Source organism: Manihot esculenta, chromosome 5, assembly GCF_001659605.2.
Source record: "Manihot esculenta cultivar AM560-2 chromosome 5, M.esculenta_v8, whole genome shotgun sequence".
Classification (NCBI taxonomy): domain Eukaryota; kingdom Viridiplantae; phylum Streptophyta; class Magnoliopsida; order Malpighiales; family Euphorbiaceae; genus Manihot; species Manihot esculenta.
In genome coordinates, this window is record NC_035165.2 from 22,177,519 (window position 1) to 22,230,391 (window position 52,873).

Here is a 52,873-nt window from a genome sequence, read left to right on the forward strand (position 1 = left end):
CTAGGTTTTACCTAGGAAAACCACAATCGATCCTTCGTCGCTGTTCTTTCTAGATCACTCCTAACTAGACATACTTCGTCACCATTGACCGGTATTATAACAGCTCAAGAAGTCATCCTTCGTTTCCCATCACAACTCTGGGTGAGGTACTAAGTTAGATAAAACCCCTTAGCTACCAAGCCTCCATACTGGAAACATCTAGTCAATACGACCATTGGCACTGAGGCTGATCCCCTGACCTGACTGCAAACCTTGCTCACAAGAGCGAAAACCCCCTAGCAACCTTTCCTGAAAAACTATGAGCTTACGGGGCTGACACCAACTTCTAGGCATCCCTATACTCTGTCCTCTCTAAGGACTCACTCTGATCCATCCTAGCCGCTATACTTTGAACTTTCCTACCTTGTCTCTGCAGACTCAGGTAGTACCTCGAGTAGCTAGCCAATCCGCCCTAGATTGACATCACTAGTCAACTCTAGAACCATAAGGTTAGCTGGATTGCATCCACTACTCTCACATGCTCTGAACTGAACCGACAGACTGACTCTGCCACAGATGGATCACACTCGGGTCTACTAACCCAAAGAAAACTCTCTAAGCCCAGAAGTCATCAAACCCACCCTAGGTAAGGCTCACAAACAGAAAGGAAATCGAAACACTAGGGTCCAAACCAAATAGCATACACATCCAAACACTTCCAGTGACCGTACCTGACGTCACCGTGTTCAATGTGATAGCTTCCTATAGAATCAGGGTGAAGACAAGCCAAAGCTAACAGAACTTCCCACGGGAATCTACAAAAGAAAAGCCTGGCACTTTTCTCTGCCTCAAAGACCACCTATTCCCAGACTAACTCTATTCTCTTTCTAACCTTCGTCTTTCTTCTTTTCTCTTTCGTTTATTTTAAACTATCTTCTCTTATGATCATTCGTACTATAACTACACGTAACAACCCAAGGTTACCACATTTCATAGCAATTCTCTCTTTACCTTTTCTTTAGTTCACTAATCTCTTAGCTATTCACTTTCCTCATCATTCCTATAATTCGGTTTTCCTCTATGAATCTCACAACATATAGACAACAGACGACCCAAAAACACAAGCATACCTGGCACCTCTGTGTCAAATGTGGCTGCCTCCTGCTGAATAGTTCTACCATAAAATGTCCGCTGGGACTGAACTATCCAAGGCGCAACAGGACACTCACGTATCATATGTCCTTCCTGACCACACCTATAACATCCTGTGATCCCTACACGACAGACTCCCTTATGCAACCGTCCACACCTCCCACACCCTTCTCTAAAATGCTTCCACAACCTACCCTTCCTAGGCCTATCCCACTCCTTTTGCTTTGACCTTCTAAGGCCTCTGACTTTTTGCTTACTAGTGCTCCCCCATTGCACTCCTTTTGCGGTAGCTGTACTCCAAGTAGAGGGATCATTCTCTCCTATAACTGAAAGTCTGGCATCCTTGGCCTGCATATCCTCTAAAGATTTGTTGTCCATATTCACCTGCAAACCTATATCCCTTCTTTGCACATCCACTTCCCTCTCTTTCCTATCTCCAGATACTCTTTCTAGATCCATTCCTTCCCTGCTTTCATCAAAAGACCCTTCAGACGGATCTGAATCAATCTGAGGACTAATTCCACTCATCTTAGCTCTTCTGAAAACACAAAACACAAATAGACAAACATTAGCACACATATAGTTCATATGAAAGACACAATGGAACAATTGGTACTCACTCTCACCAGACTATTCCCTTAAAGTGGGAGGTCAAGGGTTCGAGCAGTGGGGGAGGCGACCTAATTCCCAGAGGAAGGAATTGGGCCAAATCCACTCGGGCTAGGGCGGGCCGTAATGGCTCCCCCGAGGGACAAATCCTGCCTGGAACCCGTGAGGGTGAAGGGATGTTAAGAGCTGCTCACAGTGGCTGGGCCCAGAGGAAGGTCATGGGCTGTGAGCGGTAACAGGGCCGGTCGTACGGGGCCAGGCTGTTACATAAAAATGAACATAGAACATATACATGCATAGCATCCATCATGGCATTTCACATCAAAAGACCCTTCACAGTGTAACAGCCCGGAAACCGGTACCCTTCTGTAACGGCTCCAAACTGCTCGGCGCTAGGATTCGGATCGGCTTAAGGCCGCCGGAACCCGTAGCAAGCCTCTAAACATCCTGAACTCATGGTATAATCCCGTACATGATCAAGCTTTTTCATAAAACTTAGGCTTTGGTCTCATAAAAAAAAAACCTTTAAACTTGTTTTCCTTTCCTCAGCTTGACCTATGCATGAAAACATAGAACCTCACACCAAATGGGTCATCAAGCTTTCTTTAAAACATACCCGCTTTGGGTCAAGGGATTGGAACCCTTTCTTCCCTCACGGGCCATTCAAAACTCATAACATTTAAAACATAACATGAAAACGTTCTTGAAACCTTTCTTTAACTTTCATATCGATCATGCACAACCAAGGGATTAACCAACACTAGGCAAAGCACAACTCTATACCACATTGCATAAACTTATCTTAACTTGGCTCTATCTCTTTATAACATGCTCTTTCCATTCATCATATTCTTGATCTACACAAGGACCATACATCAAGTCCATCTATCATGTCCATATATCATCATGTCCATAACTAAGCTATACAAGCAAACAAACATACATAGCATTACATAACATAACATCTCTTATACATAAACATAAACAAAACAAGCTAAGCTATTACAACCAAACATGGCAACCCATGCTTGAACCTCTTCTATCCCCATAGCTTACTCTGACTGAACTCTGGCTTACTTACTCTGGCCCTGCAAAACTGGGGTTAAGGGAATGGGGTGAGCTACAAGAGCCCAGTGAGTAGAAACAGGAAAAACCATTCATTAATTACATGCTTTCATGAAATGCGTCATATCACAAAGAAATCACATAACTGTGTCCGTCTCGGGGCTCATACAGATAGCTATTCCCCACGGAGTGTTTTTAGAGAGTTCCTTTGAATTGCTAGCATCTTTACTCTCAAGGATCGGACATGACCCCAAAAATCCCTCTGTCGGTGCCTGGCTCCCCAAAGAAGCTCACAGGACTAACATAGACATAACATGGTGTCTGGTCCACAGAGAGCTCACAAGGACTTTCCTACATGTACTTGTCCGGCTCCCAAAGGACATAGACAAGACTCTATGACAGATATGGGCTATTGGAGTCGCCTTGGTCCAAACCTACCTCAGCATCAACATGAAATAATGCAATGCAACATATTCGTGAACTAGTGCAATCAACCTACTATACATAATCATGATGCATGCTCATGCTTTAAGCATTAGAATTTCTTAAAATAAAACATTAAGTTTAGTTCTACTCACCTGAAGCCACTGCTCAACAAACTCAGGGTCAACTAGCACTGAAGCTAGACACCTCTCCTCAGGTCCAATCCTACACAGATGGACTCACATGAGGTACTAAACACAGTCTAACAACTCATAAGCATACCCCCTAAAACCCCTCTAAACATCATTGGAACATGCATAGAAAACAGCCATGAAAAGGCTGGACAGGCACTTTCGGCGGCACCTTCGGCGGCCGAAAGTCTCCTCCAGAGACGAAACTCGGGTAGGTTCGGCGGCACCTTCGGCGGCCGAACCTTCTCTTCAGAAACGAAAGTCAGGCACTTTCGGCGGCCGAACATTACCTTCGGCGGCCGAAAGTCTGCTTTCAAGCCACAACTCAACTTTCGGGGGCAAGGTTAGGCGGCCAAACCATGCATCCAACGGCACGTTCGGCGTCCGAAACCACCTTCGGCGGCCGAACCTGAGTTCATCAGAACTCAGCCTTCGCACACCAGCCTCCAAAACCTCACAAAACACCCCAAACCTCACATACTCTCTCCCAAGCATGCATACACACTCCCACAAGCAAAGAGAGCAAAGAAACTAACTTAAACTCCTCAACACATCATCACATAACATACATTGGGCATAAAACCCACATAAACCCTTAACATGCATATCTACCCATTCCAACATAAAACCTTCATAAAACTTACTTAAAACTTCATGAAAGCTCAAGGGAAACCAAGATCTACACTTACCTCTTGAAGATCGAGGGTTGGTGCGATCCCTAACTCGGAGGTGTGGAGAATCCAAGCTCCAAAAGCTCCAAGCTCCCAAAACTTCTTTCAAGCTTTAAATCTTCAAACACAAGGGTAGAAATCATGAAAAACTTGAGAGATGGGTAGAGAAAACATGAAAACGACCAAAGGAAGGCATAAACTCACCTGAGCTCGAGAATGGGGAGAAAATCGCCCATTTCCGATCTGAGGGCCCTTTATAGGTGGCCTGGTCAAAGACCTTCGGCAGCCTAACGTGCCCCCTAAACTCATGCATGTTCGGCGGCCGAACTTCACTTTCGGCGGCCGAACCTTGGCTCGTTTAAACAAGACTTTCGGAGGCCAAAGGCGCTCCCGAAGCCTTTCCATGTTCGGCGGCCGAACTTCACTTTCGGCGGCCGAACCTGGCAAATGCCTCCTTGGTCTTTCTCTTCAAAAACTCAACTCTTTTCTATTTAAAACCATAAAACACTTAAAAACATTTTAGAAAACCTTTCCTTTACCCTTGCTCTACCCCCCAAAGAGGATCCGACACCCGAGATTCCACCGGACGGTAGGAATTCCGATGTCTGAGCGAGCGGGGTCTTACATTCTTCCCCCCTTACAAAACATTCATCCCCGAATGTTCAAAACACAAACAAACAATCAAAACCTCAAACTTGCGCTTGAACGCCACAAGCTTCTGCTGCGCTACTCTGATCCTTCTCTTCTTCTTCCTTCACTGATCTTACTCTTCTCTTCTGCTTTCTATTCTACTCTTACTCTTCTCTGCTATACTCTTACTCTCTGCAGGTACCATCCCGTAAGGAAAGAGAGAAATGGTTCTGGTACCAAGTACCACCTCTAAACCAAACTCTACCTCCCTGACCGATGGTAAACCTGATACTAGCCTGGAATCTCTGAACACTCGCTCTATCTATGGCACCAGGGCTGGTTCCTAGACCTGCCTGCTGCCCTCTCAAACTCAACTAAAACTCTCTACTAACCACTCCTACACACTCTACGAGCCTGACGGCTGACATCAAACTTCTAGGCATCCTACACGGTCCTCTCTGAAGCCTACCTCAGACCCATTCTGCATTTCGATCCCGACCACCTTGCGCTGCAGACGCAAGTATTACCAGCTCCACAAGTAGAAAACCAATCCATCCCCCGGCTGACATCCAGACACTCAAGTCTAGGACCTCATGCACGGGTGGAAGGCATCTACCCTCATCGGACGCTGGCCTGAATCTCAGCTACAGATGGATCCTACCCGGTCTACTAACCCAAAGAGAACACTCTACACCCAGAAGCTATCAACTCAACCTCTCAAAGGCTCCTAGAGCAACAACAGAAAAGGGAAACACACTAGAGCACAAACACACACACAGAACATGAACAAGTGAGCGTACCTGGCATCACTGTGTCCGATGTGTCTGCTCCCCTTCCTGGAACACTGGCTTGAGCCACATCACCTGCAGCTCGCTGCTGGGACCACACCCTCCTGGGCGCAGTAGGACACTCACGTGCTATGTGCCCTTCCTGTCCGCACCTGAAGCATGCCGTTGTCCCAACTCGACAAGGCCCTCTGTGCGACCTTCCGCACCTCAAACATCTTGTAGGACCTCGGCCAGAACTCGAACCATCTTCATCATCTAGCCTAAACCTCTTCCACAACCTACCCTTCCTAGTTCTGCCCCATTGCTTAGGGGCTCTGGCTCTTCCCCACTTTCTACCTCTCTTGGTAGCTGTACTCATCATGGAGGGATCAACTTCTCCTGAACTTGAACTCTTAGAATCCTGAGATTCTCTCATGCAGTCCTCATCCATATTCACTTGCAAACCTACATCCCTCCTCTGCACCATAACTTCTCTGCTGACTTCTACAGACCTTTCAGGGTCTCTTGCTCTGTCATTTCCACCTGACCTTGCAAGGGGAAAAGGCTCACTTTCCCACTCAGATGGATCTGACTCCATAGAGCTCCTAGCACCTTGCATCTCAGCTTGTCTGAAACACAACAGGCACACAAGCACACATAAGCATCACATCACATCATGTGGTCCATGACAAACACATGAACGCACAACACATAGCATAGCATCATATCATATGGTCCATGTGATAAACACATGACCCCTCAAGCAACATATATCATGGATGAACCTGTCACCTACAGTCTACAACATAGCAGAACATGCCATGACCAACTGGGCCAAGGGCCACTCTTGGTCGCTCAGCTCATCTCATATCAGTACATATCATGCCATCTCGCAGCTAAGGGACTAGCAACATCCATAATACAACATAAATGCACATGCATCACACATGGCATTACACATCATCAAGCAAGACAGGACTCCTCATCCTATCCTAGTGGACATGATCTTACTCTCAATCTTTCTTAATGTGCTTGCCTTACTAACATCTAGCACAACCTCTTTCCGATGTCTGAGCACCTTCGCATCAAAACACCGTACTCTCGAGGAACCTATTGCTCTGATACCAACTGTAACAGCCCGGAAACCGGTACCCTTCTGTAACGGCTCCAAACTGCTCGGCGCTAGGATTCGGATCGGCTTAAGGCCGCCGGAACCCGTAGCAAGCCTCTAAACATCCTGAACTCATGGTATAATCCCGTACATGATCAAGCTTTTTCATAAAACTTAGGCTTTGGTCTCATAAAAAAAAAACCTTTAAACTTGTTTTCCTTTCCTCAGCTTGACCTATGCATGAAAACATAGAACCTCACACCAAATGGGTCATCAAGCTTTCTTTAAAACATACCCGCTTTGGGTCAAGGGATTGGAACCCTTTCTTCCCTCACGGGCCATTCAAAACTCATAACATTTAAAACATAACATGAAAACGTTCTTGAAACCTTTCTTTAACTTTCATATCGATCATGCACAACCAAGGGATTAACCAACACTAGGCAAAGCACAACTCTATACCACATTGCATAAACTTATCTTAACTTGGCTCTATCTCTTTATAACATGCTCTTTCCATTCATCATATTCTTGATCTACACAAGGACCATACATCAAGTCCATCTATCATGTCCATATATCATCATGTCCATAACTAAGCTATACAAGCAAACAAACATACATAGCATTACATAACATAACATCTCTTATACATAAACATAAACAAAACAAGCTAAGCTATTACAACCAAACATGGCAACCCATGCTTGAACCTCTTCTATCCCCATAGCTTACTCTGACTGAACTCTGGCTTACTTACTCTGGCCCTGCAAAACTGGGGTTAAGGGAATGGGGTGAGCTACAAGAGCCCAGTGAGTAGAAACAGGAAAAACCATTCATTAATTACATGCTTTCATGAAATGCGTCATATCACAAAGAAATCACATAACTGTGTCCGTCTCGGGGCTCATACAGATAGCTATTCCCCACGGAGTGTTTTTAGAGAGTTCCTTTGAATTGCTAGCATCTTTACTCTCAAGGATCGGACATGACCCCAAAAATCCCTCTGTCGGTGCCTGGCTCCCCAAAGAAGCTCACAGGACTAACATAGACATAACATGGTGTCTGGTCCACAGAGAGCTCACAAGGACTTTCCTACATGTACTTGTCCGGCTCCCAAAGGACATAGACAAGACTCTATGACAGATATGGGCTATTGGAGTCGCCTTGGTCCAAACCTACCTCAGCATCAACATGAAATAATGCAATGCAACATATTCGTGAACTAGTGCAATCAACCTACTATACATAATCATGATGCATGCTCATGCTTTAAGCATTAGAATTTCTTAAAATAAAACATTAAGTTTAGTTCTACTCACCTGAAGCCACTGCTCAACAAACTCAGGGTCAACTAGCACTGAAGCTAGACACCTCTCCTCAGGTCCAATCCTACACAGATGGACTCACATGAGGTACTAAACACAGTCTAACAACTCATAAGCATACCCCCTAAAACCCCTCTAAACATCATTGGAACATGCATAGAAAACAGCCATGAAAAGGCTGGACAGGCACTTTCGGCGGCACCTTCGGCGGCCGAAAGTCTCCTCCAGAGACGAAACTCGGGTAGGTTCGGCGGCACCTTCGGCGGCCGAACCTTCTCTTCAGAAACGAAAGTCAGGCACTTTCGGCGGCCGAACATTACCTTCGGCGGCCGAAAGTCTGCTTTCAAGCCACAACTCAACTTTCGGGGGCAAGGTTAGGCGGCCAAACCATGCATCCAACGGCACGTTCGGCGTCCGAAACCACCTTCGGCGGCCGAACCTGATTTCATCAGAACTCAGCCTTCGCACACCAGCCTCCAAAACCTCACAAAACACCCCAAACCTCACATACTCTCTCCCAAGCATGCATACACACTCCCACAAGCAAAGAGAGCAAAGAAACTAACTTAAACTCCTCAACACATCATCACATAACATACATTGGGCATAAAACCCACATAAACCCTTAACATGCATATCTACCCATTCCAACATAAAACCTTCATAAAACTTACTTAAAACTTCATGAAAGCTCAAGGGAAACCAAGATCTACACTTACCTCTTGAAGATCGAGGGTTGGTGCGATCCCTAACTCGGAGGTGTGGAGAATCCAAGCTCCAAAAGCTCCAAGCTCCCAAAACTTCTTTCAAGCTTTAAATCTTCAAACACAAGGGTAGAAATCATGAAAAACTTGAGAGATGGGTAGAGAAAACATGAAAACGACCAAAGGAAGGCATAAACTCACCTGAGCTCGAGAATGGGGAGAAAACTCGCCCATTTCCGATCTGAGGGCCCTTTATAGGTGGCCTGGTCAAAGACCTTCGGCAGCCTAACGTGCCCCCTAAACTCATGCATGTTCGGCGGCCGAACTTCACTTTCGGCGGCCGAACTTCACTTTCGGCGGCCGAACTTCACTTTCGGCGGCCGAACTTCACTTTCGGCGGCCGAACCTTGGCTCGTTTAAACAAGACTTTCGGAGGCCAAAGGCGCTCCCGAAGCCTTTCCATGTTCGGCGGCCGAACTTCACTTTCGGCGGCCGAACCTGGCAAATGCCTCCTTGGTCTTTCTCTTCAAAAACTCAACTCTTTTCTATTTAAAACCATAAAACACTTAAAAACATTTTAGAAAACCTTTCCTTTACCCTTGCTCTACCCCCCAAAGAGGATCCGACACCCGAGATTCCACCGGACGGTAGGAATTCCGATGTCTGAGCGAGCGGGGTCTTACACACAGTTTAAAGTTATATGGAATTACAGTGTATACTGCAAGAATTCAAGTATCTGAATATTCTCAGATCCTACGATCGACACCCTTTTATTCCATAAGAATACAGAAGGTCACTCGACGCATATAGAAGATAGTCTGATATCCACGAGAAATAGCCTAATCAGAAAATATAAATCAAGAACAATTTTTTTGTTCTCCCATCAAACTATTTTGATAATTAGCAGCCTCTTTGAAAGGGAGAGAGTAGAGAAAATTTTTATTAAGCATAGAAAGAGATTTTTTTTTTCTTCAGAAGGTAGAGAGAGAGCATTCTATCTAGTTTAACAATCGGTTTTCTAGAATAGAAAAATATTGGTTACTTCGGCATAACTACCCACAAAGGAGCAGTTACATGGCCTTCTGCAATGTAATTGTCAAAGGTTTAAATTTCAAATCTCTCTCTCTCTCTTTTTAATTTATATAAAATAAATTAAAATTAGATTATTATAAATAAGATATAAAATCCTATTTCGGGGATTTTCGGCTTTATCTTGAGTATATAATTTCTTTCATCTCCCACTTACACATGATAGGGCATGATAATATAGATACTGCAATTTTCATACTTAATAAATAGATTATATGACCTATACATACTTCGAAAGCTTAAATGTTATATGTCTGTTAGGGCAATATAACTGCTCAAATGGCGAAATTCAGAATAGTTGCAGTATGCAATACTCTAAATCATTTATCACATTGAATATCCATATAAACTCAATTATTTCATTTTATGTCCATAATTATGATCTATCTACAGATAAATATAACTGACCAGTCAATACATACAAAACTAATGTGATACTTCCGTATGATCTTCTTTACATCTCGATATTCTCAATCTTAATTCAATTGATTTTTTTTAGGAATATCTCGTTAGATCGCATCATTCATAATCATTTGATAATATCCTAAGATAGCAAACATTAAATTATATTTTGAGTAACAAATCAGAGTTCTAAGAGTATTAGTAAGATTACTTATAATCTTCTGGACTTCACATATTAACAAGCAGAGATTAGCGCTTATACTTCCATCATTGGTCACAAGCACATGAGGTATACATGCTATAATATCTCTTCCATTTATAATGGAGTATATATCTCTATTTTCATAATGGAGTGTATGTCTCTATTTAAGATACTATATAGATGATAATTTGAGCATATACTTAATGTTCAAATTTGAGTTCTCTAAACTACTTATTTTAAAACATAATTTCATCTGGCTGTCAAGATAGATAATGTGACTTATTCACATAAAATCATTGTAAAATATAATAATCTCCCACTATAATTCTTAATCTCTTTGAGATGACATCTAGTATTATAAGTTTTTCTGAGGTCTCAATTTTATCCATAGATAAAATAAATCTTATAATTGCCTTGTGTTTATTATCTCACTAGATAATAAAAACAATACCGTGTGAGGAGGCATTTGTTATTTGTCTGATATACTTCTCATAATTATATCTCTGATGTAAACTAGTATGTATGAATTGCATAATTACAATTAATAATTTAAATACATTAACTCATTATCTTATTCTCTATGCTAATTTAATAACTTTACAAGGCTATAAAAAACATATTTTGTACTCGTCTTCATTAGAAGACCTAAAGTAATTTCATGCGTTAAAAAAACTTTTATTTTGCGTGCATCTATATCCCTAGTATAGTAAACTATAACTTCTACTTTTTAAGAAGATATATCTCGATATAGATTTAGACTCATATAAATCTCCTCTCATTTCTACATCCCTATAGTCTCCCACTTGCAAACTATTTCCTTAATAACATCATAAATACTCTAATGTATATGTAAAATATCTTTATATATATCCAATTAATGATATTCAGTGTACTCGCCTAGGGTCAGATTAATTTACTATACTCATATAATAGAACATATCAAGTCTAGTATACTTTATAGCATACATCAAGGTCCTGACCTCACTTTTATTTGCAATATTTTTATTTGAGCTCTCCCTTTTGGAGTTTTAGGACATAATCTACGGTTTAAAACTTTTCCTTTAGAAAAATGAGTATCTACAAGTTTGAAATCTTGCATATTCAATCACTATAAGACTTTTATGATATATTACTCTTAAAAGAGACAATAAATTTCTTAATAATCCCTTAGAATATTGTCTATAAGATTATATGCAATTTCTTCATTCCTTTCATCTCAAAAGATGATAACCAAACTTTAGTGGTTACGATATACTCGCTATCATTTCTAACTATTAGTATGTCGTCTACATACAATGATAAGACTACTAACTTATTCTTGGATCTTTATCACAGTGAAATTATAAAATTCAACAGTATTATGAAATATAATATACTATAGTCCCGAAAACTATTTAGGGCCTTAGAATGATTTCCAAAATCTACATACTTTGTATTCTTGGCCATTTACAACGAAAATTGGACTGTTCCATGTAAATTTTAATTCTCCGTTTGAGAAAAAATAGTCTTCACATCCATTTGATGTAACTTAAAGTCAAAGTTAGCAACTGATGCAATTTAATAAAAAAAATAACCTTACTAAGGTAAACCTCACAACAGATTCAAAAAATCTTTATAATTCTTTCCTTCCTATTGTGTGTACCTTTTTAGCTACTAAATGAACTTTGTATCTTTTGATATTACCGTCAGCCTTACGCTTCACTTTGAGAATCCACTAATTCTCAATCGCTTTAAGTTCTAACTGCAACTCTACATTGACTAACTATTTATTGACTCAATTTCTCATTACATTATTTTAATCCATTTTTTTCTTAGCTAAAGATCTAAGAGTCTAAGAAGTACATTTCTCAGCTCATCTCCATCAGGAGTAACAATAAATAATTTTCCTTCAATCTCAAAATGACAACTAGAAATCTTTAGATGACACATTCGTTATAGTTGAGATTGAACTATTGTCTCATCAATGTGTATGTTACTCTCACTCGGACCAAATTCTATTACTACACTCACTTCAATATACAATCATGAAAATAGTGACCATATTCATCTGTATCCATATTGCTTCTACTTAGACGTGTGTCTGTCAAAAATTTCTATAGTGGAAGTAGTCTGGTCACGAGTTTAATTTAAAGGTAAGATTTATCCTATCTCCATAAGCTTGAGAAAAAAAAAAGAGAATGTGATCCCCTATCAGTTAAACTTTCATTTTCTTGCTCACCAAATAATACATATCCTTTTAACTGCTCAAAGATATCTTGAAAATAACATATTCTTTTTCTTGATCCTCCAAATTTATAGGAAGGTTCGCGAGCAATTTTATAACCCTATAGTTTTAAAGTCCACAAACAAATTTGTGTTTAATCCATAACTTATATGGGGTAGAAGTTACTAATTATGTGGGTATTAGGTTAAGTTCATCTCATTATTGACCTAACCTAATAGGATTCTATTTCACCTTTCTATTACACCATTTCCAAATTGCTCTGACAAAAGTTTTCTACCTCGATTAGTTCTTAAGGTCTTTGCTTTTCTGTCTAATTGATTATCAACTAAACCAAAATTTTAATGAAGTAACTTAAAGCCTCAATTCAATGAGATATCAAATGGATATAACCTTACAGAAAGTAGTCATTAATTTTGAAATAAATGCCTCCTATGTCTAACCCTACATACATATAATCACATTTACTAGAAAAGATTAAACACAATAGAAATTTAGCTCTTATTCCTAGATTATTTCAAATTTGGTAATATTTTCAAGTGGACATATCTACTTTATTAATATTACCTAATAGGCTCACTTTGACTAATCACTGTATATCTTTTAACATCTGTAACCAAGCATAGCATACCACGTATTTACATCATTTATAGACGTATTAAAATATGTAAAATAAGGAAAAAAACTATTGAAATTATATATAACTTCTAAGTCAATATGAGCATTTATGACATATCTACAACCACTAAAACTTGTATTTAAAATAAATTTACACTTAGTTCATAAAAAATTAAAAAAAAATTAAGTTTAATCAACAACAAATACAAATAATAAATTCCATTGAATTTATAGAATAAATTAGATATTATATAGGAATAGAAGTTGCTTACATAAATTGTATTATAAAGGATCTCAAATTTAATAATATATATCTCAACCAATATAAAACGAAAAAAAAAACATGTAGTATATCGTTGACATACTTATTTCAAGGACTTTTCTATGATATTAACTTTACATTTAAAAGAAATGTCTCATGATATAAGCAACTTAAAATATATGCCTAAAATAAAAAAAAAAGAAGCCTATGTTATTTTTTAAAAATAAAACTATGGCATACAAGGTTGAAAAATTCATAAATTTTTCAAGAAAAAAAATAAATTAAAATTTATTTATATCACACAGTCCATATATAATCATATATTTTCTACGAATTATGCATATAATTCATAGTCTAAGAGTTATTTGGAATTGAAGTTTATTCCATAATAATCCAAATACCTGAATATCATCAGATTTTATAATCGACACCTTTTGTTTCACACAAATACAAGAGATCATCTTACACATATAGGAGGTAGCATGACATTCACGAGAAATAGCCCAACTAAAAAATATAAATGGAGAGTAAACTTTTTATTTTCTTATCAAACTATTTTGATAATTGGTAGTTTCTTTGAAAGGGAGAGAGAAGAGAAGAATTTTATTAAAAATAGAGAGAGATTTTTTTCTTCAGAAGAGAGTTTTTTTTTTCTTCAAATGGAAGAGTGCATTCTATCTTATTTAATAATCTATTTTTCAGAATAGAAAAAAATTAGTTGGTGTAACTATACACAAAAGGTATCATACATAAGATATAAAATTTTATTTAGGTCTTTTTATATTTAACTCTATATTGGGGTATAATTTCTTTAAATAATCAATTCAAAAAAAATGATAATATGAAATAATTTATTCTTTTTTATTTGTAAAAAAAAATTGTTTGTAAAACAAATTGATTGATGAATGAAAACATCTTGGAGTTTTTGGTAGTTTTTTTTATAAAATTTAAATAATAATTTAATTTTATATTTGAAAAATTCAATTATTTAATCTATTAATTTTATTTAATTCAATTATTTAATCTATTAATTTTATTTAGACATTTAAGTCATTAATTTATATTTTTATTAATTTTTAAAAATTAAATTATTATTTAATATATAATTGAGATATGAAATTATAAATAATAATAATAATAATATTTAAAGATTAAATATAAATTTAATTTAAAAAATAACAGAAATATAGATGAAATGGCGAAATGAAAAATAAAAACTAAATGGTCTAATTTTCAAAATGCGAACGGAACTGTTATTGGTAATAAAACGGAGGGAGTAAATGAAAAATTTCATTTTCGCCCTCTTCTCCTTGGAGGTAGGGTCCACTCATTTTGCTTGGGAAACTAGAAACTTCCATAATCCAAGGTTGCCTCCCGTTCCCCCAATTTTGTGTTCTCTTTCCAAATTAGGGTTTCTGGAACCCCACTCCCTATTTTCTTAGGGCTTTTAAAAACTTAAAAACGCATTCCCTCTCTTTCTTTCTCCATTTCCTTTGGATTCCCTTCAAATTAAATTGGGGAAAAGAATCCTAATCGGATCTTGCATAGCTTTGAATTCCATCCACTATGGCGGAGCACTTGGCTTCAATTTTCGGCACCGAGAAGGACCGCGTTAACTGCCCATTCTACTTCAAGATCGGGGCATGCCGCCACGGAGATCGTTGCTCCCGCCTCCACAATCGCCCCACAATATCGCCAACTCTCCTTCTTTCCAATATGTATCAGCGCCCCGATATGATCACCCCGGGCGTCGATGCCCAGGGCCAGCCCATCGACCCCCGAAAGATCCAGGAACACTTCGAGGACTTCTACGAAGACATTTTCGAAGAACTCGGAAAATTTGGTGAGATCGAGAGCCTCAACGTCTGCGATAATCTCGCCGACCACATGATCGGTAACGTCTATGTCCAGTTCAGGGAGGAGGAGCAGGCCGCCGCTGCGTTGCAAGCTCTGCAGGGTCGCTTCTACTCAGGTCGCCCGATTATTGCTGATTTTTCGCCGGTGACTGATTTCCGCGAAGCTACGTGCAGGCAATATGAGGAAAATAATTGTAACCGTGGGGGTTACTGTAACTTCATGCACGTGAAGTTAATTGGGAGAGAGTTGAGGAGGAAACTGTTCGGAAGGTACCGTGGATACAGACGTAGTAGGAGCCGGAGCCGGAGCGGTAGTCCAAGGCACCGGAGGGATAGGGATATTGATAGGCGCGAGAAGGATTTTCGGGACCGAGACCGTGATTTCCGTGGGAATGGGCGTAAGAGCGGAGACAGGCACGACAGGTATGATAGAGATGGTGGCAGAAGAAGACACGGTAGTCCCAGGCGGAGCAGGAGCCCAGTCAGGGAAGGCAGTGAAGAACGCAGAGCCAGGATTGAACAATGGAACAGAGAGAGGGAGGAGAAGCAGTGAGGGAGACCGAGCTGCCTTGTTCCTAATGGGACAGGTCTTTTAGCAATTTCCATCATTGGTAATGTATCTTGGCTCAGATGTTTAGTATATGCTCCTTCAAGCACTGGACATTTGACACTTGATGGCGTTCATTTGAAGGAATGGAACTATTTTTTTGATGCTAGGATGGTGGTGTTAGTAATCATGTCAGTTAAAGAGTGGTAGTTTAGCACTGATGGACAGTATTTTTTTCCCTTCCTTTTTGGGTTCAAGGAGCTTCAATCATACTAAAATTGCTTTATGAACCTTGTGTTGTTTATTGTTTTCATTGTCTTAGTATCTTGTTGTGTTATATATGTCCCTTTCCATGATGCTCCACATTGTATAACTTCTACTGACGATGCGCTTCTATTTGTTTTCTTTGTATCGATGGTTTGCTAATGATAGAATTTATGTCTAGAGCAGCTAGAGTAAGATTGGGTACCTTGACTCTTGCCTTTTCATTTCCTATAACATAAACAAGAGTCTTCATGGCATTGTTGTTCTAGTGGATGTTGGAAAAGTGTTATCTTGAATGCATTAATTTAAGGCAATTTGAAAATTGTGTTTAATATCAAGCAGACATGAGTGAGATTGAGCCCAAAACCAAGTGATCAGATCTGCTGTATAGTGCTGTTTAGATAGTGTAAGTGGGTTTTACCTTTGTACGTCAATCTCTACTTATTGAAGTAATTGTTAAATTTAGTTGGTAGTCCCATTGGCTTGAGTTGCTCTTATCCTTTTATTTCAGTGGTTGGTGACATAGGGACTGGCTGGGGAACAGAATTAGCACTCAGAAAGAAAGTTCATGAACTTCAGAATTAGAACGTGAGAAAGAAAGCTCATGAATTTCATGTCGTCCGTGTAGATAAAATTCTGCTGCCTTAGGATAGAGTTTGTTTTTGACTCGGCACTTTGAGGTCAAAGCAGTTTTGGAGACTGCTTATCTTCTATTGGGATTTTATGTTCCAGGAAAAGCTAAAATTTCTCATTTAGAAAGGTGTTGGTATATAAGATGACTTGCCATATGGATTGTATGTGTAGAAGTAGTTGATTTTTTGTCTTGATATGATTTTCAAAGGCTGTGAAAGGCTTTCATTATTCTATAACTCAAAAGTGTCATTTGTGTAGTCTATCTGGGGGAGGTTTTTTAAGACTACATTTTGGTCGATACTTTGCTATGATATGTAACTATCTAGCCTGTTCAAGTGGAGATTCAACCAAGTTCAGCAACTTGAGGTTTACATGACTTGCTAATGCCTAGTCCTCCTCATCTATTGAACAACATACTGATGTGTTCGTGTTGCGTATGATGATGATAGTGTATATATATTAAGCGTCCCTTAACAACTTTTCAGTAACGATTTTGGGAATTAAAGATAATGTTTATTGATAGTTGTTGGTGGTATCAGAAACTATTAGACCAGGCCTTAGCATCTTATATATTTGAAAGGGTAAGCTTTGGTGATAGCCATAAACAAAAATGTCTTTCAACTCTTTTAGGTAGTTTTATGCGGTATAAAGATCTATTAGATTAGCACTGGGATTTTACTGCTTTGGTTTTCTTAAACAGTTGAGAGACTCATTTGCTGTCAATTGTCAAGGGATGGCCTAATTGCTGTGTGAAACATGTCGCTTAATTTAGTAGAATTCCCTTCTAAAAGAAGTTGAGGAACAGGTGATTTTATTTGTATTTTAGGCATGCATGGTGTACAGAGTTGAGCCTTGGGAAGTGCTGTGCAATTTGAAGCTTGAGGAGGATATGTTCTTTTCGGATTTGTTAAGGGTTGTGTGTTATGTTTCATTTTTGAAAGAACGGATCTTCAAATTTGAGTAATAATAGCTTGATTATTTATTGATTCATCGTTTTATGAATAGGGATTGGCATGTATGTTTGTACCATGTCAATCGTCATGCTCATCATGTTCATTGTTGGACTATATTGCAATTTGCAACGGGAGCAGCAATTTTCTTCACTTTTTTGTTTTCATCTGAAAATATTCCATTGAATGAACTAAGGGTACAAGGCCTAAACTCGGAATGAAAATGCAAAACTCGGAAAACCTTAGGGTTGAACCAAGTAAAATGAGAAGCCCAAGCGGCAGTTGACATCTTGACATTCCTTTTTCTTCGAGCCTTCACCATCGTACCATTGGTCACAAGTGGCATTCATACCACTGTCCAACGTCATAAAATCTTCGTAGGTTTTCAACAGCACCATAAGAGCAGAGTAGGGGCTCAGATTATGACGAAACGAGCTGGGAACGCTCTTGAAAATTATGCGTCATACTTGCCTCGAAGAGTAGAGAGGCTATATCAGTATCACACGATCACCTCCGTGCCGGTCAAAAGCTTATAAAGCTTCATATCTACCTTCCAGCTGATACATTGGCTGCATGCAAGCAACTCCACAAAGACCTCAAAACACTTTGACAAAATTCCCTAACTAGTAACTAGTATGGTGTATAATAAATCCAAACCGGAGGTAAAACACATAACTCTCAGTTTAGTATGAATTATTTTATAAAAAAATAATTTAAATATAATTTTTTTCAAAATTATGGAAAATTTTTATTTTGTTTTTTAATTCTTAAAAAAAAGTAAATTCTTTTATTTTAAATAAAATAATTATCAATGATGATCTGAGATCCAGAAAATAGGGTTTTTACAATGGACTCTGTAAAACTTAGAGAAAACTTAAACCTAGAAGAGAGTATTTCTCCTTTTATAGGTTTTCTTTTGTCTGCTAGTGACGTGCCAACAGAACGAGTATCATTAGACCACTTGTCCCTGCTACGCTGATACGGACGTACGAGGGAATCAAATCTCTGCCCCATGCGCAACGGCCTCTGATTCTCTCTGGGCGCGGGTAGGCGGGTCTGCAAGGCGAATGGATGAATCCTCCTTCGGGTTCCAGGCTGGACCGGAGAATAGGAACAAAGCAGGGTCCAAATGGGATCGGTCCAAGGTGTAGTGAAGACAAGGCCGGCCTGGTGAAGAAAGCCAGATAAACCCGGTCGTGAGGCTGAGCGGACTGGACCCAGTTGGTGTGAGTGGCTTGAGGATCTCTAAGTAGTGGGTTATCTTCATGGGCTATCTTCATGGGCCTGACCCTAGACTGGGGTGAGGTGAACCCTGAGGTCATCAATCAAAAAGATAAATTAATTTTTATTAAATTTTTAATTTCAAAGGAAGCAATAAAGACAAAAAAAAAGTTTTTTAAAAAAAACAGAGAAAACAATATTGAAACAAAGCTAAAAACAACTACGTGGATGATGGGGAAGAGGTCGATAACCAGAAAGTTTAGCGAGAAGGGAGTTTAGAGACGGAAACTTTTCTTTATATGCATATATATAGACTGGTACTTCTTTACCATTACTATCTTTTAATTTAATTTTATTATATCTAATTATCTTGTAGATAAATTGCTTTTTTGAAAGTTATGTGAGATTTTAAATTTTAATTTGTGTATATTTTATTTTCTTTTAAAATGTGATTAAGAATATAAACCTTCATGACTTTTTTTAAAATTTACAAAAATTTAATTCAATTATTTTGAATACATTGCCGTATTCTACGACACAATAAGTTTTTTAAAAAATGTTTTAATAATTTTTAAAATCAAATAATATAAAAATGGAATTTGAAAATTAAATTACAATTTTTACTACATGATTTACTCCAAATGCGAGGTTCATGAATTTGGGAGGAATGATTTACATAAGATATTAATCAAATTAATTTAAAATTTTACATTATTTTTTTTTTAAATTTAGGTAATGCAAAATTATTGATAAAAAAATATCTACGACTTATTTAGCAATCTTATATTGTAAATTTTACCATTTAAAAAAATATTAATAAGAAAATATCTATGAATTATTTAACGGTTTTATATTACAATTTTACCGTTAAAAAAAATTAATAAGGAAATATCTAATAACTTAAATTTAAAATTAAAAACAAGTGGGAACAAAACTAGTTATAGAATTAGTTTGATATTTATTTTTTTACCAATGCTAAAAAAATTTAATATTTGTGGGTATTTATTTTTTAAAATTTATAATTTATTATGATAAAATCTTATTGTCTAATTCTGTTAAAGATGATAATATTTATTATGGTTTGGGATAGGAAGCAAAGCAAGAATCCAATCCAATAACAGGACAAAAGAAGCTAAAAATAGGATGGAGCGTTTGGCGAGGGAGACAAGTGGCCATTCTTTGTGTAAACCTGTGAGGTATTTAAAATTACAATAATATCCTCTTCGGCCTGGCATATTCCTCCTGGGCACGCATCACCAGCACAGCATTTTTTTTCTTTTTTATATGAAGACGTGACGTTTTTTTTTTTTTATATATATTTTGTTTGAAGATATAGATAATTTCATTAAATATTTAAAAAAAAAGTCTACAATATCATCACAAAATAATAAAACTCTTAAAAGTTCATAAAAGAAAATACAAGAAACCCATCTGAAGTAAATCTACTTCCTGATATTTGGAACATCTACTAGTAGAAGGAGGATATTACCATAAAACTCTAAATATGGTAGTTATAAATTTATAAAAGTTCTAGTTAAATTTTTTAAAAAACAGAAGATGAATAGAAAACTAAATGAAATGTCGAAAAATTAAAATGAATTAAAAAATTTTATATTTAAATACATTCGGTTTAAATAAATTACTTTTAAAATAATTATATTAATTTTGGATCAATATTATTTATGAATCAAAGCAAGCATCTATAAAAAAGAAGGTAATGTATTATTCGATAATTTTATAGAATTTTTTAAAATTCAGCTACACATGTCATTATTAAATATTAGTTATTGAATATAGATAAAAATAAAATTATTATCGATTTGAAAGGAGAAAAGCACTTGAATAAAAATAAGAATATAAATCATGCCAACAAAAAGGCATGATAAGTGAAAAAAAAAAAATCTTTCAACAACTATAAAACTACCGTCCGGAGAAAAAATGAACAAAGAGGAAAAAAAAATAAACTAAAAATTCAAAACGCCACTTTGAAGTGGAGAGCGAAACCTATACGAGTGGGAAGGAGGAGAGGCTTTCCCTTATCCAGATGGAGTAGGAGAAAGCCAATGGTGCGACACACGGCAAGAATTAATTTTTGAGAAAAGAAAAAATAAAAAATCACATTACCTTTTTTTAAAAAACCTAGAGAGAAAATTTAGTTTATATAAAAATAATTCACAAAATATTTCAAGTTTTCGGATAAAAAATCTAAACATTTATCGCTCACCACATTTATATTATAATATTAAAATATTAAATAATAAAGCCAATTCTTCTACAATTATCTCAATTTTAACTATTTATTTTAAAAAATATTTTTAATTCACATGTTAAAATTATTCAAAAAAAATTTTATTGAATAAAAAAATAAAAAATTTACGTTAGTTTATATTTATATTTAAAATTTAAAATTTTAGATAATAAAATTAAATTTTTTTTATTTTCTTGATTATAATTAAAAGAACTAAATTAATCTAAAAATTTATTAAAAAATTATAATATAATTTTTAAAATTTTATTTGACTAATAAAATAATCTTTAAAATATATATATTATTTATTTAATATTATTGATATAAAATATAATTTTTTATTGAATCAGCTAATAAATTAATATATATCCCAAATTTATTTGTTATAGAGGTGAGCAAAATAAAAATATTAAATATCTCGAATAATTTATGAAAGACATGATTAATATATATATATAAGATTTTATAAAAATTATAAATGATGATTTTATAAATTAAAAAATATATATATATATAATATGAGAAATAAATAATAGAATTAATAATTCATAACTATATTATATTAGGTTGAAAATATTGCCGGATCAATTTTTATTTTCTGATGAAAATCTCCAATCAAGTTAACTGATGTGTGTCAATTGAAGTTAACTTCAATTAACACAAATAAACTTACACAAACAATGGAGAAATGTGTCACTAAAAATAATAAATTTAAACTTACAGCACAAAAATCAAAATTGTAACAGACAGTTGAGGCTAAGGCGGTAATGCGAATAATACTCTCTTCTATGTTTGCTTGCTATGTATGATAATGTTTTTTTCATATTAATATTTTGATGATTGTTCAAAAAGAAACAATATTTTAAACATATTAATCAAAATTATGAAATTTTGGACTTGCACTTTTAATGATAAGTAAATGAATAAAAATTAATTCAGTATATGTTAACGATAAGATTTTTTTAAAAATTTTGTTTGTATTTTCAAACACATAAAAAATATTATTATAATTAAATGAAATTAAGTTATTTTTAAAGAAAATTACTTTAATATTTTTTTTGAAAAAAGTAATTTTTTAAGTTTTCAAAATTTGTTTAATATTATTATATATAAATTTATTAGTATATTTTATTTTTACATTATAATGAAATAAAAAACATTTATTTTCTTAAAAAAAATTTATATGAAGAACTTTTTCATATAAATAAAATTATTTTACGTCAAATAAAGGGACGTATTTTTAAATAAAAGGGCATATTTTCATAAAAAAATGAATTTTTATTATGAAAAAAGAATATTTTTTACTAAAAAAATAATAGTTTATTAAATAAAGACTTATTTAATTTTAAATATAAAATTTAAATATTTATTAAATGATTAAATTAAACTTATTTAATATCGAGTAGAAGTACAACTTATTTCCATTGTTATTTAATAAATTTAGTCAGTGTTCTCAGGAAAGCAATGGTCGTGGCACGTCGTAATAAACCCTGGAAAGCAAGGTGAAATTTGACTCCAAATCCCAAAACTCCATTTTCCTTTCCAGTTTCCACTCCTCTTCCATCCTATATAAACAGCTTTTTCAAGGGAGAAGGACAAAAAAGGAGACGCAGGCATACTCACTCGTACCAACTATTCTTTGCTCTTACTCAACAAGCACCTACCACCACCTCCACCACTGAACAATACAGCCATGGATTCCGACTTCGGCATTCCCAGAGAACTTTCCGAGCTTCAGAAGCTCCGATCTCTTTACCAACCTGACCTTCCTCCTTGCCTTCAGGTATTTCCCTCCCTACTCTCCTTTTTCTAATTCTTTCTTCTTTTTATTCATCATTTCCTTATAGATTTCACGGGCGGTTACTTTCCCCACTATTTTTATACTGAAATTTCGTCGAACAGATCATTTTCAACGAGGTTACATCGGTGTTAGGTCTTTGCCGCTTAGATCTACTTATGTGCTGAGGATTGAGGCAGTTGATATGAATTGATCATGTTTTTATTTGCTATTCTCTTCTGGATAACCATTGAAAATGCTGGTTGTTTGGGATCTTATTTTCGTCGATTAGATTATTTTATTTTTGTCAACTTTTCTCTCTCGGATGTTAATTTTATTCACGTGGTGTTGATATTCTCTTTATGAGATTAAGTTTCAACAATGTCATCGTGCAGGGAACTACTGTGAGGGTAGAATTTGGAGATGGTACTACTGCAGCAGACGCAGCTGGTGCCCACACCATAAGTAGATCGTTTCCTCACACTTATGGTCAGCCTTTGGCTCACTTTCTTAGGGCAACTACTAAAGTACCTGATGCTCACATCATCACTGAGCATCCAGCTATGAGGTGTGTGCATTTGATGATTGCTTTGTCTGTGTTTATCAAAACAAAATTTTAAATACATGGGAATCGCATTTTTCCGGGGTTTTGCAATCAAAGAATTACACTTTAGTTTTGTATGTTTGCGGGTGTTTTGTCCTTCAAAATGTCATACTTTGCTAACATATTATATCTTAGCAGGGTGGGAATTGTTTTTTGTGGGAGACAATCTCCTGGTGGCCACAATGTCATATGGGGCCTTCTCAGTGCTCTTAAAATCCACAATCCTAACAGTAATTTACTTGGATTCCTGGGTAAGCAGTAGTCTTCATTTTTAGGGCGTTATTGTTTTGTTTACCATTGTTTACACGAGAACATGATCATTGTTAGATGAAAACTTTTGATTTGTCTTGTGGTTCTTTTGCTTTTGTTTGTACTTCAAATACAAATCAATTTTTGATTTTTGTTTTATAAGAGATGTTTTAAGTTCCTATTTGATCATTTTATAAGAGAAATTGTAGATGGGATTTGTGGAATTATTGTGTATTGTGTATAAAAGCGTGGATGCTAGAACAATGTTTTAAATAAAACCTAATAGCTTTTCTTTGAAGGGAGTGTTATTTATTTTTCATGGCTGTATCTATGAACAGGTGGCTCTGAAGGTTTATTTGCCCAGAAAACTCTTGAAATAACAGATGAAGTTCTTGCTACCTATAAAAATCAAGGTTATAAAAATACACTGTATGATTTTTTCATCTTCCTGGTCATGCAGCTTGACTAATTTGTAATTTGATTGTTCTTGAGAAGGTGGTTATGATTTGCTGGGTAGGACTAAAGATCAAATAAGAACCACTGAGCAAGTAAATGCTGCACTAGCCACATGCAAAGATTTGAAATTGGATGGGCTTGTTATAATTGGAGGTGAGATTCATTTTTGAGAATTGTAACTGAAATCTTAGAAAAAATGCTAAATATGGACACTTTTTCACCTTTGAAGGGGTTACATCAAATACGGATGCTGCTCAGCTTGCTGAAACATTTGCTGATGCGAAGTGCCCAACAAAGGTACTTTTTTGCATGCCTTATAGATTGTCATAAACAACCATAGCATTTATTTGCTTTCTTTAATTTCTCTCTCACAGTTGTGTGAATCTCTGCAATGTGTGTATGCTTCTGTTTCTCTCAGTTTAACTGTTTTTTTTTTCCAGGTGGTTGGCGTTCCTGTTACTTTGAATGGAGATCTCAAGAATCAATTTGTGGAAACAAATGTTGGTTTTGATACAATATGCAAGGTATTCGGTTAAATGGTGCTTGCAACATTGCTTTTCAATTGAAATTTGTTTCTAATGCAGAAAAGAAGTCTCTCTGTGATGTTTTTTCTGAAAATTTTTGCTCAAGTGATTTGTTATCTGTTGTGCACTGCATATTGTTCTGTTCCTTATTTTATACCGTCTTTTCTCCTCATTTTCTACAATGTGTACCAAGTATGAATACCATGCAACCTGACATCAACGTAAGTAGACTTGCAATTCATGCACCAATTAGAAATGCCTACTGGTGGGTGGTTAAATTAAATCAAAGTTTTCTTGCTCATCAGCTGTTTTGATCTCTCCTTTTTGGGTAATCTTTATATTATGCTTCATGTTTGTGTCTTTGCTTACCTTATATGTGAAAGTATTTCATTAGAATGATTTTTCTTTGATTCGGAAGACTTGTATATATATATATATATATATTATCCAAATAAAAAAAAAGGTTCAGCAGTGATGGTAGATTTGATGAAACTCCCTTTGTTGTCCATTGTGTGACAAGTAAATGCATTGGTTCTAGACCTAATACCTATTTTGGTTCGCTAAGTGCCAAGTGATTTATTACACCATAAAATCATAATGACTGGCTATTCTTCCCTTCTCCACTTCTATATGAATTTTCGTATTATGGATCTTGTATTATTAATATATTTTGTTTGCTTCTGAAGTAAATCTCATTTTTCTGATATACAGGTCAATTCGCAGCTCATCAGTAATGTCTGTACTGATGCTCTCTCTGCAGAGAAGGTGATGATAGATGACATTTGTTTATACTCAACAACAGCTCATCAATGGCCGTTGATCATATTAGTTCCTAGTCACAGTTGCCAACATTCTTGTGCCATAAAGTTAATTTGAGGGAAAACAGAGTACTTTTATTGAGCATTTTTAATTGTTAAATATGCTGAAATAAGGATAAAAAAGAAAAGAAATAATAACAAGGAATCGAAGAAGCATATGTCTTGCTTAAATTTGTTTGAAGAGTTGAACATTTAATTAATTATTCATTTATTTATAATTGCAATAATTCTCAATGCTGTCCTTTTCCAGTATTATTACTTTATTCGTCTCATGGGTCGAAAGGCATCACATGTTGCTTTAGAGTGCACACTGCAATCCCATCCGAACATGGTTTGTAATTTTTGTTTAATAATTTTTTTGTTTGATCAGTTATTTTGGTCATTCCCTAATTGGTGTACAATGTGCTTTCCATAGGTAATTCTTGGTGAGGAGGTAGCTTCATCAAAGCTCACTCTTTTTGACTTAACAAAACAAATTTGTGATGCAGTCCAAGCCAGGGCAGAACAAGGTTTGGACAATTTTCTTGCTTCATGTAGTTTTTTGTCATAGTTGATATTTTTCTTTCCTGACTTCCTCAAATGTATCAGACAAATACCATGGGGTCATTCTACTTCCAGAGGGCCTCATAGAAAGTATTCCTGAAATTTATGCTCTCTTGAAGGTAATTCGTGATGTTAAACAATGTTGTCTTGTGTGTATTATCCCATTTATCTATAATTTGTGTATGTTTTATTTTAACACTTTATTATTTACTTAACTACATGTCCATTCATAGTTAAGTGTACAAGTGGTAGCTTCTCTTTTGTGCAAAATTTTATTTGTATATGTTACTATCATATGTATAACTGGTAGTTTCCCTTTCTTGATGCTATATGCATTTCCTATCATATTTATGTTTGGTTAATTAAAAAAAGGGGTCCATGTGAACTTGTAATATTATTCACTACATTTCAATTTTGGCAATTTGGGCCTAATTTCTTTAATTTTGGTGTAAAATTATCAATGGCTTAAGGCTCAAAATTGATTTGTGGGGAATGCGATCTTGTTGACATGGCATGCCACCTGCAGATCAAAGGTTGCGTATTCCAATTTTGCTTTATCTTTCGAAAGTTTGAAATTCTGCCAAAAATTCAGTGGTGCTCAAAACATTACAAAACCAGTGCCAAACATTTCTTAGAAGTTTCAGTTGTTTCCTTGTGAATTGAAAGATATGGAGGGGGTGTGGTGCTTGCTGACAGGGCATTTGAGGTGGTGTTCTATGTTAGGAAGGACATGCTTCCCCCAAATGAAATTTGGCCTTGGTGAAAATTGCAGCAGAATTGGAGAAAGTGCATCTAATTTGCTGGAATTGGGAGGGTTAGGTTAAATTGCAATTGCACACAATTGTTATGAATTTTTTTTATAACTAGGCCATTGCATTACTGGTAACACGCATTTACACTAATATAACTGCATTAAAGAGTAGTATGTTGCAGTGGTTATATTGAAATTTTTGCACTATGTATATTGAATTTTTCTGCATCTCTTAGGAAATACATGGTTTGTTGAGGCAAGGTGTTCCCCCCAACAACATTTCATCTCAACTCTCTCCATGGGCTTCTGCTTTGTTTGAATTCTTGCCACCTTTTATCAAGAAACAGGTTTGGATGGTCATCTTCAATTTACATTAGAAGACGTGGTAGCTTAGTGAGTATATCACCATCTAAAATTTTGAGTTGTATTGCCACAGCTGCTCCTTCACCCTGAATCAGATGATTCAGCACAGTTATCCCAGGTAACTAGCATCATCTTCCTATGAAAGAGAGCATTAAACTTGTGGATTCCTGATATATTTTCTGCTCCTTTTTCCCACACAGATTGAGACAGAGAAACTTCTGGCACATCTTGTGGAGGTAGAAATGAGCAAGCGGCTGGTATGTTTTAATGTTGCTAAGCTTTGTTGTCCATTTATTCATCTTCTTCATAATCACTTGACCACTCCACACGCTTGTATTCACCGTGCTTAGGAAATCTCTATCTAGTGAATGTTGAATGTATCTACTTATTGTTCACTATGTCCATTACATGAGAAGAAAGCCTTCCTTGAATGTTAAAACCTTCCCAATAATCTCTTGACCATTCTATACTTGTGTTTGGCATGGTAAGGAAATCTCTATCTGGTGAAATGCTGTACTTATTTACTTTATATTGCTCATTTTATGTCCATTGCATAGGATGAAAAACTTCCTTGATTGTTGAAACCTTCATCATTTTATGTCCATAAGAAAAAAAAATCTCTATCCAAGAATAAAAAAGTGCCCAAAATCATCCATTTACCATTTTGAGCTGAAGACTTTGGATGTGAAAATCCTATTATTTGCATTTTGCAGTGTAGAATGTTGTTTTATTGGGCATGAATTGCTGCCCCTCAATTCATATTTTAAAACTTGCGCATAATGGCAGCAATTCATATTTTAAAACTTGCGCATAATGTTGGTATCCTTGATTGCATCTCTGAATGTGCTAATGGAATTGCAAAGGGAAAATAAGATGAATATTGGTTGCTAAATAAAGCGGTTCTATATTTTTTATTTGTTGTAAGATTGATTTCATGTCATTAAATACATTGGTAGCATGATTCCCTTTTCAGTAATTGCTTTGCCATATGCTATGGATGTCGTATGAGAGAACCAGTAGTAGCTTACAATTAGTTTTAGTTAAAAGTCTACCCTGACTTATATTCTACTCAACAAATCATCCATTCATGATTTCTTGGTTTTTTTGAGCAGAAAGAAGGCACATACAAGGGGAAAAAATTCAATGCTATCTGCCACTTTTTTGGTTATCAGGCCCGGGGTTCTGTGCCATCAAAATTCGATTGTGACTATGCCTATGTATGTTATCAAAAAAGGATATCTTTATCCTTAATAGTCTCTTGAGTATAATATAAACTTATTTTATGTGGAACAACTCTTCTGTAGGTGCTTGGACATATCTGCTACCATATTCTAGCAGCTGGTTTGAATGGCTACATGGCGACAGTAACTAACCTGAAGAATCCTGTGAACAAGTGGCGGTGTGGTGCTGCTCCTATTACAGTTGGGTTTTAAATCTAATTCTAACTTGCCAACTCCAAATGAAGGATTTTTATCTTTTCCTTTGGAAAGTCGAAACTGTTTACTTGCATTAATGATGTCCTTGGTTGGTGGAGATTATTGACCTTTTTTGAACTGTGTTCTCCAAAATCTTAGGCAATGATGACTGTGAGGCATTGGGCTCAAAGTCCAGGTGCCACTTCGGTTGGGAAACCTGCTATTCATCCAGCTGCAGTGGATTTGAAAGGCAAAGCATATGAGTGAGTTCTTATTGGTGCTTTTCTTTTTTTACCAACTATTTAAAAATATGATAATATTTAAATGATAGAAGAAGAAAAGATTAGGAAACTTTTATGGATATGTGATAACGGCCAACCTTGCTTAGTTTGCAGATAATTCCTACAAACATGAGATTGATTGTATATTTTAAATGGCTTTGATTGCAGGCTGCTCAGAGAAAATGCAATGCAGTTTTTAATGGATGATCTTTACAGAAATCCTGGACCCTTACAATTTGAAGGTCCTGGTGCTGATGCTAAGCCATTAACTCTGTGTGTTGAAGACCAGGATTACATGGGCCGGATAAAGAAATTGCAGGAATACCTTGACCAGGTACTTGAAGTATTTTTATTATCTAAATTTTGTAATTGCCATTTCTGATGTAAAAACCATAGCACTAGTTTCAAAGCAATGAAAAGTGAAACCAATGAGATTCACACAAAATGTTAAGAGCCATGTGACAAAATTTTAGGAAAAAAAAATGCATATGACAAAATAGATCACACAACAGAAATAAGAAATGAAATTTCATTTATTTCTGCAACTGTTTTCCAGTCTCTTCCTCTTCCAAGTAAGAGAATTTCTATTTCCTAGATGATAACTCCATTTTCTAGGCAATAATCAACATGCTTTTGAAAGTTGTAGTCTAGTTACATTTTGATTGATGCGGAAAAGTTCAACAATAGAAAGGAAAGAGTCACAAAAGAACTTGAAATGCATAGATAATCTTGGTTTATAAGGGGGACGGGTAAATGCATGAAGACTTTGGCTTCTGCTTTGGTTTAATTGGGGTTTGTCTAGTCTCTTCTTCTTGCTTTGATTAAATTACATTGTTTTGGATCTAAGTATCATGTTTAATGACTTTCATGATGGCACTAGAAGCTTACAATTGGAGTCGTTTTCCACATTGATAATTCTCCCCATAATTTTTTTTCAGGTACGAACTATTGTGAAACCAGGGTGTTCACAGGAAGTTCTGAAAGCTGCTTTGAGTGTCATGGCTTCTGTGACAGATGTGCTTTCTGCAATGTCTTCAACTTCGTTCAATAGCCAGACACCCCTTTAAGAGCACAACTTATGTGTTCTTGAACTAACTTGGTGCCGTTGCATTTAGTGTGAGAATATATCCTTCGGCATGTCTCTCTCTCTCCTTTTTTTTTTCTCCTCCCCTTGATTTATGTCATGAATATAGATGGCAATAAGCTGAATTTCACCTTTCTTCCGGAGAAGAATGATCTTCAATTTTACATAGTTTCTTGTGCGATAGTAGTGTGAGGATTATGTAATGTAAAAGATTGGCAGAGTTGAAGTTTTGTTTATGCTGGTGGGAATGAGGGACATGCATATAATCGAAGCCTCAGTTGCAGCAAGCTTTTACGATTATCTTGTTTCTCGGTTTCATATCTGAATTTGGGCATAGGAGTATACATCTAACCTAAACAATATAAGATTACCTATTGAAATTTACCTCGTCCCCAATTGTTTTGGTGATTCTTCAGAAGAATAGGACCAAGTTGCTTCGGTTTACTTGTTTTCCTCTCTTCCCTTGAAAGATTGGTGCATGTCTATGTTATAAGCTGCACACTCTTGAAAATTGGTTTGCAAGCATGGGAGCTTATTTTCTCATAGAGTTCCTTGGTAATTTGGCATCTTATCCATACATTGAGCTCGCAACTTAAGATTGGTTTTAATACCACTCTAAACAAGAACTCACCTTTGGTCACGTGTCAAAGCGTTAGGGTCTAGAAACCCAGGGTACCCTGCATGCCGTTCTTCAGAAATTGTGTGCAAACTGCCATATCTGTCAATTTGGATCCGTATAGTTGTAGTCCAAGAAGATATTAGGAGGTTTAGCGTCTCTACGAATAATGGACGTGGAAAATACTCCGGAGAATGGAGATATTAAGCAATTGCATTCGCAATTCCCGCTGCAAATTTCAATCTAAATTTCCAGCGCAGAACTATACTTACTGCAATATTTTGGAAGTCAGGAATTTCACTAACCTTTATTTCAATTGATGTTCATTATTATTATTATTATTTTTTATGTTATTTTATTTTATTTTGACTCAAAGCAAAACAAGTCGATGGCTGCTAGGCACAGAAAGAAAAATGCCATCACAACATAATGCAATTATTTATTTATTTATTTATTTTTTTTTAAATGAGGATTGGGAATAGGAGAGTAAAAGAGAGTAAAATCTGAGAGGCCTTCCAGAAATACTCAAATTTTTTTACCATTAGACTAAAATCTGTGAGTGCCAATTATTTACCTATTAGCTATTACTATTATTAGCACTAGCATTATCATCCAAATTGCTAATGATGGAAAAAGACGAGCAGGGCGAAACGTTAGGGTTAGAAGAAGAAAGAAGAGAGCGGCCACCGAGTATAAATTCTTTCTTGGTTGAGTTTAATGAGGTTTTGTTTTCTGTATTTTTTTCGTTTTAACCTTCTTTTAATTTGTTTTGGTTTTTCTTGCTTTTGAACAAGGACGGTGATTTGTCAACTTTGGTTTCCTTTGTCATAAATGATAATGTCAGTTTGTTTTTATTTTCTTTCGTTTTGTGATTTTAAAGGTTTGAACTATCTATTGAGTGATGATTGCTCTCTTTATCGGACTTGATGACCACTGGATTTCTCCACCTCAGTCAGGGGCCAAGCCCTCGATCGCGGCCCATCGCTCAGAAGCCCACATATCCTCTGCATTAACAGGTCAGGCCCTTTCGAGCCTTGATACCGAGCCCCTCTGAATTTCTCAACTAGGCCGGCCTCGCCTTCACTGCACCTCGGGCCGATCTCCTTTGGGCCCAGCTTTGCTCCTATCTTCCGGCCCAGCCCAAAACCAGAAGAAAGACTCATTCATCTGCCTTGTGGACCCATCTACACGCGCGTGGAGAGGATCAGAGGCCGTTACGCATGGGGCAGAGATCTGATTCTCTCGTACGTCCGAATCAACGTAGCAGGGACAGGTGGTCCAATGATATACGTTCTGTTAGCACGTCACTAGCAGACAGAAGGAAACATATAAAAGGAGAAATACCCTCCTCTATGTTTTAAACTTTTTCTAGTTTTACATAATCCCTTGTAAAACCCCATTTCTCTGGATCTCAGATCATCAATTGGCGCCATCTGTGGGAAACGAAGGAGATCTTTTCATCACCGGAGTTCCACTCTTAACAAAACCCACTGAGATCCACGATGGCTAATCACAATGAAAGCAACCTTAACATCCCAAACGACCTGAGCTCTGCCCAAGAGGGGCAGCAGTTCTCCTTTTCTAGCCCTACAACACTAAACAACCAAACACCCATTCCTCTCAATCCCTCGCCAAGCTTGGCAGGGAATGCTCCCACCGCTACCTTATCCAACCAGGACCTTCAAACCATGGCCCTCCAACTACAGAATACCGCCCACTGGTTGGGACAGATAATGCAACAAAGGGGCCTCAGCACCCCGATGAATACACTCCCAGTGGTAGAAGAACCCCAAACCAATGAGCCCCAACCTATCCCCGACCGCCTTCAAACCAGCAGCCGCGGTACCGGGGAAAGGGAGAGAAGAGCCGGAGAAGAGGAAGAGCCAGAGGCCCGAATCCATGGAAGGAGGGTGAGGGAGATGATAGAAAATGATGAGGCTGACAACTATTCCGTCGGGACAACCAGGTGGACCAGAAGTGAAGCAGAGGAGGAGGAATACCGCCTGGAGAAGAAGCCCAGGCCGGAAGATGAGGACGTGGACCAAAAGCTGCAGAAGTTGAGAGAGCAGCTCTTGGCCGAGCTGGAAAAGAAGGATCAAAGCCAAACCTTCCTGCCCACTTCTTCACCTTTCTCGAAGTGGGTGCAGCAGGAGACTGTCCCTAAGAAGTTTATGATGCCATCAATGGCGGCTTATGACGGAGCTGGTAGCCCGAGGGAGCACGTCATGAACTACAAGACCTTCATGGAACTGCAAACTTTATCGGATGCCTTGATGTGCAAGGTATTCCCAACGACGCTCTCGGGGCCAGTGCGAGCGTGGTTCAACAGCCTGGAGACCGGAAGCATAGGAAGTTTTGGAGATCTGGCCACTCACTTCATCAGCCGGTTCATCGCCGGGGTGCCAGCGGACAGGAAGACGAGCTATCTAGAAATAGTAAGGCAGAGAAGGGAAGAATCGCTTAGAGAGTATGTAGCTCGTTTCAATACGGAGGCCCTGCAGATTCCCGAGCTCAATGAGGGAAGGGCGGTGGAGGCCATGCAAAAGGGGACGACCTCTGCCGAGTTCTTCGGCTCATTAAGCAGGAAGCCTCCGACCTCACTGGCCGAGCTGATGAAGAGGGCTGAGAAGTATATAAGGCAAGATGACGCTCTGGTGACAAGCCGATTCGCCAAGGGAGTGGCAGGCAAGGAGAAAGCCCCGGAGGAAAGGAGGCCGGAGAAACATGAGAAGAAACATGGCAAAAGGCCTAAGCCTTACAGACAGCCCTGGGAGCGAAGGGACCAAAGACCTCTTCCCCCTTGGGTCTCAGAGCAGAGGCTACTCCCTTCATGGGTTCCGGAGAAGCCGACCCCACTTAATGCCTCTAGAGCCGAAGTGCTCGTAGCTGTCCAAGACAAGAAATTCTTACAATGGCCCAAACCCCTGAAATCGGAAGCCGACCAGCGAAATCCTGACAAATACTGTCAGTTCCATTGTACTCATGGTCACGACACCAATAACTGTTTCCAATTGATTGCAGAAATCGAGAGGTTGATAAAGAGAGGACACCTGAAGAACTTCGTGAAGAAACCGGAAGGACAGAGACCTCAGCCCAATCCAATAGTCCAAACGCCGAGAAGAGCGGGAGCTAACCCTGTAAATGATGGGTCTAGTGGGACCATCAATATGATCGTAGGAGGCACAGGAGGTCGGATGAGCCGAAGGGGGAAAAAGAGGAGCAGAGAGGGAGAAAACAGCAGTGCTGAGTTCATGCAGATTGCCGAACACTCTTCAACGACCATCACTTTCTCCTCGGAGGACGCTCAGGGTGTTCAGATGCCTCACGACGACGCCCTTGTCATTGAAGTTGTCATTCACAACTACTGGATAAAGAAGATCTTGGTGGATGACGGAAGCAAGGTGAACCTGTTGCCTTATCAAGTCTTCCAGCAAATGGGAATTCCTGAAGAGCAACTGGTTCGGGACCAGGCCCCGATTAAAGGGATTGGAGGAACACCAGTGACGGTGGAAGGGAAAGTAAAGCTAGCCCTTACTTTGGGAGAGGCACCGAGGGCTCGCACCCACTATGCGGTGTTCCTGGTGGCTAAACTCCCCCTGAGCTACCACGCGATCCTGGGAAGACCTGTGCTGTTTGACTTCGAGGCCGTCACCAGTATCAGATATCTGGCGATGAAGTTCCCAACAGAAGTAGGGGTGGGAATAGTTCGAGGAAGCCAGGAGGAAGCAAGGGCAGTATATCTAGCTACGGTGGCAGAGCCGAGCCCAATAGAGGAAAGGCTGGATTCAGAAGTCTTAGAGGTCAGGGACGAGAAAACAGAGGCCAGGACGGAGTCGGTGGGAGAACTGGAGACTTTTTCCTTGTCAGAGGCAGAAACAGATAAAGTCTTCAGTCTCAACGCCGGCCTCACCAAAGAGCAGAAAACCGAGGTCATGGCCCTGGTCCGGAGTCACGCGCCAAGCTTCGCCTGGAAGCCTTCTGACATGCCCGGAATTGATCCCGAGGTGATGACCCATAAGCTGAATGTCCTCCTCGAAGCCAGACCGGTAAAGCAGAAGAAGAGGGTGGTAGGAAGGGAAAAGCAACAGGCTACCAAGGAGGAAGTGCAGAAGTTAGAAAAGGCAGGCTTTATTAGGGAAGTCATGTACCCGCAGTGGTTAGCTAATCCTGTATTAGTCAAAAAAGCCAATGGCAAATATAAGATGTGCATAGATTTCACTGACCTGAATCAAGCTTGCCCTAAAGATTGTTATCCCCTCCCTGACATTAATAAAATGGTCGATTCTACGGCCGGTTTTGATTATATGTCGTCTTTGGACGCAATGTTCGGTTATCATCAAATCCCAATGGACAGGTTGGATGAAGAAAAGACCTCGTTCATAACAGAAGATGTGACTTATTGCTATAGAGCCATGCCTTTCGGATTGAAAAACGCCGGGGCAACTTACCAAAGACTGATGAAAAAATCTTCAAAGACCAGATCGGCAGAAACGTAGAAGTTTATGTGGACGATATGGTGGTCAAGAGCTTAACTTTCCAACAGCACGTGGCAGATTTGAGGGAGGTGTTCGGAATATTAGATCAGTACAGAATGAAGCTGAATCCAGCGAAATGCGCCTTCTTCATCAGAGGAGGAAAATTCTTGGGATACATGGTGAGTGGGAAAGGCATCGAGCCCAATCCGGAGAAGGTAGAGGCCATATTGAATATGCCAGAACCGACCTGCATAAGGGACGTCCAGAGACTGACCGGGAGAGTAGTGGCACTTAATCGATTTATGTCGAGGTCGGCAGAAAAGTGTTACCATTCTTCAAAAAGTTGAGGAAAGTGCCAAACTTCGAATGGACAGAAGATTGTAGAGAAGCCTTCAAAGAACTCAAAAGTTATCTCAGCTCGCCTCACGTGCTTAGTAGTCCCATAGAAGGTGAAGAACTTCTGATATACCTGGCAGCCTCTGAACAAGCAGTCAGCGCCGTGTTGGTAAGGGTAGAAGAAGGAGAGCAGAAGCCTGTTTTCTATGTCAGCAAGGTGCTTAAAGATGCCGAGGTCAGATATTTGAATATTGAGAAGATAGCATACGCTCTATGTAATACCCGGCTAGAGTCCGACATCGGAATTCTACTTCCCGATGGAATCCAGGATGCCGAAAGTCTCTAGAAGGGTGAGATTTATGTTTTTCTAAAATGTTTTGATGTATTTCATCGTTTTACAGCATAAGGAAATGAGTGTTTAAGTGAAAAGAACCAAGGCAGAAAAGCCAGGTTCGGCCGCCGAAGGTGACATTCAGCCGCCGAACATGCATGGCTTTCGGTTTCACATGTGGCCGCTGAAGGTGGTCTGGCCAGCCACCTATAAAAGGCCCTCAGTCGGTTGAAACGATAAGTGTTGCCGCTTTTCTTTCACTGTCTGAGGTGAGACCCTGTCCTTTTTGAGTTTTCTTCATGTTTTCATTAAATCATGCAAAGGTGTGATTGATTTTATGTTATTTTGAAGGTTTTGAGCTTAAAACTTGAGATTTTGAAGTTTGGAGAGTTTGAAGGAGAGTTGCTTCAAAACTTCACATTAGGATCGTTCATCTTCTTGGTTTCAAGAGGTAAGTGAAGATCCTGACCTTGTTTTTATGTTTTCTGAAGGTTTTATGAGGTTTTGGGAGAGAGTTGCATGAATAGGGTTAAAGGAGAGTTTTTGATATTTTTGTGAGAAAAGCTTGTTTGTGTGTTATGTGTTTGTGTTGTTGGGGTTTTAAGGTAGTTTTTGACCCCTTTGAGCATATACTTGGGTGTATGCAAGTTGAGGAATTGAGGTGTTTGAGTTGGAGGAAGATTGGTGTGTTTTAGCGTGAGGCAGAGCAGGTTCTGCCTTCTTGATGAACCCAGCTTCGGCCGCCGAAGAATGGTTCGGCCGCCGAATGTGCTGAGGAGGTGGCTTCGGTTGCCTAAGCTTGCCCCCGAGCCTTTGGACTTTCGGCTCTGGATGGGAGTTTCGGCCGCCGAAGGTTAGAGACTTTCGTCTCTGGAATGCCTTTCAGCCCCCGAAACTTGTCCTCGAAAGGGTTCGGCTGCCGAAAGTTGAGATTCGGCCGCCGAAGGTGCATGAGTTTCGGCTCTGGAGAGGACTTTCGGCCGCCGAACCTGCCGCCGAAAGTGTCCTGTCCAGCCTTCCTTTGCTTTCTTTTCAGGGATGTTTGAGAGAGTTTAAGGGGAATCTTAGGGAGTTGAATAGAGTTGTTTATAAGTTAGTTTGGTCCCTCATTTGAGTTTATTTGTGCCTACACAGACCAGAGGAACCAGAGAGAGTAGCAGTGAGTACTGCTCCAGAGTTTTTAGAGCCTGCAGAGTCAGTCCTGATAGCCAGAGGTGAGTGGAACTAACCTTAATTCTTTTACTTGAGACATGGAATGTTTTTAGCATATTTCATGCATCATGGTTATGCAGTAGGTTGTTTGCATTAGAATCCACGAATATGGTGCATTGCATAGTTATTTGGTGATGTGGGTGAATGCTGAATGATCCAATAGTCACTGAGATAAGTCCAGGAGCCTTTGACTACGCCCTGGCAGGTATAGAAGTCCAGGAGCCTTTGACTACGCCCTGGCAGGTATAGTAAAGTCCAGGAGCCTTTGACTACGCCCTGGCAATGGTAAGTACAGGTGTTATATACGCATATACATATATGAGATAGGAAATCCAAGTGCCTTTGACTACGCCCTGGTATGAGATACGGGGACTAGTTGGTGACAGGTTTACCCTTGATGTGGATTGTCTGTGTTATGCTGCATTCCATAAGATCATATTTTAATGATATGTTTTACTGTTCTACTCACTGGGCTATAGAGCTCATCCCACTCCCTTAACCCCAGTCTTGCAGGTTCAGTGTCCAGTGTACAGGGGAGATCAGCAGAGGACAAAAAGAGTAAAGAGAGGTGTAATAGCTTAGAGTGGACATGTAATATTAAAGAGATGTACTAGTTGTGTATCCAGTTAAAGTTGTGCTTGACTTAGTTATGTTTGTGTTATAAATCTTTGTATACATGGGTTGTTTATATAACTGTTTACAGCGTATGTAACTACTCAGGCTTAACAGGTATGAGTTAACCCATCTAGAGCAAGCTCTAGTCAGGGGTACAGAGTACAGAGTACAGAGTACAGTACAGAGTACAGAGTACAGAGATAGTGCATGCACAGGTTAAGCCTTGGGTCAGAAAAGAGTTTTTATTTTCACAGAAAATGTATGACCATGTATGAGATTTACAGGTACACAGAGAGTATAGCAGGCTCGCTACGGGTTTTGGCGGCCTTAAGCCGACCTGAATCCTAGCACCGGTGACGGTCCATTTTGGGGTCGTTACAGATTGGTATCAAAGCCCTAGGTTCAAATGATCGGACCTATAGAGAGAGTGTCGGGTTCATAGAGGTTAGAAGAAGTCAAGCACACTAGGAAATCATGTCCATTAGTATAGGATGGTGAGTCCTGTCTATTTGATGCTATGCAATGCCATGATTTGCATGTGCATTATTGCAATATGTGAGTTCCATATATGCTGATATGCTCTGTTATGTGTTGTTTTTCAGAGTTAAGATGCGAGGAACTCGTCGATCAGCTCGATTGACTAGAGTCCCACCAGATAGTGAGAGAACAGCTGCTCGTCCTCCTGCATTGCCAAGGGCAAGGTCACAAAGATCTAGCAGGGAAGGTACGTCAATAGACCCTAAAAGGTCTGTGGACGAGAGCAGAAGAGGTACAGTTAGAGGAGGAAGATCAGAGGAAGTGAGGGAGGCTATGGAGATTGACCAGTCAATAGATGAAAGCATGGGTATGGGTAGATCTGAATAAGGTATGGGAGAATCCCAGGGAGGCGCTCAGGCCTCAGATTTTGACTATCCATCCTTTCCTCAGGATCCAGAGTATCCGATGGGAGGTATGTCGGAGTACTCTAGTTTTGTCCCATATCCTACATATATGCCATATATGCCTTATCCTCATTATTACCCATCATATCCTATGTATCCATCCTCACCTATCTATCCAAGTGCAGCACACCCAGAGCTAAATGAACCAATACCTCCACCACCACAATCAGAACCAGTAGCTCCTGTTGCCCAAAGACATCAACCTAGCTCATCTGGAGGTAAGGTGCAAATGACCGAGTACTTGAAATTGGATGCTCCGAAATTCAACCCAGGAGATGATCCATTTGAGTATCTTCGAACTGTGAAGATGATTACTGATGAGTTGGAAGCAGATGATAGCAGAGCCATAGAAATGGCGGGGTTTACACTTAAGTGTAAGAAAACTTGAGAATGGTTCAAGAACTATATGGAGCCCAGGATGGACAGTATGTCATGGGGAGAGTTCGCCAATGAGTTTGCAGGGTGGGCTTTTCCTGATAGCTCCAGGGAGATGAAAGTAATAGAATTTGAGCAGTTAAGACAGACAGACGAGATGAATGTTGATGAGTTTACAGATAAATTCCTGGATCTGCTTCAGTATGTGGGTCAAGCCTATGATACTGATCAAAAGAAGGCAAGGAGATATACTATGAGACTTCATCCCAGGTATTCTTCCTTGATTCTTCCAGCAGAGAAGGAGAGTTTCCACTCTATTGTGGATGCAGCCAGGAAAATGGAAGCAAGTGCCAATAGTCAGAGACAGTCAAAGGCACAGGCTTCGGGTTCTAAGGCCCCCAGTTCAGGAACTTCAGGCAGCAAAAGATGGGATAGAGCAAAAGGAACAAAGAGTAAGTTCTGGAGTAAAGTCAAGTCTGGTCTGGGAATAGGTAGTGGCTCAAGCTCTGGCTCAAGCAGTCCAGTATGTAGAAGATGTGGGAGACCACACAGGGGAGCTTGTCAGTTGGGATCTTCAGCCTGCTTTAGATGTGGACAGGAAGGGCATTTTGCTCGGGATTGTCCTCAGGTGACTTTTGCACCATCCCAGCAGATGAGTTCAGGCAGTGTTGTACAGCCAGCAGCTCCAGCCATGCCTCAGAGTAGTGGCAGAGGTAGAGGGAGAGGGGCAGCCTCTACTTCAGCAGCAGGTTCCCGAGGTGAAAATCTGGTAGCCCCAGCATGGATTTTCACTGTGACACAGGAGGAGGCTAACACGTCGAACACAGTGGTGTCAGGTAATCTCATCATTGGGTGTTCAGATGTGTATGCTTTGATGGACCCCGGTGCTTCTCATTCCTTTATTGCTTCGAGAGCCATAGAGAGATTGGGTTTGATCAGTTCTGAGTTAGAGTATCCTCTCTGGGTCAGTGGACCCAGGTGTGACCCATCAGTGGCAGTATCAGTCTGTCGTTTCAGTCCAGTGTTCATAGAGGGTAGATGCCTTCCAGCTGACCTTGTGGTTCTAGACTTGACAGATTTTGATGTCATTCTAGGGATGGATTGGTTATCTGCATATGGTGCGACCTTGGACTGTAGAGAGAAGATAGTTAGTCTCAGAGACCAGGATGGGTCAGAGTGTGTCTTCAGAGGAGACAGGAGAGGTACACCCAGAGGTTTGATTTCAGCCCTTCAGGCTCGACGTTTGCTTAGGAGGGGTTGTCAGGGGTTTCTAGCTCATGTGAGAGAGCTAGACAGTCAGGTTAGGGAACCAGCCTCGATACCAGTAGTCCGAGAGTTTCTAGATGTTTTCCCAGATGAACTTCCAGGACTACCGCCTGGTAGGGAGATAGAGTTTGAGATAGAATTGCTGCCTGGTACCAGACCTATCTCTATTCCTCCCTACAGGATGGCACCAGCAGAGTTAAAAAAGTTAAAAGAACAGTTGCATGATTTGGTAGATAAGGGTTTCATCCGCCCTAGTACCTCACCTTGGGGTGCTCTAGTGCTCTTTGTCAGAAAGAATGATGGATCCCTCAGACTTTGTATCGACTACAGACAGTTGAACAAGGTCACTACCAAGAATAGGTATCCTCTACCTAGGATTGATGATCTATTTGACCAGCTAGCTGGAGCGGGTTGTTTCTCTAAAATAGATCTGAGATCCGGGTATCATCAGTTGAGAGTCAGAGAGGCAGATGTGCCAAAGACAGCTTTCAGGACCAAATATGGGCATTATGAGTTCTTAGTGATGCCGTTCGGGTTGACTAACGCCCCTGCAGCATTCATGGATCTCATGAATAGAGTGTTCAGTGAGTTTCTGGATCACTTTGTCATTGTGTTCATCGATGATATCTTAGTGTATTCCAGAGATGCAGAGGAGCATGCCCAACATTTGAGGATAGTTCTGCAAACACTGAGAGAGCATGGTTTGTATGCCAAGTTCTCTAAGTGTGAGTTTTGGTTGAGGAGCATTTCCTTCTTGGGACATGTGGTATCAGCAGAAGAGATTGAGGTAGACCCCAAGAAGATAGAGGCTGTAGCTAACTGGCCTAGACCCACTACAGTGACTGAGATTAAAAGCTTTTTGGGACTGGCAGGTTACTACAGGAGGTTCGTTCAGGACTTCTCGAAGATAGCTGCTCCTATGACCAAACTGACTCAGAAGAACCAGAAGTTTATCTGGTCGGACCAGTGTGAAGAGAGCTTTGAGGAGCTCAAGAGGAGATTGACATTAGCACCAGTGTTGGCTCTGCCTGTTAGTAATGAGGATTTCACAGTGTACTGTGATGCATCTCGCGTGGGATTGGGTTGTGTTTTGATGCAGAGTGATAGGGTGCTTGCTTATGCTTCTAGACAGTTGAAGAAGCACGAGTTAAATTACCCCACCCATGACCTGGAGCTGGCAGCAGTTATTTTTGCACTCAAGATGTGGAGGCATTACCTCTATGGGGTTAAATGTGAGATCTTCACGGATCATAAGAGTTTACAGTACATCTTGAGTCAGAGAGAGCTGAATTTGAGGCAGAGATGATGGGTGGAATTGCTCAGTGATTATGATTGTAAGATCCAGTATCATCCGGGTAAGGCGAATGTTGTAGCAGACGCCCTAAGCCGGAAGTCACTAGGCAGTTTATCCCATATAGCAGCAGAGCGGAGACCCGTAGTGATGGAGCTTTATAAGCTCATCGAGGAGGGGTTACAGCTAGAATTGTCTGGTACAGGTGCATTGATAGCACAGATGAGAGTGACACCTGTGTTTCTGGAGCAGATAGTGCAGAAACAGCATGAGGACCCAGAGTTGCTGAAAATTGCCAGGACTACTCAGTCAGGCAACAGTGCAGAGTTCAGATTTGACAGCAAAGGGATCCTTCGCTATAGGAGTCGACTTTGTGTACCAGATAGTAGCAGTCTGAAGGAAGACATTATGAGGGAAGCTCATAATGCGAGATATAGCGTTCACCCAGGAGCCACCAAGATGTATCAGGATCTTAAAAGGGTATATTGGTGGCCAGCCATGAAGAAAGAAGTGGCGCAGTTCGTAACAGCCTGTGAGGTTTGTTAGAGGGTGAAACTGGAATATCAGAAGCCGGCTGGAATGCTTAACCCACTGCCGATTCCAGAGTGGAAATGGGAGAATATAGCTATGGATTTTGTAGTGGGCTTACCGGCAGCGTCCAACAGGATAGACTCCATATGGGTGATTGTGGACAGACTCACGAAATCTGCTCATTTCATTCCAGTTAGGAGTAACTATTCTGTGGATAAGTTAGCACAGGTATATCTGGATGAGATAGTGAGATTACATGGAGTCCTAGTGTCTATAGTCTCAGACAGAGGACCTCAGTTTACCTCCAGATTTTGGCGAAGTCTGCAGAGTGCGATGGGCACGAGATTAGATTTTAGCACTGCTTTCCACCCACAGACTGATGGGCAGTCAGAGAGGACCATCCAGACCATAGAGGATATGCTCCGAATGTGTGTGTTAGACTTTGGCGGTTCTTGGAGGCAGCATCTACCTCTGGTGGAGTTTGCCTACAATAACAGCCATCATGCTAGCATAGGGATGGCTCCTTATGAAGCATTATATGGGAGGAAGTGCATATCACCTGTTTGCTGGGAAGAAGTAGGAGAGAAGGCTCTTGCAGGGCCAGAGTTGGTAGAGATTACCAGTAGAACAGTGCCTATGATCAGAGAGAGGATCAGAACAGCTCATAGTAGATAGAAAAGCTATGCGGACATTCGCAGGAAACTGTTAGAGTTCCAGGAGGGTAATTGGATATTGCTCAAAGTGTCTCCGATGAAAGGAGTGGTTCGTTTTGGGAAGAAGGGTAAGTTAGCTCCATGGTACATCGGTCCCTTTGAGATTTTGCAGAGGATCGGTAATGTGTCGTATAAGCTGGATTTATATGGAGAGGATTCACCCGGTATTTCATGTTTCTATGCTACGGCAGTTTGTATCAGATGCGAATCAGGTTCTGAATGCACCTGATGTGGAGGTCCTTGGAGATCTCACGCATATAGAGCAGCCAGTACGGATTCTTGACACACAGATCAGACAGCTAAGGAACAAGGAGATTCCGATGGTGAAAGTCCTGTGGAACCACCATAATCTTGAGGAATGCACGTGGGAGACGCGAGAGTCTATGCTCCAGCAGTATCCATATCTGTTTTGAGGTTAGTTTCCTCCTTTTTATGTGTTTATTGTGTGTTTTAGGAACATCCAAGGACGAATGTTCTTAAGGGGGGGAGAATGTAATACCCGGCTAGAGTCCGGCATCGGAATTCTACTTCCCGATGGAATCCAGGATGCCGAAAGTCTCTAGAAGGGTGAGATTTATGTTTTTCTAAAATGTTTTGATGTATTTCATCGTTTTACAGCATAAGGAAATGAGTGTTTAAGTGAAAAGAACCAAGGCAGAAAAGCCAGGTTCGGCCGCCGAAGGTGACATTCGGCCGCCGAACATGCATGGCTTTCAGTTTCACGTGTGGCCGCCGAAGGTGGTCTGGCCAGCCACCTATAAAAGGCCCTCAGTCGGTTGAAACGATAAGTGTTGCCGCTTTTCTTTCACTGTCTGAGGTGAGACCCTGTCCTTTTTGAGTTTTCTTCATGTTTTCATTAAATCATGCAAAGGTGTGATTGATTTTATGTTATTTTGAAGGTTTTGAGCTTAAAACTTGAGATTTTGAAGTTTGGAGAGTTTGAAGGAGAGTTGCTTCAAAACTTCACGTTAGGATCGTTCATCTTCTTGGTTTCAAGATGTAAGTGAAGATCCTGACCTTGTTTTTATGTTTTCTGAAGGTTTTATGAGGTTTTGGGAGAGAGTTGCATGAATAGGGTTAAAGGAGAGTTTTTGATATTTTTGTGAGAAAAGCTTGTTTGTGTGTTATGTGTTTGTGTTGTTGGGGTTTTAAGGTAGTTTTTGACCCCTTTGAGCATATACTTGGGTGTATGCAAGTTGAGGAATTGAGGTGTTTGAGTTGGAGGAAGATTGGTGTGTTTTGGCGTGAGGCAGAGCAGGTTCTGCCTTCTTGATGAACCCAGCTTCGGCCGCCGAAGAATGGTTCGGCCGCCGAATGTGCTGAGGAGGTGGCTTCGGTTGCCTAAGCTTGCCCCAGAGCCTTTGGACTTTCGGCTCTGGAGGGGAGTTTCGGCCGCCGAAGGTTAGAGACTTTCGTCTCTGGAATGCCTTTCAGCCCCCGAAACTTGCCCCCGAAAGGGTTCGGCTGTCGAAAGTTGAGATTCGGCCGCCGAAGGTGCATGAGTTTCGGCTCTGGAGAGGACTTTCGGCCGCCGAACCTGCCGCCGAAAGTGTCCTGTCCAGCCTTCCTTTGCTTGCTTTTCAGGGATGTTTGAGAGAGTTTAAGGGGAATCTTAGGGAGTTGAATAGAGTTGTTTATAAGTTAGTTTGGTCCCTCATTTGAGTTTATTTGTGCCTACACAGACCAGAGGAACCAGAGAGAGCAGCAGTGAGTACTGCTCCAGAGTTTTCAGAGCCTGCAGAGTCAGTCCTGATAGCCAGAGGTGAGTGGAACTAACCTTAATTCTTTTACTTGAGACATGGAATGTTTTTAGCATATTTCATGCATCATGGTTATGCAGTAGGTTGTTTGCATTAGAATCCACGAATATGGTGCATTGCATAGTTATTTGGTGATGTGGGTGAATGCTGAATGATCAAATAGTCACTGAGATAAGTCCAGGAGCCTTTGACTATACCCTGGCAGGTATAGAAGTCCAGGAGCCTTTGACTACGCCCTGGCAGGTATAGTAAAGTCCAGGAGCCTTTGACTACGCCCTGGCAATGGTAAGTACAGGTGTTATATACGCATATACATATATGAGACAGGAAATCCAGGTGCCTTTGACTATGCCCTGGTATGAGATACGGGGACTAGTTGGTGACAGGTTTACCCTTGATGTGGATTGTCTGTGTTATGCTGCATTCCATAAGATCATGTTTTAATGATATGTTTTACTGTTCTACTCACTGGGCTATAGAGCTCATCCCACTCCCTTAACCCCAGTCTTGCAGGTTCAGTATCTAGTGTACAGGGGAGATCAGCAGAGGACAAAAAGAGTAAAGAGAGGTGTAATAGCTTAGAGTGGACATGTAATATTAAAGAGATGTACTAGTTGTGTATCCAGTTAAAGTTGTGCTTGACTTAGTTATGTTTGTGTTGTAAATCTTTGTATACATGGGTTGTTTATATAACTGTTTACAGCGTATGTAACTACTCAGGCTTAACAGGTATGAGTTAACCCATCTAGAGCAAGCTCTAGTCAGGGGTACAGAGTACAGAGTACAGAGTACAGAGATAGTGCATGCACAGGTTAAGCCTTAGGTCAGAAAAGAGTTTTTATTTTCACAGAAAATGTATGACCATGTATGAGATTTACAGGTACACAGAGAGTATAGCAGGCTTGCTACGGGTTCTGGCGGCCTTAAGCCGACCTGAATCCTAGCGCCGGTGACGGTCCATTTTGGGGTCGTTACACTCTACTACTGGCAGTCCGAAAGTTCAGGGTTTATCTAGAAAGCCACCAAGGAGTAGTAATGACAGATCAACCCTTGAAGAAGATTTTGCATAGACCGAAGACCTCAGGCCGGATGCTAGCATGGTCTATCGAGATTAGTCCTTACTGCCTAGAGTATTGACCTCGAACAGCTATAAAGTCTCAGGCCCTTGCCGACTTTATAGCAAAGTGCACATTCAGTAAAGAACAAGGAGAATCATCTCCAAAAGTATCGGGGAAGGAAAGAAGGGAAGAACTCTTCCAGAAGTTCAGTTGGAAGTTATATGTAGACAGGGCTTCAGGCGCCGGAGGCAGCGGTGCGGGAATAATGCTTAAGGGGCCTGGAGAATTTAAGGTTTGCTATGCCCTACGCTTAGAATTCAAAGCCTCCAATAATGTAGCAGAGTATGAAGCCCTAATAAACGGAATGATGGTGGCAATGGAAGTAGGGGCAACCGACCTCGAAGTAAATAGCGACTCACAACTGGTGGTCAATCAGATAATTGGGGCATATCAAGCCAGGGATCCAACTATGTAGAGTTACCTGGCAAAAGTAAAAGCAATGGAGGCTGAGTTCATAGATCGGGGAGTTACCATCAAATTTCAAAGAATACCACGGGAAGAAAATGAGGAAGCAGACCTGCTTAGTCGGTTGTCCAAAGAAGAACTAGAACAGCTCCCCGATGAAGTGTACATACAACACGTCCATACGCCTGCTTTTAGTAAAACAAACACGGTGCTGCAGGTGGAACAAAGCCTGACTTGGATGACCCCATACCTAGAGTACCTGGAGAAGGGAAAGCTCCCTGAGGATAAAGACGAGGCCAGAAAGATAGCAACTCGTGCTGCCAACTACTAAGCGGTAAGAGGGACCTTATACAGAAAAGGGATATCCAGCCCGTGGCTCCGGTGTGTGAGCCCGGAAGAGGCTACCAAGGTGATGGAAGAGATACATAGAGGAATGTGCGGAGCTCACGAAGGGGCAGGGACGTTAGCCAATAAAATATTCAGGCAAGGGTACTACTGGCCCACTGCTAAAAGAGAAGCAGAAGAGTTTGTCCGAAGATGCGACGTATGCCAAAGATTTGCTAACGCCATCAAAGTCCCAGCCACTCCTCAAGCCAGCATATCCAGCCCATGGCCATTCTCGCAATGGGGAATAGACATCCTGGGACCCTTCCCCAAGACCACGGGGCAGAGGAAATTCGTGGTGGTGGCCGTAGAATACTTCTCAAAATGGCCAGAGGCGGAAGCAATAGCCACGATCACAGCTCGCAAGATGATAGATTTCGTATGGGGAAATATCATTTGCAGATTTGGCATACCAAGAATGCTTATCTCAGACAATGACAGATAGTTCGACTGCAGCACCTTCAGAGCATTTACGACGAACATGGGCATATTGCACAAATTCTCCTCCGTAGCCCATCCTCAAACTAATGGTCAAACAGAGGTTACCAACAGAGCTATCCTCCAAGGATTAAAGAAACGGCTGGATGGGGCAAAGGCGAACTGGGCAGAAGAGCTCAACAGTATTTTGTAGGCACTCCGAACTACCCCCAGAACGTCCACTAAAGAAACACCCTTTGCACTGGCTTACGGCACAGAAGCCGTAGTCCCAGTTGAGCTGCAAATCCCTACTCATCGAGTCCAATTTGTTAACGAGAACACTAACGACGACAAATTAAGGAGCAACTTGGACGCTCTCGAAGAAATTAGGGAGGAAGCTCAAGTCCGAATTGCTGCTTATCAACAACGGGCAGCCCGTTACTACAACCAAAGGGTCAGGGAAAGAAGTCTAAAGGTAGGGGACCTAGCCTTAAGAAACTTGGAACCTACGGGAAAAAGAGCAGCAATGAGCAAGTTGGTACCGACCTGGGAGGGCCCATTCAGGATAACAAAAGTGGTCAAGCCAGGAGTATATCGAATTGAAGATATGCGGGGAAACCCTGAGCCCCATGCCTGGAATATCCAGCACTTGAAGAGGTATTTCCCTTGAAATATTCGTAAAGAAAAATATTGTACTCTGAAAAGCACAAATGAATGAAATAACGTTATTCTTTGCATAATGATGTTACCTCTATTATGAATGTTGCTTCTCTTTTAAAAGGAAAGAACAGAATATGAAGACCCTGAGACACAGAGACCTCAGAGGGGGAAGACCGGGATCCCCTAGAACTCCCGGGAAAACAAAGAAGACCGGGATCCCTTAGAACTCCCGGGAAAACAAAACAAAAACGGCCGGTGAGGATCTTAAAAGACCTCCCGGAGCATGAAGACCGGGATCCCCTAGAACTCCCGGGAAAATAAAGAAGACCGGGATCCCTTAGAACTCCCGGGAAAACAAAACAAAAACGGCCGGTGAGGATCTTAAAAGACCTCCCGGAACATGAAGACCAGGATCCCCTAGAACTCCCGGGAAAACAAAGAAGACCGGGATCCCTTAGAACTTCCGGAAAACAAAACAAAAACGGCCGGTGAGGATCTTAAAAGACCTCCCGGAGCATGAAGACCGGGATCCCCTAGAACTCCCGGGAAAATAAAGAAGACCGGGATCCCTTAGAACTCCCGAAAAAATAAACAAAAACGGCCGGCGAGGATCTTAAAAGACCTCCCGGAGCATGAAGACCGGGATCCCCTAGAACTCCCGGGAAAACAAAGAAGACCGGGATCCCTTAGAACTCCCAGGAAAATAAAACAAAAACGGTCGGTGAAGGTCCTAAGGGCCTCCCAGTGCAAAAATTCCAATATCATATGCAGGGACAACTCATAAAAACACGGCTCCGATCTCACGCGAAAGACGAGTCCCAAGCTACTAATGAAAAACAAGATTCCGACCTCCCGAAGGAGCTCGGGGCACAATAGCCAAAAGCGCCACAGCCCCAAGCCGACCTTAAAAAGTAAGCTCGGTACGACACCAACCTCGCGAATTGACCACTGGCGCTGAACTAGCTAGCCTAGAGAGAGATCTAAACAGCAAAGAGCTCAGAAAATACTCAAGGGTACAAGAAGCGTTACAGACTGTAGGCATAAAAGCCTAGGCAAAGAGCAAAGAACCGAGCTCCCAGCTCGGATAGACTCGCAACATGCAACACTCAGGTAGAATGAAGCTAAGTATAGAGGAAATAACAGAGAACCGAGCTCCCTCTATGAAAAGGCCCATAAAGGCAGGAACGTATAGGAGGATAACTGAAGCCATGCAAGTACAAATAAAGTACATGGATTTACTCCCTCACTAATTATGTAATAAGTACTGAGGAAGTAAAGGGGCAATCCGAGGAAAATCTAATGACACGAAGCAAATAAAACCTCAGCTCCAACCCCTGTAAAGATAGAACTAAAGGCAGAAAGACGAGCCCTGCTCATCATCGAGACAGGTACATGATCTGACTTACTATCATTCAGCAAAGGCTGTGCGCCCGAGCTCACATTAATAAAGTAACAAAGCAGAACTCATGAGTGCAGCTAGCCCAGCTCGGAAAGAGCTTACGGATAAGAATGCCTTGTGAAAAAACAAAATAAATAAACAAGTCAGAGACTAAACCCGTGGTTAAAATTTTCAGCCTTGATTAGCTGAGAGACAAGAGATGAAAAACGATGTAATCAATTCTTTACAAAGTTTATTAAGCACAGCTTAAGTGTTTCTTGTCAAAATCTTTAAAACTTAAACAAGTCAGACTGTTTAACAGAATAAGTGGTCCGATGAGGCTAAAACAACAAGCAAAGTAAATGCAAGTGAAATTTCATTAGAGCATATTACAACTTATTCATCTGATGAGGTCGAAGGAAAAATAGTCCTTAAGGGACTTACATTTCTAAGAATGTCATCGCCTACATTATCTTTATTTACATTCGCATTTGAAGGAGATCAGACACCCTCCAATTCAGATTTACCAATGCCCACAACAGGCGCATTCTCCAGCCCTGGGCCGAGGTCACCCCCTTCAGGCTCGGGGTCGTCTCCTTCAGTTTCGAGGTCCTCCATATCTTCCCCGTCCAGCTCGGATTCTTCCTCAGGAGACCCAGCTGCAGTGCGAGAGGTTCCTCTAGGCAAGGGGAAATCATCTTCCCCATATAACACATTCTTGCCATCAGAATCCACTTGGCAACTCGAAGTTCTGCCAGAGGAGTATCAGGAGCATGTCTGGCTTCTCTTAAACCCCGATTATAGCCAGTCCTGAACATGCGGAAAGCTTTCTGCCAAATAGCAATCTTCATCTCCGCAGAGGCTTTATACTCCGCAAGCTGTGACTCACAGGCCTCAGCTATAACTGCCTTCAGCTCAGGGGAATCCTTGTAGTCTTGAAGGTGAGCTTCACAGGCCTGCTCAATCTTTCTTTTTAGCTCATTCGACTCCTGATACTCCACCAGACGCTTCTCGCACTCCAGCTGGATCTTACCCTCAGCATGTCTGACTACCTCGAGCAGGGCCGAACATTTACGTTCTAGAGTCCTGACTTCATGGCTAAGCTGTTGATTACGAAGTTTGGACTCCTCCGCCGATGAAGCCAGATCTCTGATACGTTCAGAATTTGTGCTCAGTTCCTGCTCAAGGACCTCCACCCGAGCTAAGGCCATCTCTTTTTGAATATTCACCTTATCCAGGTGAACTTGAAGTCTTCCTAACTCAACCTTCAGGGCCTCATATTGGCACTGGACCTCATCCTTCTGACTTATAGCCTCATCCCTCTCACGAAGGGCCCCCACCATGGAGGACAACTGCTTCAAAACCTCCTCACAGCGGACCTCAGCAGCAGCTGCCCTCTCATCTGACTCCTTTAAAATCTCCCGGGTGCGAGACAACTCTGCTTCCAGGGATTTGGCATGTTCATGCGCCTCGGCTGTTCTCACATCAGCCCTTTTGAGAGCCTCCAAAGCTGTATGTAGCTCGCGTTGGAGAGACTCGGAGTGCTCTCGAGCAGCTGTGAGATTGCCCCTAGCGTCGCCGGTAGCAGATAAGTTCTCTTCCAGACGCGCCTCCTCAATCCGGCTATTCACAGACTCCCGGAGGGAATGGTCGCGAGCATCTACCTCCATGAAGAGGCCCGTCACCTAGTACAAAAGAACAACCATCAAAAGAAAGAAATCAAGAGAATCAAAAGAGAAACAGAAAGACAATTTACCATCAGAAGCATCTCCCTGATTATATCCCCGAGCTCCTCTCGAGATCGAGATCGGAACGACGCTTGCTCCCTCGTAGAACTGGCTAGAAGACCAGTAAGAGCAAGCAAGCATTGATCTGAGGCCTCCGTAATCCCACCAAACATCCGTTCTCTAAGGATTTCGGCAACTACACTGGCCGGAGATTGATGGGTGATGTCCTCTGTATTTAGAATATCGTTGTCCGGAGCAGACAACAAAGGCACAACGGGAACATCTTTTCCTTTCCCAATAGGAGGGAGGGCTGGAGATGATCCTTTAGAAGCCCTGTGCTTCTTCCGAGCAGGAGCTGGGGCAAATGCTTCAGGGGGGGATGGACGCTTATCCCCGGCCTTTGCTATGACGCCCTCAGACTTAGATCCAATCCCCACTGGGGCAGGGGCATCTCTGGTAGGAGCCTCCGGGACACTGTCCTCAACAAGAATGACCTCCAGTCCCGTCCCAGGAGCCTCCTCTTCAATCAAATCTTCCCCTTGGTGCCTCCTCAAAAGGAAGAGCAAGATCCGACCTCGTCTGTTCAATGTCCCCTACCTGCTTCACAACAACTAGGGGAGCTCCCTCCGCATCCTCCGTAGAACCCTGACCAGACTTAGACTTCTGAACAGGTTTCAGGGCATGGGCCGACCTGCCACGGCCAGACCGTCGAGAGGACCTGGCACCGTGGGAGCTCGGCTTAGGAGCTCTAGAGGAAGCTCTGGCAAGAGATCGGCTAACCTTCTTAGAAGACACAATCTGAGCCACCTCATCAACGACCTCAGACACGCGGCGCCCAGCCCGAAGGGCATCTAAGGCGGTGTTCATGCTCTCCCGAGACAGAACTAAGTTCTTTGGGGGCTTGATCTGGTCCATCTCAACGTTGGAAGCTGCCAAAAAACACAAAACCAGAAAAAATTAGCGTACTTTCTAATATCACTCACGAGAAAAAAGCAAAATTGCTAAACAAGGCGCTATACCCGTGTCTCGGATATCCCTAAGGTTAGACACGAACATACACTTCTCGACGTCATACTTCTTGTCCACAGAAGTCAGTCGAAGATACCTCACCTGCTCAGTAAGGCTTAGTTGGGGCAGGTTGTTGCAACCCAAGGGGACATCCTCCCAGCCTAACCCCACTCCCCAAGATAAGTCGGTCTCTTTTTTCAGCTCTGCCACAAGGAAACTCTCTACCCATCCCTTTATTGAGTCCTTGTAGCCCGTGAAAAGAGACAATCTACCACGGGGAGAAAAATAGTAAAAATTCTGAACCGCTCTAACGAGGCGGAAGAAAGTGGCGAATAGACACGCCGTGGGTGTAAAACCCCAACTCAAGCAGATAGATTCAAAACAGCACATGAACAAAATGGAATTTGGGGACAACATCCGGGGGGTTATCCCAAAGTATCGAAAAACCTCGATGAAGAAAGGGGTAAAATGGAAAGTCAGATCGAAGTCCTTTTGCTTAAGGAAGAAGACTATGCAACGACCCTTTTGGGGATCTATCAAACCAGGAGGGGAAGGGTTTGGAAGAACTATCCTTTCATTTCGAAGAGGAGCTCGAATAAGGTAAAGCGGAGTGTCTAAATACCTCCGAGAAACATACTTAGTTATGGAAGAAGGAGTAATGTGCGACTCGAGATTAGCAACATCGGGAAGTTTAGGACTCTCCATGGAGGAATAAGAGAGCGTACCTGAAACGCAATAAGGTTGAGAAAGCAGAAGAAGTCGAAGGAAAACAGAGAGCAGAAGAGAACAAGTTTCCTCAGGAGACAGAGAGAATTCGAAATGAAAGGCGATAATGAGACGACGAGTTGCTCTGAACAGTTTTGTCTTGGAGCGGCGCGGTCATTATTACTCTCGAAGTTTACCCCCTCACCAGTTGGACAATAACTGCCGAGAAGGTAAAGGGACAATAGAGGACCGCTAGACTTCCCCACCCTTATCAAGAGTCAGGCTCACAGCAATAGCCCATCATCCAAAGGCCCACATGCTATCTGCATAAAACAAATCCAACTCGTCCAGGCCTTAAGACCAGACTCCACCTGGATCTCTCACCTAGGACGGCTTGACACGTAAGATTTACCTCATCACCACTCATACGATAGATACTGAGGAGGTAAAAGAGCAAGTCGTGGAAAGATCCAAGGACGCAAGCAGAAGGAAGCATGATAAAGACCAGACCTGCTCACCACCTAAAAAGGTACATGATCTGACTTATCATTATTAAGCAAAGGGTACGAGCCCGAAGTAGTAGTAACGAAGTAATAAGGAC

The 52,873-nt window shown here is 40.6% G+C and overlaps 2 protein-coding genes across 2 annotated transcripts; both read left to right on the forward strand.

The window, feature by feature from the left end:
- Nucleotides 1-14,738: 14,738 nt before the first annotated feature.
- Nucleotides 14,739-16,113, forward strand: LOC110615869 (splicing factor U2af small subunit B). The gene has a single exon (XM_021758050.2). It carries the CDS (start codon nt 14,991-14,993, stop codon nt 15,831-15,833), a length of 843 nt encoding a protein of 280 aa, XP_021613742.1. The 5' UTR covers nt 14,739-14,990; the 3' UTR covers nt 15,834-16,113.
- A 6,550-nt stretch (nt 16,114-22,663) lies between these two features.
- Nucleotides 22,664-30,308, forward strand: LOC110615629 (pyrophosphate--fructose 6-phosphate 1-phosphotransferase subunit alpha). The gene is made up of 19 exons (XM_021757613.2): nt 22,664-22,926; nt 23,316-23,488; nt 23,663-23,775; nt 24,112-24,186; nt 24,269-24,382; nt 24,459-24,526; nt 24,670-24,753; nt 25,465-25,518; nt 25,822-25,902; nt 25,987-26,080; nt 26,160-26,233; nt 27,102-27,212; nt 27,302-27,346; nt 27,429-27,485; nt 28,341-28,445; nt 28,533-28,649; nt 28,803-28,906; nt 29,093-29,258; nt 29,863-30,308. The coding sequence occupies exons 1-19, from the start codon at nt 22,837-22,839 to the stop codon at nt 29,989-29,991; spliced, it is 1,854 nt and encodes a 617-aa protein (XP_021613305.1). The 5' UTR covers nt 22,664-22,836; the 3' UTR covers nt 29,992-30,308.
- The last annotated feature ends 22,565 nt before the right edge of the window (nt 30,309-52,873 follow it).

What these genes read in the sequence shown, in the direction of transcription:
- LOC110615869 (XM_021758050.2), top strand. Translation starts at nt 14,991, where the DNA reads ATGGCGGAGCACTTGGCTTCAATTTTCGGCACCGAGAAGGACCGCGTT.
- LOC110615629 (XM_021757613.2), top strand. Translation starts at nt 22,837, where the DNA reads ATGGATTCCGACTTCGGCATTCCCAGAGAACTTTCCGAGCTTCAGAAG. An exon ending in CACCTTTTATCAAGAAACAG is followed by an intron (nt 27,213 to 27,301) that starts GTTTGGATGGTC and finishes GTATTGCCACAG; the next exon opens with CTGCTCCTTCACCCTGAATC. An exon ending in TGCAGGAATACCTTGACCAG is followed by an intron (nt 29,259 to 29,862) that starts GTACTTGAAGTA and finishes ATTTTTTTTCAG; the next exon opens with GTACGAACTATTGTGAAACC.